Source organism: Amborella trichopoda, chromosome 1 (assembly GCF_054954075.1).
Source record: "Amborella trichopoda isolate Santa Cruz 75 chromosome 1, AtrichopodaSantaCruz75HAP2 v2.0, whole genome shotgun sequence".
Taxonomy (NCBI): domain Eukaryota; kingdom Viridiplantae; phylum Streptophyta; class Magnoliopsida; order Amborellales; family Amborellaceae; genus Amborella; species Amborella trichopoda.
In genome coordinates, this window is record NC_142336.1 from 49,346,666 (window position 1) to 49,418,754 (window position 72,089).

General features: G+C 36.0%; 1 protein-coding gene across 1 annotated transcript; it reads left to right on the forward strand.

Moving 5' to 3' along the window:
* The first annotated feature begins 18,005 nt into the window (after positions 1 to 18,005).
* Positions 18,006 to 36,932, forward strand: LOC18442408 (uncharacterized). The gene is made up of 3 exons (XM_020672333.2): positions 18,006 to 18,156; positions 18,306 to 19,071; positions 33,906 to 36,932. Exons 1-3 carry the CDS (start codon positions 18,125 to 18,127, stop codon positions 36,720 to 36,722), a joined length of 3,615 nt encoding a protein of 1,204 aa, XP_020527992.2. The 5' UTR covers positions 18,006 to 18,124; the 3' UTR covers positions 36,723 to 36,932.
* Positions 36,933 to 72,089: the final 35,157 nt, after the last annotated feature.

Genomic DNA, 72,089 nt, shown 5'->3' on the forward strand with positions numbered 1-72,089 from the left:
ATACAATTTTAGTATAAAATCGTGCCCTATGCCCATGCAATATACGGTTGATATATATGTGTGCATGTTGCTATGTGTTCACAAATAAACCAAATAGGGTCTCATTTAGCGCTGAGAATTTATCCAGACCCAACCTGACACCCAACTACCTAACCCGGTCCGGGTCTAGGTATAGGTATGGGTCCAAGATTTGGACCTGACGGGTCAGGTATGAGTCCAAGATTTGGACCTGACGGGTAAGGTATGGGTCCAAATCTTGGATCTGAATAGTAAATCGGGTCAGGTCAGGTCCCAATGGGGTGTGTGTGTCTATATATATATATATATATATATATATGAAAAAGTCTTCCCAATATGGCTTTAGGAGAAAATGAACAGTAATTTTATCTATCCTCATCACCGTCCAAAGTTCATCGCACGGTCACGATTGTCCAATAGTGTTTGATTTTTCATTTTGTTTTTACAAATCGGAATGATCTAAAATTTGGAGCTTGTATATATCTTAGTGAAGCACACCTAATAAAAATATAAAAATAATAATTCGTGAAAAACGTACCCCTGAATTTTTTCAGGGGTATTTTGATCAATTTATTTCATATAAACTATTTTTTGATATATTTCATAGATTCGCTTATTTTTGATAAACACACACTCCAAATTTCAGATCATTTCGATTTGTAGAAAAAATTGAAAATTGAAACACTATCGAATAATTGTGACCGTGCGATGAACTTTGGACGGTGATGAGGGTAGGTGAAATCATTGTTCATTTTTGCCTATAGGCATTTTGTAGTGTCTTCTTCTTTATATATATATATATATATATATATATATATATATATATATATATATATATATATATACTTTTGAAGGTTATATCTATACTTTTTTAAAATTGTATATATTAATATATATTATTTTATATATATTTTTCATTTTTCTTTGCTAATCTACCTATTGGTCGTAATGAGTAAATTGATGTATTATTGTCTTTCTTATGTGTTTGGTATTTTTTAATAATTTTGGGTTCACATCTTTAGATAATTTTTTAATTTTTAGCTAATTTTTATTTTATGTAAAATCTGTCTGGGCTCTGGGCCCGGGTTCCAATCCCATGTATCGATTTCGGGGCGGACCCAGACCCTATCCGTTCCCACCCCTTGTTCTTCATATAATTGGTCAAATGAGTGCCCTATGTCAGTGGGAGGGGGATGTGAATACGTAGACTAACGTGGTATAGAGTTCGTTTGGGTTTTGAGTTTGGCTCTATATGTATGTCCTCTAGGTGTGGAAATACGAAAGTTGCGTGTGTACATATAGTGTGTAGTGTATAAATCAAATGTCATCACGCGGAATGCCATGTTCCTTAGATTTTCCATGCATTAGCATTGTGTGCTTAAGCTAATTTCACAAGTTCAAAGATCAGACCTAGCTCCCGGTCATTACAAATTGGATAGTGCAATGAATTCAAAGATCAGACCTAGCTCCCGGTCATTACAAATTTCATAGTGCATTGAATTCATGCAATCGGGTAGGCCTTGTCAAAGAAGGCCTTGTATACTCTAGCCCCATGAAAGAGAAGTAATAATGTAATGCATGAGATGGAGTACATGGGATTATACTCATAGCTATTGAAAGCACGGTTGACTTTGAAATGATTGAATCGGTTTCTCTAACATATCAAGATTCATGTTTTTAGAGCCATCATTCATGTTTTTTAGAGCCATCATTCATGTTATTTCAGCTTCATCATTCATGTTTTTAGAGCCATTAAAGGGAAGTGTCGAAGGCGAATGTGAATATGTTTTGCAGCTTCTTAACCCACTTCAAAATTTAAAAAAGAGCGCTTTCAAAATTCAAGGAAGAGTTCTTTTCAACCAAGGGAGAATTATCCAGCGCCTAGTTAGCACCAAAGAAGCACACCCGGTCAACATATGCTTGGTGCATGAGAGACATAAAAATTTATCCTATTTTGTATTGGAAAATTTTGCATAGGAACTAAGATTGCATTCAATGATTGATGAATGGATGATGGGTCTAGTTGCATGTTTATCTATCTTTAATCAAGGTTTGAGGGTTTTAAGGTAGATATTGGTCTTCCAATGCATGGAAAATTGGTGAGGAGTCTCTAAGAACATCTAAACTAAGGCGAGTCTATATGAGTTTTAGGAGATAACTGAAAATAGGAGTGACGAATTTTGAATAAAATATTTATTTATTGCAAGCAATATTCAGCTATTCTAGGAGATGAGTGTGCTCTCCTACTAGAAATTGAGTGATTTCTGCAATTTGATGTGAGTGGTTCTCTCATCTTGCTGGTTGAGTGATTGCCGGCAACACCTTGCAGGTCTCAGCCTGCATCACAAATCAAATTCGATTGCCAGACATCCATCTTTAGACCACCAAGTAACTTCGGATCATCAATTTGATGGTTGTGAGGCTGCGATATTCGCATAGCCCTTCGGATATTTTGCTTCTCCTTCTCCATGATCACATCCCATATTGTCTTCTTTTTTTATTATTGAGTTCAAGAGAAAGCCTCTCGCTCGATAGATGAAGCTGCAACAGATCAGCAGTGTATTAGAAGAGAAGCTCACGAAAGAAAATTGCAATGGAGAAGAAAAAATGGTTCAAAGGGTTTCGAAAAGAAACATATATTCCATCAACCAGAAATTCACGATCTGAGTAGTTACTAAAAGGGCTATTTCTTTTGCCGATCAATTGAAGCATTGTTAAACCCTTAACCTGGGATTCACCCAGGTTGCCCAATGCTGTGGGAAGAGAGAGAGAGAAGAGATCCTTAGGAGCCGCATAACTAGGTATATGACTGACTTTTATTCTGCCATCTTGATTGGGGTGTACGGACGTCAGTTTTTGCTGTTCAAGCTTCTCTTTATTAAGAGTGTAGTGGCTCGTCTGCTCTTTTCATTTTCATGCCCCACGGACCTTCCGTCAGTGCAAACTTGGCCGGTCAAACTGGAACCGGGCTGATTCGGTTTTGGCCCATTTTGATTGTAATATTTTAAAAAAGAAGGAGAAAATATAAAAAAAAATAAGAAATTTGTTTGCTATTTGTTTTTAAATGTTTTTTAATCATTTTGATAAATAATGGAAATTGTTTTTGACCATAAATACTTATTTTTATATTTTTCCAATTTTTGCAATATGTTTTTAAATGTTTTATCATTTTGACCAAGATTGGAAAGTGTTTTTGACCCTAAATATTTATTTTTGCTTTTTCCCATCCGTTTTTGGAAAATTTAAAAAATACCCTTAGGCAAAAATCGATTTTTTAAAATCTATATTTTTCACTATTTTTCTATTTCATTTGGATGTGCATTATTTAATCAAGCTGTAAATATATTTTTCATACTTTTTTGGATGTGTTTGTATTTTTTTAAACATTTTTTAGACCGGCCGAGACCGTCCCAGTGCCGGTTTACCGATTACTCGGACCCGGTCCGATTTTTAGAACACTGCCTTGCATCTTTTCGCTTCTATTTACCAACAAATGCAGCAGGCTCCAATGTCAAACCCATTGGACACTAGTGTTCTATAACCCAGATCGGGTTACTCAGAACCAGCCACTTTAGGATGGTCAACGGTGTCGTTGTCCACCCTAACTTAAATTTTTTTTAAAAAAATTATAAAAATATAAAAATAAGAAGTTTTTTGCAATAATTTTTTAGTGTCTTCTATTGTTTTTGAAAAGATTGAGAAGTTATTTTAGCCATAAATACTTATATTTATATTTTTCAATTTTTTTTGGATTTTCTCTTTGAGCAATGGAAAAGACAAGTCCTTACCCATTTTTCAAGTAGATTAAGAGTTAGCTTTTAGAAAGTACTAAAAGAATGATGTTAGTGGAAGGAAACCCATTTTTCAAACAGATTAAGAGTTAGCTTTTAGAAAGTACTAAAAGAATGATGTTAGTGGAAGGAATAAAACCCACAACGTAGGTGACTGTACCAACGGGGTGATGTTAGTGGAAAAAAATGAAATCCACAACGTGGGTGACTAAAGTGTAGGGCTACAACCAAGACCCACAACCAAGACCCAGGCCCTTTCCCATTATTTAGATTATTATTTAAAGACACTTTTCAAATAGATAGAGAGAGAGAGAGAGAGGCGTTTGGTTGGCGACACCCTACCGGGCAACCAGCAGGGTTATGAGTAACATTTTTGTTGATCCCCAGGATTTTTGAATTTGGGCGTCTACTTATTCAAGGGCTTTTGTCTCTTCCATTCGACGTTTCGTGCTTTCTGTTGACTCAGTTCGAGACCCCACCCTATGAATTGCTGATACCTGCAAAATTAATTTCAAGTTCGTTGTACAGTATTTCTATCAGTAGTTTTCTAGCTCAATGAAGGTCCTGAGATGCCCTTGTGATACAAGAACATACTTGGGGAATGAGATCGATTCATCACACCCCACATGTGTGAGGAAAGTTAATGGAGCTGGGCAGATCGGCGGTTTGGTTCGGTGATTCGATGGCTTGAACTAGCTGACAAAAAAAAAAATAGAGAACAAAATAAAATTGAAAATTTTGAAAAACAAAAGGTAGGGCAAGTTCTAGCCGGTTGCTAGAGAGAACCCGCTGGTTCCCGATCTGGATCGCTGTTTTGTTATTCGATGAGAGCATCATGTGCTTGGTTGATAAATCTCCTTAAATCAGCAATAAAAGCAAGTGAACACATTGATGCAAAGTGAAGGGCGGAGTAATGCTCATTAAGGATTTGGATCCTTTGTAAATCTTGTTGCTGAGGTGCGTATTGTATGTGGCCCCACAAACCTTTCATTTGAGTGATACTGTTATCAGGGGGACAATATTCTATGGGAAAAAGAGATTTCTCTCTTGATTCTTGAATGATTAAGGAAATAGTTGGGAATCTCACCACAATTGTGTGACTTTGCATGGCAATTTTCCTAATAAAAGTTGAATAACTAGTCTTTGGGATGCTGGTTTAGATTTTAGAACAGGGTGTAGTTTATGTAAAGCATCAATTAGTAAGGCGCACCTCCAAACTCTAAGTAATTCTGATGCTAGAAAATATCTACACTAGGTTGTAACTATATTTTTACCCCTAAATTATAAATTTGACGTTCCAAAAATGGTGTTGCTGAGCATATATCTAAACATTTGAAAATCTTGAAAACAATCGGTCTTAGATAGTTTATTACTAGATTGGAGCACTTGAAAATCTAGAAAACGAACAGTTTAGATAATGTATTAAGAGATTGGGGCACCTATACGGATCTTTATTCAAACTAATTGGAACACAGTGAGCATCTTTACATACTTTCTCCAGTGTTGTTTCTCTACAACTACTTCTATACGGTGAAATGGCTCAATGGCCCTCTCTAACTATAATTTTTTCTTTTTACAAATCAACAGCCTATGATCTATTTATAGATGCCCAGACTTAATTCATTTTTGAATTTCAAGCAACATGAGTTCCCAACTAATACCTTCCAATTTAAATACTTTCCTAATACCTGACCTTCTAAAATTGATATCCTCTAAATCTATAAACCTAAAATTTAGGAACTTCCATCTAGAAGTCCAAAGACCTTAGCAATGTATTCTCAGCACAGTCCCTTGTTGCTAAGTCATTTCAACATTTTCATGCCCAAGGCTCACTTGAATTTTGTTGTCTTCTCTTGATTCAATCTTTAGAAATAAATCAGGCATTTTTTCAATGGTAGGTACGATAATCATGTCCACTCCCTTGCTTAAACCTTCTCATGAGCAAAGTCAATAGTACAACTCGTTGTGCTTCCTATACATCACGCATCTGTCTTAAATTCAATTTAAAAAACCTACTGAAAATCTCCAAAATCCTTCATTTTGAAATTTCAATAAAGGTAATCCTCTATTCTTTGAACTTCATTTGCGCTGCTACCAATAATTATCAGATCATCAAAGATAAATTGCATTAATAAGGATTCCTCTAGAAGAAAAGTTGATGAATATATAGATATTCTAATAATGTGTATACAAAAATAAAATGTATAATTTTCAATTTTCCTTTATTGTCATTGTATATTTGTGTAGGGGTAATGTGGTCTACACTAAACTTGTATTTGTATATAAACCCTTTTGGGGTTTCATTCCTTGTTAATGTGAATTGATCAAGAAAGTTTCTCTCTCTAAATTGTTCTTGACCTCTACGTCTTCTCTAAATCTAACATGGTATCAGATCGACAAAGATCCGATCATCTAGTCTCTATTGCTGCTCACAGAATGCTCTATTTGGGAAGCCTCCTGTCCCCAATCAGATTCAATGAACTGCAATCGCCTCCATTCCTCGTCCCACCAGCATGGAGGATGCCACTTATAGTAACTTTCATTCTCCTTCAACATATATTACCCCTGTATTCATGCCAAATCTGCACTCTATTGACTCAACTACACTCTAACAACTTACTCAGATTTTAGCTGCCATGGGTTTCTTAGGTAACTCAAATCCTTTATCAAATACTTGGATCATAGACTCAAAAGCATCAAATCATTTGACATGACAACTTTCACATTTATCCTCGGTAAAACCCCATTTCGAATATATAACTTATTTTACTACTAATGAGTCTCCATTTCATGTTATCCACTCTAGTAATACTAGTGTCTCTGGTCCATCTGGTAACTTTTTAACATTGAAAGATGTTCATCGTATTCCCAACCTTCTTTTGAAGTTAATATCTGTTGGCCAGTTAGTTGATAACAAGTGCCTTGTTTCTTTTTCTAATAAAGGTTGTGTGGTACAGGATCTAGCAATCGGGAAAGTGATTGGGAGAGACACTAAGCAAGGTCAGCTTTTCACAATTAGTTTCAGCGAAGCTCCTTCCCATCTTTCACAAGCTCTGCGAGTTTGTTATCTTTCCCCTTCTCATGAAATAACTCAATCAAATTCTACTTGGTATGTTTGGCATTGTAGGTTAGGACACCCACATTCTCAAAAAATGCTTTCTCTTTTAAACTTTGGGCTTTTACCTGCTGTCTTCTCTTATGAAAAATTTGATAAGAATATTGTTTGTGAGAGTTGCAAGTTGGAAAAACACTTGGCTCAACATTTTCCTCATAGCAATAATAAAAGTACCCGTCATTTCTCTTTAGTGCACTCTAATGCTTGGGGCCCTGCTCATGTTCCTTCAATTAATAGATTTTCTTATTATGTGACATTTATAGATGATTTTTCTAAATATACTTGGATTTATTTTCTCGAACACAAGTCAAGTTATTTAGTGCTTTTAAAGACTTCCATAATATGATAAAAAATCAATTTGAGAAAAACATTAAAGTTTTTAGGTCTGATTCTGGGGGGGAGTATCTATCCAATGAATTTCAAGCATATCTTCGTACAAATGATGGTATTCATCAATGTTCATGTCCTCATACCCTGGAACAAAATGGAGTTGCTGAAAGAAAACATCGCCATATTCTTAAAACCACTTGCTCTCTTCTTATTAGCTCTCATTCCCCAAAGAATATTTGGGCTGAAGCTATTACTGCTGTCAATCTTGTTAATCTTCTTCCTACACTGATTTTACAAAATGTATCACCATTTCAAAAGCTTTTTCAAAAACCCCATGAATACTCACATTTACATGTGCTCAGGTGCACATGTTTTGTGCTTTTGCCATCTTCTACTCATGATAAGCTCTAGCCTAACTATGTGAAATACATGTTCATACGTTATCCAACAAATAAAAAAAGATATCGTTGTTTTGATCATTCTATTAATCGTATTAGAATCTCTTGGCATATTTGTAACAATCCTAAAATTTTTTTTTTTAAAAAAAAAAAGGAAAAAAAAAGAAAAAAAGAAGAGAAAAGATACTTTTAAATAGGTGATGGTCTGTTTGAGTATGATGGTCCTTGGGGACCATCACTATTTTCAAAAGTTTTTACTTGGTTTAAACTTTTGCTTGCTGCTTGCCACGTCCTTTAGTGGACGTGGTTTTCATATGTTAAAAACAGACTCTTAACGCGACACCTCAGGTAAAAATAATATAATAATACGTTATAAGAATTTAAATAGGGGAGGTGAGCACTCCCACTCTAGAAAATTTTGAGATCTCTCTCTCCCTCTGGTTGAAACACAGTGAACTCCTCTCTCGAATCGAATTTTTTATCGGAAGCTCCCTCTCAAATATTTGTGGGTAAGTGACATCATCTTCCTGAAAAATAGTCTGTTTTTAATAAATAGTGATATTTCTGTCCAGGATCTTTATTTTATAAGTTTTGTTTGTAAGTGACCTCATTGTCTCGAAAAATAATCCATTCTTTTAAAAAATGAAATGAAATAATTATTTCTGCTTATTATCATGAATTTTAGGCACGATAAATTTATGCGCACGTGACCTCATTATCTTGAAAAATAATCTTTTTAATAAAAATTGTGATATTTTATCTATGTTAGAAATTTTGAATGCTGTAATTAGAAAAATAAATTTATTTATTTTTCTTGTCTATTGTTAGAAATAAATGTGATATTTCTACTTTTAGTAAAATTGTGATATTTCTTTCTACTGTTTTGAATATTTAGACATTGTAAAATTCATGTGCAAATGACTGCCTTATTATTTAAAAATTGACATTTTTGCAATTGATTATAGTATTGTTGTGAAATGTTTATTTGTGGATTGATATCCCATAAATTGTGATAATTCCGTATTCTTGAATTTCATTAAGAGTTTTTCTATACATATTAAATTGGCAATTATGCTAGAATGCCTTTACAAACTACTACCTTTCTAAATTTGAGCCCAAAATATGTGATTGGTTATTTTTGAAATGTTATAGAGAGTGACTGTTATTAATGGTTTAAGTGAAATTCATATTAATGATTTCAGTGATATGTTGAGTACATGATATTGCTGCTTTCGAATGTTTAAAGAGATTTAGAAATAATTTAAGTATGCAAGTGGACTCATCCGGTTCGCCGGTGAGGTATAAGTGGACCTATCTGGGACGCCGGTAGGGATTAAGTGGACTCATCCGGTACGCCAGTGAGGTATAAGTGGACCTGCAGGGATTAAGTGGACCTATCTGGGACGCCAATAGGGATTAAGTGGACCCATCAGGACGCTGATGGGGTATATAGGTGACCTACTTGGGACGCCAGTAGGGTATTTTGTGAAATCCTTTGAATTATGCGCTGCCGTTAAAAGTGTTATAAGCATTTCAATTACTCGGATTATACTTAATTATGCATTTATTGAAAGTGAAACTGTTGATGCATTTCTGTTAATAGATCTCATTTTGGAAAATATTGATATCTTTCAATCATGATTATTTTTAGGATTATGATGATCACTTACTGAGTAGCCAAACTCATCAAACTATGGTAAACATTTTTTCAGGATAACTGCAGATTCATTTTGAGTGCTAGTCAAGATCAACCTTGGAAGATATTGTTGTTGTGCTAGCTTTCTTTTGTTACTTTGTAAAACCTCGCCATTGTAAATTTGTCCTATCAATAGATGTATATATGTTTTGTCTGTCACATCTCAGGAATAATAGTATTGTAAATTCTTGGGGTGTGACAATATTAATTTTTTCGAACACATACCCTTCCACCAGCACTGCCCACACCCTAATTTAACCACATATGGACATGAGTTTTCTTTTTTTCCTAGTTTCAATATTCCTCCTTCTACTTATCATGAAAATCAAGGATTACCATATTCAGTAACTAACTTTGATGAGTTGTCTTTGTCAAGTGCTGATCATGCATCACCTCCAGTTGTTGATCCTTCTACCGGTTCTGTTCACCTTCGAGGGTCACTTCGAAAGCCCGATCTACTTGATCCTCTTAACTTACCAGTGGTTAGCCAATATCATATTTGTTCTTCTACAACCATTACTATTCCATTGTTTAATGAGCCATCCTCTTATTCTCATGCATCTAACCTCCAATGCTAGCGTATAGCTATGAACGAGAAAATTGAAGTCACACTTGGGATTTGTTCCCATTGGCCCCAGATAAGCATGTCATTGGTGGTAAATGGGTTTATAAAGTCAATCTACGAGCTGATGACACTCTTGATCGACACAAGGTCCGATTAGTTGCTCAAGGTTATACCCAAGAGGCATCGATTATGATAAAACTTTTGCTCCAGTTGCTAAGATGACAACTATTCGTACTTTTATTGCACATGTATCTATTCATGAGTGGCTCATATGGCAGATGGATGTCAAAAATGCATTCCTTAATGGCGACCTTCAAGAGGAAGTTTACATGCATCAACTGCTTGGGTTTGTTTTTCAAGATAAGTCATTGGTTTGTCAACTTCGTAAAGTAATTTACGGTCTCAAACAAGCTCCCCCTGCGTGGTTTGAGAGTTTTCGGCATGTCATTCTTTCAACTGGCTTCACTCAAGGTAAACACGATCACTATATGTTTATTCATACCACAAAGCATGGAATTTACATTATTTTATATACGTTGGCGATATTCTTATCTTTGGTGATGATTTCAATTCCATCAAGAATATGAAGCTACGATTGCAAGAAAAATTTCAAATGAAGGATATTGGGGAAGTATCTTATTTTCTTGGCCTTCAGATCTATCGCTTTGAATGTGATATTTACATCTATCAATAGAAGTATGGATTTGATCTTGTTTCCAGTGCCCGATTGAATGATGCGAAGGTTGTTGATACACCTATGGAACTCAATGTTAAACTTTCTGCACATGTTGGAGATCCTCTTCTTGAGCCTATGATGTATCACAAACTTGTAGGCTCCCTCATCTATCTTACTATGACTCACCCAGATATTGCATATGCTATCTATGTTGTGATCCAATTTGTTTCAGATCCTCAATGACCACATCTATTAGCCGTTCATTAAATTTTAGATCTACATCCTCTTTAGATCTCAGTGCATATGCCGATGCAGATTGGGCAAGTGATCCAGACACTTGCCGTTCTACTATAGGATATTGTATGTTCCATGGGTTATCATTAATATCATGAAAGCGCAAGAAAGAGGACACTGTTTCCAAGTCAAGCAATGAACCTGAGTATCGTGCCATGTCCTCTGTTGCTAGTGAGATTGTTTGGGTTCGTGCTCTTATCAATGAGTTTGGTATCTCTATTTCAAATCCCACACCTTTATATGCAGATAACCAAAGTGCGATTAAGATTCCATCAAATCCAGTATTTCATGAGCGGACCAAGCATATTAACGTAGATTGTCATTATGTTCGTGATCACTATGTTGATGGTACGTTATCTCTCCCTTACGTTTCTTCTACTGCGTAAACGGCTGATATTTTCACCAAATCTGTTGCTCGGAGCCGCCATAATTTTCTAGTATACAAGCTAAAGCTTTACTCATGTCCGCATCAGCTTGAAGAGGGGTAATAATGTGTATACAAAATAAAATGTATAATTTTCATAATTTTCAATTGTCCTTTGTTGTCATTGTATATTTGTGTAGGAAAAATGTGGTCTACACTAAATTTGTATTTGTATATAAACCCTTTTAGGGTTTCATTCCTCATTAATGTGAACTGATCATGATAGTTTCTCTCTCTAAGTTGTTCTTGAGCTCTACGTCTTCTTTAAATCTAACATATTCGACATAAAAATGCACATCCTTGTGACTGAATAAACTTTCTTCGCTTGTCACACCATGCTCAAGGTGCTTGTTTTGAGCCGTATAGGGTCTTCATTAATATGTACATAAGTTCAGGCATTACAAGATCTTCATATCACTTAAGATCATGCATATCTTCATCAATTTCTCCAACCAAGAAGGTATTTTCATGCTCTTCTCATGGATCTTCCAACCTTTATTTACAACCAAGGTGATAATGGCATGGACATTTGTAATTTCTGCGACTTGTCTAAATGTCTCCTCATGATCTTCTGCATGAGTTCAAGATAAATCTTTAGCCACCAATGATGCTTTATAATGCTCAACTTCTCCATTGGACATATACTTCATTTTGTCAATTCACTTGCAAGCAATTACTTTATTCCCTTCTAGAAGAGGAACCAAGTCCCATGTTTGGTTCTTAGAAAGTGCACCCACCTCTTCTACCATGGTGTATTGTCAATTTCGATTGCTTGTTGCTATGTCAAATCATGCTCATTTATAACATGCATCATATATGCATAATTCATATTGTTGATATAATGATCATCAAGCCTTTTAATTGTATATCTTTGCCTTTCTAGATTATGTTTGATATGTTCTTGAGCCTTGGAGCTCTAAGAAGTAATAAGATTCTATTTTAACGGCATGGGAATAGTATGCCTCAATTGGGATTTTTGATTCTCAATAGGTGTCGAAGACTCCTCTCGATCTTCAATACCTTCTTGAGCTTGTAAAGAAGTAATAAGATTCTATTTTAGTGGCATGAGAATAGTATGCTACAACTGGGATTTTTTATACTCAATAGGTGTCGAAGACTCGTCTCCTTCTTCGATACCTTCTTGAGCTTGATGTCATTGTGCTTCCTCATCAAAAGTCACTTTTGTTTTCATAGAAGTGGAGGACTACTTGATCAATGCATCAATATGGTTGTTTCTTTAATAAGATACCTAACGAAAATACACATTATGACCTTTTTTATCAAGTTTATCGTGTTTCTTGTCCTTCACATAGGCTACCTATCCGAAGGCATAAATATGCGTAAGATCTGGTTTCTTCTTACAGAGCAGCTGATATCTGATATGGTATAATCACTCTCTCTCTCTCTCAAATAAAGTATACTAAAGTATGCATTACCTCGGCCCAGTATATGCCAGCCAAAGTCTTTCCATTCAACATTACTAGAACGGCTTCCTTGATATGTAGCGTCCTCCTCTCAGCAAGTCCATATCACATCCCAAAATATTTTAGTTGACTAATTAATCTATTCTTTATCAATAATTCATCAAATTCCTCTGGCACGAGCTCTCCGCATTATCTGTCTAGAGTTTTCTCTTTATTGTAATGAAATCATTATCTACAAGTGTCTTTAACTCTTTGAAGATTCTGTTTACAGGAAATAAATTCAATTGTACCCATAGTGATAATCAATAAAAATGGCATATTACTACATATGTGAGATACCACTGGATTAACACCCCACATATATTTTGGATGATTTCCAATGAGTGATGTATTTTGGTGAAAAATTGGACTAATGGATACCTTATTGCACATGCTTTGCAAATATGATTCCCATCAGCAGCTTATCTCTTCTTAGTCATACCTTTTAGCCGAAGAAGATTAAAATGTACCATCATTTGGTATCATATGGGGCCAATATTAATGCAAGAAATTCTCTTAACCAAGGTCAGATCCATACTCATGGAGAATAAAATACCAAGTCCCTTTTGCATGAAATAACCCTGCCATTCTCCTATGACAGGATTTCACAACCTCTTTCATCCAAGATGACATGGAAATCTTGATCTACTAATTGCCCCAAGAAGGTGGGACTTTTCCTGAACTTCAGAACATGTAAGACATTAGTAAACTTCTTGATTGCTCCATTAAGCATTTTGAAGTATTTCCATTGCCTCCCACTTTGATAGCTTGGTTCTCCCAGATCCTAAATTTAGGCATGTCTTACATGGGTTCGTTGGGATGAGGAGATCTGCTCCTTGTGTCATATTCTTTGAGCATGCTAACTCTATAACCTATTGATATTTAGTTTCATAAACATTAGTTACACTATTTGCCTCTTTAGTTTTCTCTAATTTTCTTGACAACATAATTCTTATAGTTATGCCAACAATCTAAGGCATAATGCCTAAATTTCCCACAGAGTGTAACAAGAATCCTTTTTCGATCTAGTGGTTTTAGGTCATTTTTGTTAGACTGTGGTCAATGTTCTTGGTTATTCTGGGGCCTTCCCAAACCATGAAATCTTCTTCTACCGTGAGAACCCTTGCAAGAGTTACTAACAGAAAACCTCATTGCGGTCATCCGCTTTTTTCTCTGAGAAGTGTTTCCTCTTCAAGAAAAATGCTTATAGTATCATCCATGATTGACTTGGATTTTTAAATCAACAACCTCTTCGCATCAAACTTGACCTTTATAGTTTTTGAGATGATGCCAACTCGGCTCACATTCTCTATCTTAACATTAGTAGAATGCAAGTTTAGTAATAGTAAAAGTAGAAACGAGGAAGTAGTTGAGACGATGGTCAACAAATAGCTAAAAGAGATTGTTTCCGATATCTAGGGTCGATGATCTCGAAGGATGGAGAGATTGAGAAAGATATCGTAGATAGAATTATAGCTGGATGGGCAAAGTAGAGATGTGCAACCAGAGATTTATGTGATCGTTGCATACTATTGAGACTGAAGGGGAAGTTTTATAAAATAGCTACAGAACTAGCCTTGCTTTGTGGGACAAAATATTGGGTAGTAAAGAAACAATATATCCATAGGATGAGTGTAGTTGAGATGAGAATATCGAGATGGATGATTGGTAAAACAAAAAATGATAGAATTTAAAATGAATACATATGAGGGAACTTAGGTATAGCTTCAATAAGAGATAAGATGAGAAATGTAAACTTAAGTGAGCTGGCTGTGCTGTATGCAGTGTATACCTAATATAGCACTAGTTATGAAATATGATTTGGTTCAAATGGAAAGTTCCAAAAGGGTAAAAAGAATGCTCAAAAGGATATATAGATAGAGTAGTGAAAAAGTATATAATAAATTTTGATCTTAATGAGGGTATGACCTTTGATAGATAAGAAAGAAGAAGTATGACTCATAGAACCGACTCCAAATAAATGAAATACGGTTTAAAGGGTAATGATGATGATGAACATTATTGTAAATGATCAAGTAGATCTTTTAGTATTTTGATAAAAGCCAATTACAAGTATTAGCATTGGTTATATCCTCCTGGCTCTATTTCCAAGAATACCTCTCTTGTGGTACTCATCTCTCTACCCATAGTGGCCACTAAAACCTGCCTTCTTTTGCCTGTTTTGCATCTCTTGTATGAGGGGCATCTTTGGTCCACCTCAGATTGTGATCATGTGTAAAGTATTGGCATTACACTTTTTCCTGTCATAAGGCCGTCAGTGAGTAATTGGACAAGGTTCTACCCATCAACTAAATCCTTTACATGTGGCCCTATCATCTATCTTTTCAGCCACACATTCCTTTGAACTCCAAAGAGTTAAAAAGCCTTTGGTGTATCTTTAGATTCTTTAACCCTTGTTCACCAAATGCTTTTTACCCTTCGGAAATAAAAAACCACTAAAGGCTATAACCAAGTGAACTTCTACTTGATGACTCATTTGACAGTTTAGTAGTTGTCATCATCTTTTCAACCAGGGCTTTAAAAAACGGATAAGTGACTCAAATTAGGCACCCAAAAATTGGTCTAGATCAGTGAATCGGTGGATCCATATCACCATTTTTTTGTGTGGAAAAAACAGTGAATTGGTGAAAAAACACATACAAAAATAGGGAACTGGGTAAAAATCAGTCTGAATCTCCATTTTACTATGCAGAGCTGCTGGTTCGCTTCTAAACTAAGCTATTTTCTTATATATATGCAAAATCAGAATAAGGTGATCGATTCTCAGATCGGATCAGGCAATTCTGTGCCAACCCTTCACTATTTTCAACCATTCATCCCAAAAGATGAATTTTGAAATGTCAAACCTCGTAGATAAATTGGTTACAACCTTATGTGGATTTTTGTTCTTTCAATAAACTCTTCACTCTCGTAAGCATTCTCAATTCCACTCTATGTACCAGCTGCAAGCACCTTATTGTTTGGAGAAACATAGATCTAAGTTGAAAATAGGTCCTAGATACATGGTACAAGAAAGAAACTCCATACATGTTTCTTCCATAATAATAAGAGATAAATTTTCTCTCTCTAATCCATAAACACATTAATCAATGTGTTTATATCAAACCGCACATCGGAAGTTGGGAGATTAACATTGATTCTCTCCAACTTCCCATTGGAAATTGGAGGACTTACATTGACTTGAGAGATACCTTTTTTTTTTTTGGTACATTGATACTCTCTCTCCTCTCTCTCTCTTGCCTTCTTTCTCTCTAAAATTCATCATCTATGTTAATTTCTGTTAGGCATCAGCAAGCTTAGCTCACACTCATTGCATCTAAGATTCTATAGCTAAGATTTTTGCATCTAGAGATAGAGAGAGAAAGCGGGTTGCACCCAGTCTGACATTCTATCTGAACAGCACGTGTACAGGACAGGTAGCTGATGAAAAAGGCACAAAAAAAAGAGCGGGAAAATGTTCTTAAAAGGGTAAAAGGGCCAAAAGTTAAATGATGAAAAAAATATTTGAAATAAAAGGTAAGAGTTATATTAAAATTGGGACATAAAAAGTTCGACAAAATAATAAATGGGAGCCCCCAAAGCGCCATAATAAAGCGGAATATATGGTGTGGTTGTGGGGCTTGGAGGCGGATTTTATTATTCAAATTTAATGTGAGGGCGCCAACCCATGGTTTTGTTCGGATGAAATGACGTTGAGCGTCCCCTTTCAAAAAAAGTCTCTAACGGATCATTTTTGAATTAAAATGTCTTAAGTGCTATTTTTTTATTACTATAGCTTCTAGATCATCTTCAATCATAATATTTTTCCAATTAATTGACGTTGACTATGATGAGTATATGATTTAAGGAAAGGGAGTTGTGCCTTACAGGATCGGTTAACTCAGAGAGGTCAATTAACATAGAAAATTCTTAAGAAATAATAAAAAAGAAAAATTGGTGGGAGAAGTTTTAAAAATCAGATCAAATAATAAAAACTAAAAATCGGTGGGAGAAGTTCTAAAAATCAAATTACCCACGACTAGTTTCAATGTGGATGAATCCATTTTCTTAAACCTAGAGATCATTCACACCTGGGTGGACTTCAATGGTCTCAACAAATTTAGTGTTCACTTTTGGTTTTTAAGAATGGAGGATTGATGCTTATGCTAATAGGTCTATTTATGGTGTCCATTCATTATATTTTGCTGTGCATTGATGGCGCGTACAAGACTCCGCACCAAGCTGCATCATTCAAAAGGAATAACAAATGTGTACACAGACCATCCGCCATCTATCCTTGTAAAGGCCGGTGAAGATGAGCCAATGCTCCGTTGACAAACTTGATAGAATGTGGAGCAGTAGCTCTCCTCCACCATTTGTTGAAGAGCTTGAATGGTGGATTGGGCCGCTATATCTTTCTCTTATACAATGTATTTACCCCATATCTCAATGAAGATCAAGATTTATATAGTCAATCCCACTCAATTGAAAAAAATATGTGGTGATCTTTAATAAAATGAGACCATTAATTATATCCTGAAAGATAAGTACAAATTGATTATGTTTTAAAGAGAGAGAGAGAGAGAGAGTTTATAGAAGTTTTAAGGCAAATTTTGACTTGCCCCATGGCCATAAATAGAGGCGTAATTAAGAAATACAGCTTTCTAATTAAAGTTACTTTTAGTAGTCTTGGATTTTTGCAAAAGGAAAAGACGTCCAACTTCAGGGAAGATGGGGGGGGCATTATCGTCCAAAGGTACACAGAGAGTCACGAATCATGTCTCTGTCGACGAGACAGGTGTCAGGCTTTGGTGGGCCCCACCCAAGGCCAATGGAGCGCCGTGTACCAGTCGCGAGGGTGCGCTCCCATGATGACGTGGCCAGAACATGCATGGCATGGCCACCATCATACATGCCATGGCCATGGGTAAGCTCCACAGGTCGTTTTCTGGACATGTTGATGATCATGACGAGGAGGTGAGCGGGAAATTGGAAGCAGAAGGAAATAAGAGAGAGAAAAAGGCGTTGCCGCTGCTCCCTCCCATTTATTTTTCTCTCTCTATGCCCCACATTTTCTCTCTCTACAAAACTTCTTTCTCTCTCCACAAAACCGGGTGGGAATCTGTTCTTTTCTCTCTTTAGTTGTAGTGTGCACCGATGTATGATTTCCCTTCTCCCCACTTTCTCTCTCTAGCTGGTCCTCAGTTTCTTATCTACTTCTCTTTAGTCTCTGGAGTGAGAAGAGAAGAACTGCAAGATCCATTATCGTTTCTTTTTTCTCTGTGATATCTATTTTGTGAGAAGTGAAGAAGCCCGAGATCCAATTCTGGGCGGATAGAAGCTGGTCCAGATCCATGGGTGCTGGTTTCAGGAGCTTCTCCATACGGTACACCTCTCTCTCTAACAGTTTTTTATCCCGTGAAACATCTCTCTCTAGAGCACTCTACTCTCTAAAGCAACTTTCTTCTCTATTCTTCTATTATGTTTTGAAATTTTGGGTTTTTGTTTCTTTGGGTGTGTTTTTTCTTTTCAAAGTGAATATGTATCAAAGGTTAGAAGCGTCGATGAAAAGAAATGTTGGCCGTTTTCCGGCGATCTCAAAGGTGTTCTCCCTCCAATTGCTTGCCGGAAATTCAAGTGGTGGTTGTCGGATATCCCTTTACCGGAGGAACTTTCTCCATCTCCCCGCCCTAAAACCACCGCTCCTAAACCGCTCAACTCTTCAAAAATCTCCTCTGATTCTCCAAAACCAGAAACCGCTATCAAATCCAATGTGGTTTCGGAAACCGGCAGCCTTGAAGCTCGATGTACGGACCCGTCTGGGAAAGAGGGGGTTCGGCTTACGAACTTGATGGAGGTGGAACCGGAAGCGAGGGAAGCAGAAAAAGTGGCTCTGGAGAAGACAAAAGCAGTTTTGGATAAAGAGAACTCGTTAAATGTTGTTTCAGAGAATTCAACGGTCAAGATTTGTCCAGTTTGTCGAAATTTCAGCTCTGCAACGATCAATGCCGTTAATGCTCATATCGATCGATGTTTAGCAAAGGGAGAGGGGAGTTTCGTAAAGGGGAAGCAGAAAGTTAGGGTTACAAAGAAGAGGTCGATAATGGAGATTTTCGCAGAGGCTCCACAGGTTGCGACGGGTGCTAATTCGGAAAATAGTGATGGTTTCGTTGGTTTCAGTAATTCGAAGAGGGAAGAGAGGGAGAAGTGCGAGAAGAAAAAGAAGAAGAGGAATAAGATGAGAGAGGAGGCGATGGAGATGAGGAGGAAATGGCGTGGGCTTGGAATCTCTGCGCTTTCGGTGAGTGAAAATGACTCTCTCTATCTCTCTCTCTTTGCTGTCTCCATCTTTTGTCCAATATCTCTCAATGTTGTCGGCTATTTTTTCTTCAGTCTCTTTATCTCTCTAAAATTTTTTGCTGCATAATTTATGGCGTGGACTGTCGGCTATTTTGTGGTTTGCTCAGACGATGTAAGTAGAGGACTGGAGTACACTCTCTTTCTCTCTCCTATTCATTTTTGTTCTGCAGTTTTTGGCATGAACTCTCGGCTATTTTGTCGCTCCCTTAAAGGAGATGAACAATAGAACTTGAACTCCCCCCTCTCTCTTCTGTTCACTTTTTTGCGTTAATAAACTCTCTCTCTTCTGTTCAATTTTTTGCCGTAGTGAACCTCTCTTCTGTTCACTTTTTTGCGTTAATGAACCGCTCTCTCTCTCTCTCTCTCTTCTGTTCAATTTTGTGCGTTAAAAGACCTCTCTCTCTCTCATGTTCAATTTTTTGCGTTAATTTTTGTCCTAATTTCTGCTTAATTGCACTGAACATTAGAACTTCAACTCTCTCACTCTCTCCAATTTTTCAACCAAATTTTCAGCATGGTTCAAAATGTTTTGCTTTGCATTGAAAATGTTCATCATTTTTAGCTGATATTGCTGCTTGCTTATGCGAAAACAGTGGGAACAAAGTCATTCTCTGTAGATTTTGTCATATGTTGCGTGTCTGGTTAACATACTGACCTCAAAATAAATGCACCCTGTGGATCGGAATTGGCGACGCATGCAGTACGTCCGATTTGTTTGCTCTCTCTCTCTCTCTCTCTCACAGTAACTGCATGTTTTACTCAGTACTGGAACTATTGTTGCTTTTAACTGTGCTATTCGTTGTTACTGTCCTAGAGTGGTACGAGTAAGGTTTGTAGAGACTAATTATACGCATCCCTAGTTTGAATTTTGTTCATTGCTTTTTATGGGAGTAAGGTAGAGAGAGAAACAGTCTTTGGTGGTTCATGATGGGAAAGTCATGATTTTATGCGATATGGTGTTTGATATTCTGAAGATTTGACAGATTCTGGGGAATCATCCTGTACTTTTTCCCATGATTACACAAGTTAGCTAATATCTACAGTAAGAGAGAGAGGTACGTCTACTCATTCTCTAGTGAGATAAGCAAACTTTGTTAAAACATGAAAAAGTTTACCTCTGCAAATGCTTATATCTAGTTGCTACAAATGCTTTTCGATTTGGAATCATTGGGTACAAATGTTGCAAATTTTTCTCTACATGAAATTAGTACGGTCCATTTTCCTCTGGTTGTTTGAAAAAAATCAAAGAATTAATAATGCAACTACCTGTTAATTTTCTGTGAAGATGAAGTAAAAGATGCGGCAGTTGTCGGCAAATGTGAAGGCGCAAAAGAGAGAGAAAGTCACCTTTAGTATGGACACATGCCAAGTTGGGGAAATGAAAATTCCATTAGATCAAATATCTGTACATGGAGTTAGAGAGAACTATAACAAAAACATGATAGGTACAATTACATTTGTTTCATGATATGATAATAACGATGTTGAGACAGAGGGAAGGACCGTCTATGTTATCTTTATCTCGATCAGAAATTTGTGCTGGATGGATGAAGTTTTAAATTTTTAGGATGAATGTTATGGGGGGCTCACATGATTAGTTTTGGGATTGATTAGAAATGGCTATTTGTGCATTGCAGTCCAAGTTATAGCAATTCAAGTTCCATGTGAGGTTACACTGCAGAAGCCTTAGTTGACCGGCTTGAGTTGGAATAGGTTTCAGATGAGACCACAATAGAGTCCTGCATATCCTTTGTGCAAAGTGGATTCCAAACTTTGTGAAAGATGGGCCCAGTAGAACTCTATGTGCAGGGTTCTAGTTTACTTTGTCGAGAAAATCTCGTTATATACATACATATAATCATATAGATGCCTGTAAACATTGTGGATTCCTCCCATATAGTCCTACAAATTCTTTTATACAAAGTGGATTCCAAACTTTGTGAAAGAGGGGGCACAATAGAACTCTATGAGCAGGGATATAGTTTATTTTGTTGGGAAAATCTCTTTATATACATACATATAATCATACAGATGCCTCTAAACATAAATCGCCTAAACTTGATGAGGTTGTGAAGCCCTCAATATTTGTTTAAAACTATGATTAGTGTAATGTATTGCAATCAAGAATTCTCCATGCTTTAGGAATTCAGCTTAAGTATCATTTGGGCTTTTTTAGAAACTCGTGATCCTTTATTATATGAATGTCCCTTACTCAAAAAGCTTGTATCTGCATCTTACATTTGTATTGGAGCAAGTCATGACCTACGCTCCTGCACTGTGCATCCAAGATGTTGATGTCCAGTTAGTATCAAACTCCGTGATCATCATCAGAAATAGAGCACCTAATTAGCTAAACACTGGTGGACTTGGCCTAGCCCCAATGCAACAAACTGTGGTTAAATCCTCTGGAAAGGAAAATAAGAAAACAATGAGCTACAACTGTGATAGCTTTTCTTGATGAACATTTCACTTGAAAAATGTACATATGAAGGCCATTCACTAGGATTTTCCACTTAGGTTTTGTGAGTTTTTGTTGCCTCCACATGTAGGTACTGTCTTCTTATTTTCACAAAAGAGTGGAATTTAAGCAGGACATGGTCCACTCCAGGCATTTGATGTTGGTAGTCCCACAACATGGTGAATGTAAGTTCCAAATTTTCTCACGTTTCTCTTCCCAATAGTCATTTAATAAAAAAAGAGTCTTAGCTTGTTGACGAGCTTACCAGAAGTGCTACTTGAGCTGAAGGTATTAAGATCGAATTTTTTTAAAAGAGTTGTATTGGAATCAGATATGAAGGATTTTAGATTAAGAGGCTATGATAGTCTGAATTATACAGGGACTACATGTCAGTTGGGAAATTTGACCTCGACTGTGACTTTAAGCACCATTATAATATTCATGGTTGAAGAATCTGCTGATATTAAAGAGAACTAATGGGAATTCCACGCATTGATAAAAGATGTATGAGAAGTGGATGCTTCACAAATGTACTCCCATTGCCAACCACAAGCTTAAAACCCTAAAAAACAACAGTTAATACCAGTCTGAAGAAATGGCTAGACAGTTAATACCAAAATTTTGTACGTTGATGAAAGCTAGGTTAGAAGTGGAAACCTCACAAAGATGCCCTTATTATTAGGAAGGAGCTTGAAATCTCTAATCATGAATGCTGAATAACCATTTGCATAAGTGTTTTCTACCTATCACCAATTTAGTCAAAGGGATGTTTAAGTATTATTTGTGGATTGTGGCTAAAAATGTTGATGCTGAAAGGAGAAAACTACCAACAACTATTGTCAAAAATCATATCGAAGGTATTTTAGATTGATACAAGCTGCAACACATACATGAAAGGAAAAGACGGTTAGCTTCTTTCTTAACATGGACAAGAACAACCTTTGCGCTTACTGGTGGGAGCATAATATTATTTTTTCCCACCTATACGTGTATTTGAATTGGGCCTTCAGGAAAGTGGGGTTACACTTGATCTACTGGAGAGAGGTCTAGGCTCTCAAACCTCCATCATGCTATCCAAGCTGACCTCCACAAAAAAGAAACTAGAAATGCTGAAGAACAAGTTGCTTAGTTGGAACTATGGTACCCTTCGTCTCCTAATTATGTGAAACCATTGGAACATTTCAACCATTTCAAATTGGCTTGATTAAATTTTAGGTCATTTCTGTTAAATATTCTAACTGCTATTGCAATCAAAAAAAATTTCAACCACTTTGAAAATTTATTCCATATTAGTTCATGTGAGTAAGTTGTCTATTGATGCAGTTGTCTTGACTGAATCAAAGAACTTGGTGGAGTCCATTTCTTTTTTTTCTTATGCAAAAATCAGAAACAAAAAGTTGTTTGGGTTTCACTCGAGCACCGAATAAGGCTGGAAGGTTCATTTGTTTCTTACTTTTAAGAACGATTAAAAATCTGTCCTCCAATATTTTAACAAAAGTTACTTGATAAATTGTGAAACTTACCTATTTTGGTAGCCTCTGCCGATGAACCATGCTAGGAAGGTCCCACAATTGTAGACCTTTTCAATATTACACCATTTCACAAACATTTAGAGCAAAATCTAAATAAAATGGTTTTAATCAAATTTTGTTGCGTATTACTTTCAAAAATATATTGCAATTACCAGTCATTTCCACTGTTACCAAAACTCCATTTAAAGATTCAATCTTTTCAAAAGTTCTCCGATTTTTAATAAATTATTTGAGAAGGCATGCTTGTCAACATAGCTTGAAAAAATTTTATTTCTGAAGAAAATTAAATATTGCCTTCTTATTTAACCCTTGTTGGACAAAAATGGATCTTCTTCTTGTTTATTTACCATTGTTACATCATTTTGAAGGCCTAATCTTCTTTTATGTTTTGAGTAGCACGTGAATTTTGAAAATATCTATGAAACTTTGAATATACCTATGGATTCAGCCAATTAAGGTGTAATTGATTGTTTCTTTCTTCTCATCATGAAATGATATATTAGAAGAGCATTATGGGATCTTTTTTATTAGAAAAGCATAAGGAAGCTATTACCTCTTGTCCCTGTTAAACAGTGACACACATGCCTGTGTCCCTGCAACATAGATTGTCAGTCATTAGGCGCAACTCCCTTAGAGCACCAACATGATACTCATATGGGTCTACTATTTAATTATGCTATGAACTAAATTTTTTATGGAAGTTAATATAATTACCCACACTACTCCAGCATATGCACACCCATCCAGTCGTGGTATTTTTGAGGCGTGCCTTTTTGGCTCCCTTTTTTGCCCAAAACCAAAATGATATTGATTTTTGTTTTAGCAATATATACACATTACAAGTATTGGAATTATAATTTTTCATTTTGACTTATCCTGCGATCGAGTCATTTCAGTCTGAAACCTCATGATTTGGGGTTGAGTATTGCACACTGAAACTATGATAAAGCTAATTGGTTAATCTTATAAGGTGGTGGGAGGGATAAGCTGTTGGAAGAATAGACTCTAGTGGAAAAGGGCTCTTAGATTGGCAGTGATGGTCTTTTGAAATCTTGGACGGTTCGGTATTGCACAAAGTGTAATCAAAGGCCTCCACTTAAAGATCAATCAGAAGGTGATTTCAAGTGTAGACGATCAGCCATTGACAGTTTTAAAAACCTATTCAGTGTTTCGTCAAACTTTGCCTGCATGGGGCAATCAACAGTAGGCCGGTCTCAATGCTTGTGGAAGAATAATTCATTTTTGCTAGAGGTCAAAAGAATTAGGCACATTGTAAGAGTTAATGTCGTTAGGAAGGCACTAGATCCTTCATGGAGAGAACTCGTCGAGAAATTTTCAGCTTCAAACATGAAATTTTGGTCATCTCAGTGGTTCCTCTTCCAGCTCAATTTTCTAATCTTCCTGCATAAAATAAGTTTCGCATCAGTGGAATTGGAATGATGAGCAATTGGAGTAGATTGAGATAGAAGAACTATTTATTTATTATTATTTTTAATTTTATGTCTATATTGTAATTATATAGAAACATAAAAAGATTACTTGTCTTACTAGGCCCGTTATATGAAGAAAAATCCCCACATTAACAATGAAAGTCTTTCATAAGTTTCATTTTTGAAACACCAGCTTTTCGACAAGCACAAGAATGTGTCTTGGGTCTGTGTGACTATTTTTGTCGTTTTTTATTGTTTTATTTTTTATTGATTTTTATTTAACTTCATGATGTCCTTAGAATTTGTCCAGATATGTTCCTCTGGGTGGTGTTTGTATGATTGTTAATATTATTTGGTTCATTTTTAGAGCATCATGGTCTTGTAAGAGGTTGAACACAATTTATGGTAGCTTTTCTCTTTAAGAAAAGAACACTAGGTGGCATTCGGGACTAAAGTTAGAAAACACCTATTTGAAAGCTTTTACTATCCCATTCAACTTATGCACTTGATTTTGCTAAGCTAGGGAAGTGTGTCCTGAGCTAATTCAATCCGTTGACCATCATTTAGAGGTACTATAGTATGGCCTGTATTGAGCCTTCCATATCATTGTCATCAGAAGTAGCTCGAGGACTGGCTAGTTGCCACCCAGTCAGCGCGAGACCAGACCCTTGTCTAGTTCGGTGTTGTGAAAACCTCTAATTGAAATGTTTTGGGAATTTTTTGGAGTTTCACTGGTTTTGACAACCAGTTGGACTGTTTATAAAAATGGGGTCCGATCCAGTTTTAATAAAAATGTTTCATACAACTGGGGCTGGCTCAGCCATTTGAGCAACTGCGAGAGATCGCCAGCTTTTGTCATGGATTTGAACGCCCGATATCTTAGCTTTTAATGTAATATATGCCAATGTTCAGGGTTAGAGTGGAAAATGTAGTAAAACATCATTTGTTTTCTCATTTTATGGCATGCTTTCAATTACTACTGAGTCAACTTGTGTGCCCAATTCAATTTTCAGCATGTCTCTATTGAATCTTGCTTGAGTTTCATTCTAGTTTTAGTTCTTGAATTAGGCTCATCAGGGATTCTCAAGACTCCTTTTTTTATGAGTAAACCCAGCTCAAAACTATTTAGAGTCCTCGTTTCATTCAATGGTTTTAAGCTTTAATTGTTCTCACAAGCGGTAGCTGTCCTATGATGAACTAAGTTTAGAAGTCAACCTGGGTGCTCTCTTTGAGTAGATTTGTGTGGATTTCTGTCTCCACCAATAGTTCAGGGATTTGCTGGCTGATGCACTTGAATAAAATTCCTTATGATTGATCACTACAACATCAAGGTCTCAAGATCCTGAACACGTGCTTAATTTGTGGGAATGATGAGGAAACAACAATGTTTAAAAACTCGGACTTGGCACGATATATTTGGCTATTAATCAAGCCAAATATCAAGCCAGCCAAGTCTTCTGAAACTCAGCTATTATTCCTTGAAACGAGTCGCATAAAACTCTGACAAGATTCAGACAAGATTTATTCTCAGTATTTGGCTGAGTCCTATATAAGATTTAGCGACCTGGCGACTTTTCTCAAAACTGCATTTGAGTGAGTTCAGTACTTTTAATGTTCAGAACCTGCCCATTCCCAGTTGAATCAGATGAGTACCAGTTTTAAACCATGTTTTAGAACACTAGGTAACAGTGGATCACCTGTTCCTACATCACTTAATGCTTCAGCTGTTTGGTTCACCCTGTTTAGAGCTTTTGGGTTAGCGTGGCTCATCATCTAGCTAGTGGCTGGTGTGATTGCGACTTGGGACTTTATTCGTTTTCTAACAAGTGGTGCCATCATGTGGGAATTGTCTTGGTAGGGTATTTTTTGGTGCATTTGGAGAGGAAAAAACAAGCTTTCTGTGGAGCTGTCCTCCTCAAAACTCTTGAAGTAGGGCGGGCTTTGGATATGGAGAGTGATTAGCTCTTAGGCTGTAACTAGACAGATTTTCCTTGGACAAGGGGTAGTTGATTTCATATGCAGGTTGAGCTATGTGGCCTTTTTAACCTGAGGTTTCCTTCTTGCTAGTCGAGACCAACGATTGGCTCATAGTTGTAGGGAGCTGGAGAGGGAGCAAGCAATCATTGCTTGCCAAGATCTTCCAAATTGGGGAGCAGTACATGCGGCTATAAATGATCATAAATCATATAAACTCAAACATTAACTAAAGGATTTTGATGTTTGAGTACTCTTTCAAACTTGGTCTCGAATGCATTGTGCCCCTTTCTTTGAACCCAAAATTTACCTTTTGATGCACTTTAGTGGAGCCTACTAAACGAAAGATCGGGCTCCGCCTTAACATTAGTGGATAGAGTTCCCACAAAGACAAGAAACACATCATCATGAGAATGAGACAAATTCTTGCTTCTGAACTGCAAAAAAACATTTTGGGATTGGGACCACCACATCACCCCAATAACTATTGTTTAGGTACTTTATGCTCAATGGTTGTTCAAGTGGAAATCGTAGTCCATCAGGACTTGGGAGTTCTCTTTGAGATTCATAGAGGGTAACCTTTCTCCTATATTGGCCTTTTGAGGGCATCTGATGCAACATAGCTCAATCAAGGACTTCAGGCAAAGGGATTTGAATGATGCTCATGAGGCTTTGCTTCCCCTAGTGGTTGAGGAAGAGAGCCTCCAGGTTATTTTGTGGCCAGGAAAGGAAATTTCGGTGCCGTTCCATGTAGCACACGCTATAATAGAAGTGTGGTTATTAGAACAAACCATCTCCTTTGTAGCCCATGGTTGATCCAAGAAAGGGATGGATCAGGCATCTCTTTAAATTCTACTTAGATTTCTTGATTACGTTTTGTTGGGGATGATTCCTCATCATCTTTACTTTTGCTGCATCATGTACATTCTTGTCTTGTATAGTAGATGCTGTCTCCTCTTTTCTTTTCTTTTCTTTTCTTTTCTTTTTTTCCTGAAAAATATTGGGGCATTGAGCATTCATAAATTTCAGGGATAAAATAAGGTGCACCATATGGGGTGAACATAACAAAACCTACATTCACACATGCGCCAAATACATACATATATATGTTGCATGCAAATATAGGTACACTGACATATGTGCATACCTGTACTAACAGACGTGCACCTATGATGTAACAAATCTTATCTGCAATACTTATTTACATCTTATTGGGGTATCTTTTAAATCATAATATACTCTTATTGTAGCATATAGTAACTATAATAATGGACAACATTTTATGTATTATATTATGTGAATAACATATATATATATATATATATATATATATATATATATATATATATATATATAACTCTAGAAAGCCGTGTACATCCCAAGGCTATGCTGGCTACAGCATTCCTATATAGCTTTTTGTTTCCTTTCACCTTTGACTATAAATAGGAGGTCCATGCTTTTCTGCAGTGTAAGACATTTCAATTCCTAACTCCCTCCAATTCCTTGCAATGCTTCAGGCTACCCTCTACTCCTATGTTTTGGTGCATGGACCCCAATCTTTAGAGATTTTTTACTTCCACATCTGTGTTCATAGTTCATGACAGCTAGTCAAACAATTGAGCCTCTGTGATATCTGTGGGTGAAACATCCTTCCCAATGGGCTTGTTTGGTGATATTCCCTCTCTTTTATGCACACAACCTCCAAAAAAGGAGGATCTACCTGCCTTGACCCTATGTTTTCTTCAAATATAAATCTATTAAATGGGTGGCAGTAATGGTGAACTCATTACTGCCTCAATGAAATTGTGGCAAATCAGCATTGTCATGTCCCCTCAACTTTTTCTCTTGAGTGCCACATCATGAATTCTCAAGGTGCCCAAACTTCTCCACAAAACACCTGTCCGGATTTTAGGACTCATGTTCGCTAACACGTGCCCTTGTACAGATGGTCTATCATTGTCCTTCGTACTCGAGGCTGATCAATACAAAGTTCGCTTCTTTCACTTCCACCAAAAATGCAGCAAACATTCACAATAAGTTAAAAAGTATGTGATAATTTGATGGTTTATGATATACAGTTTCCAAAGGTGCATCCACCCTTTTCTCTTGATCTTGGATGGTATGGTTGATCTTCGCTGTTCATTGTCACAAATGAGTTTGGGTGTTCTATATGCAACTGTATAAATACTTTCTCGAATATATTTTGCTGCATGTTAAGTTCATCAGTCAATTTTAACTAGGATGAAGAAATTGGAGGGGCGATTTAATATAGGACTTGGGTTGACTATAGTGGCACTATGGTATTTGAGAGGCAAACTAGCTATCTAGAAGGACCACAATTATGCGACGAAGAAAGCTGAGGTGAGACCTTTTAGGAAGATAGATTCTGGAGTTTGATCCACATGTCCTTGATAGGGTATGCTTGCAAAACAAGTGTTTGTGTTCAAGTTGGAGTGACAATAGTTTTTCTATGGATACAATGGTTTATTTTAGGTGTGACGATGGTATTCTTTGGTCAGATGTCACTCATCATCAAGATCCAGTTTTTCATTATTCTGGAACCACAGCATGCATCTTACGAAGCACCTTTAACTATGTATGACCTAATGCTATTGCAAAACAAGCATCCGAGTATATTTCTCGTTCCTCTTTTCACCGTTGTGGACAATATCAGAGCATGATTGGCCTTTTTCATTTAAAAGAAATTACTGAGGTTATCACTTGGGAAATTATTTTTTTAATAGTTTAAAGAGAAAAAGTTCACCTGCATCCATACACATATTTACTTAAAGCTTTCAGAGTTGATAGCTACCATGTCACCAAGGTTTACGGTATGGTTATGGATAAAGTAGTAATGGCAAGCAGTGGTGTTGGAAATGAAGATAAGCTAGTTCATTTGAGTTTGGTGGAACCTAAAGTTATGTGTCACTAAGGTTTCTTGTTTTAGATATCTACTTTGATAACTTATCCACTAGATAAAGTGTGGGCAGTACAGTGTGATCTCTGGTATCTTCTTATATTAAGTTACTTTTGTTATTTTCATTTTGGAAATTTACAGTGATTTTTTACTAGCACAATATACTATCTAGGGAGATCTGCAAGAACAAGCCTTAGTTTCAGGGTTAATCTGGCATCAATCAAGGTTCCCATGATTCTTATGGGTCTCTAGTTTTATTTCTGAAGCTTTTAGATCCGTATTATAAGTCACTGTCCTCTTAGTTTCTGCATGCCTGATTTCGTATTGATATTACCAATCTGCCGATTTAGCTCTAAATTTCTGGAAGATAATTGGTTCAATGCATAATGATGCAAAACTTTGTTTCTCACACGAGTCTCCTTGCTGCATCAGTTCAACAGTTATTGAGGTTATTTCAGTTATTGTTTATTCTTCAACGCTGTTTTCCTTTATATTTTCTATGCTGCAGTCCATAGTCCATATTTTCAATCTTTGCATGTCCGTTTCTGAGATTGTGCCTGTATCACCTAAATTTTTTGTGCCAAGAGAGGCTGTTGTTTGAAAAACCGAGTAGGACCATTAGTTATGATACTGACAAAACTACTAAAAGAGAATTACATGAAACTGAAATCTTGTGGTTCTATTTACCTGTAATGGCCCATATGAGTCTACAATAGTATAATGGCAATTACACATCTCTCTCTCTCTCACATTTGTGTTAATCTTTTGAATGTTACTTTCATAAGGGTGTTTCAGAATTACCATAGTATTTTAGTCCCATGTTGCCTAGATACAACTCTCCATGGCTATATAAGTGAGAATGTCCCTTAGACCTTTGGGAACTCAGGAAAGAGAGAGACTTGGGGGTGGTGCTTTCAGTTTGTGTACGCTTGAACATACACAAGGCTGCATGGCTGGCCAACAGGACCTTGATTGTGGCTGAAGCGGAGGATAGGGAGAGGTTAAGTTTTGGGTTTGGTCCAAAGTCCTTTATTTTTGAAGCTTAAACTTTTTTCACCATGGTTAATCCATTTCCCCAACCTTTCAACACAGTTTACTGAGAAGCTCAAGTTCTCACCATGCTTAAGCTCTCAAAGGCAACACAAGGGCCTTTGTGATTTTTCAACGCAGCTAGGTGGCTTCTCACTGCAGTTAAGGTTCCCTCACTTCTCACCAACCAAAATTATGCCACATGCGACCATTTTTCCATGTGTCCTCCCACCATTGACAATCAATAAAATAATTATCTGAGTTTTAAAAGCCTCAATAAACACCCCTGAGACTCTGGTTTGTTTTATAATATCTTTCTTTTTAGTTTGACTGCCAACTGAGAACTACTATTTCTCACCATATATAACTGAACAACTGCATTTTCCTCCAAATTCTTACTCAAAATTGTTCCCTTTAATTTTGAATCAAAACTAAACCGATACCAAGTGACTATAGAAGGCCAATTAGTCTGGAAGTTCTATTTTTCTCAGAACTTCTACTAGTATGCAACTTAGAAAATTTCAAAATGCTTTATGAGACTTAGTTGTATCAGGGGGGGTATACTTGAAATAAGCCAATTACATCTTGGAATTTCCAAGTTGGGGGCATTTAATATCCTAAAGAGAGCAATAAAATCTCATGCCCCAGGATCCATTATTGGAACAAATGGTCAACTCAATTTGAATAAGTTCGAGTTTTTGACATGTAGCTACCTTGTTTTTTTATCTTGAAATTTGGGCCTTAATCTCAGTTTTGAACCTCATGTTAATTGTTATTGAGAAATACGATCTCTATCTCAAGATGTACACTGTAGTCCTCTCTGTGTTTTGCTCTTGGTCAAGTGATTCCACTTCTTTGTTTTTTTATGAGAGTGACTCCACTTCTTTGTTTTTATTGTGGTTAAGGAATACATTGGCAGCTAAGAGAAGCCTCTTAAAATTTAATTTTCAAGGGTTCAAATGCCAACATTGAATATTTAAATACCTGAAATTTGTTTCCCTGTAATTCCAATTATTTATCAACCCTGAATGTAGATTGAATTGGAAAAGGAACCCAATTATCTGAATGAATAGATGAGGAATGAATGTGGTAGACAGTCATTAGTTTTGGAGGATATTTCTATTTGTTATAACATTCTGTGAATTCCATATACATTGGCATTGTTTTTTTCTTTAGTACAAGTTTTCTACAAAACAATCCACTCTACAATTCAGTGTGGCATAAGTTGAAAATATGGTTGCCTAATAAATGATGCTGTAACAATGTATGGAAATTTAAAATAACTAGAGAAAATATGGAGGCTGATCTGGGTGGCCAACTCTTATGCTTTCTTTTTTCTCTTAGTTATCTGCATGCCTTTTGGATTCCAATCCTAACCTCCTAAAAATTTGTCTCTCCAACTTATTTAGAGGCACCAAATTAATAAGATAAAAACATTAAGAACATCAGGATTCTATAGATTAAGCAACAAATGAAATGTGATAAACAATAGTTGAAAAAGAAAATATATCAACCAGTTCAACAAAAGTGAGAAGGGAATTTTCATGTTGCTTTAGGTGAGCCCAAAATGTTATGGAGAAAGACCAGACTATTGTCTTTTCCTGGTAATCAGACAAGCTACAGTTTTTCAGCCGTTGCTGTTGAATTCTCACAATTTTTTATTTTACAATATTTATTTACCTCAAAAATATGGCCAACCCAACACGTTGGAAAACCTATAAAGAGTACCAATGGTAAGATGAGACTGAAGTGACCCTTGGTTTCTCTGAATCTGACTGACACTAGCCCAATGCTCTATTAATATCATTTGCCGCCCCCTCTGGACCCTCTAATGCAAACCTTGGAATTGTTTGCGGTGCTAGATATTCATCATAGCATCTGGTCCTGTGTTGAAATTCAGGGGATCAACCTACTGTACGTTCCATGAACCAAGTTAATATAAGCTACAGGCCCCCATATTGAGCGTCCTTTCTTTTGAACCATAGAGGGGGGCCCTGTTTCTCTGACTAAGAATGTCATTAAGACACAAGCATCCTCCTTATAGCATTGTCTGAGTCCTAGGAGTTTCTGACCAATGCCAGAGGATATAGGTTCATGCTTTCGAATGTAATCTGGTTTACAATGCATTCTCACATGAATCCAATTCTCATTCCTGTGATTGAAGGTTCCTTCTGTCCCTGCCATCAAACATAGTTATAAGAGTCATCCTCATTCTTGAAGAGTTACCTGAGAAAAATAAAACTAGAAAATAAAATCTTGGATATATATTTTGTTAGCTATTGGAAATTGGTTGACTTGAACGAAGTCATGTATTGGAAAAAGAAAAGCGTCTATCAAGTAGTGTCTTGATGTGAGTTCTTTCTGTAATATGTATTAGTTCAATGTAAAGAAAACTTGGCTTGGGCTTGGGACTCAGCCCCTACGTGAGCCTAGTAACTTGGGCGAGTCCTAGTGGACTTACTGGAGTCCTGCACAAACCCAAAACATGCCAAAAATTTTAAAATAAAATATAAAAGTTTGAAATAACATAATATCTCTAAACCCGAGTCTGTATAAAACTCGCCTTAGCACCCTGTGGGTCTTGAGTTACTTGGCTGAGTCCAAGTTGACTTGACCGAGTCTTCAACCAATGAGGTTATTGTCAATTATTTGTCTCTAGGCTTGCATAATTCTTGACATCAGCATGGGTGTTTTGCTATTTCTTGAAATTCTCTAACAGTCATCTATAGCCATATAATAATAGGTAACAGGGATTTACATTGCTCCTAGTTCTTTCCATAGACTTCATACAGGTGTATCTGGCTATCTGCTAATCCGAAAATATGCATACGAGTGTAATGATCTTGCATAAAAAATTCACCTGTTGAATATGAACCATACAGCACCGTTTGGGAGGGGTAGACTGGTTCAAGTGGAAGGCTCTAAGAGGGCAAGGAGGAGGCCCAAAGGATATGGATGGAAGTAGTAAGAGGAGATCTAGTGACTTCTAGTCTAACAGAGGTAATGATCCTTAAAAAAGCAGAAAGGAGGATTATGATCTATGTAGCCGATCCAAAATAGTTGGGATAAGGCTTGGATGAATGAAGGAAATTTGAACCATGTAAGCAAGAGTGAATTCGAACAGCTAAGATCCGTGATAGTTAGGTATAAGAGTTATTGATTAATTAGAAAAGATGGGGAATACCTGTAACCTGAGGGTCAAGACAGAGCTCAATACCCCAATTTCTTTTTGTTTAGTTTATTCTTTGCCTTTGTTTTTTTCCTGCCACCTTGTGTGAGTATACTGGTGTATTAATTTATTTCATGATTCTCTTCATTTTCTGCCACTTTATGCAATTAAACAAGGGGAAAACTCAGGAGGTTTAATTGATTTACTGATGTCAATGATTGATTTACTCATATCAATGATTATATTTGCTTTCTCTTTGATACTAGGAGAAGCTCCATGCGCTCAAAATGCCACCTTCTATGCACATTCCTGGAAGCAATCAAGATGCTTTGTACCGAAAAAAGTCTGGAGGAGTGGCTGGCCCCAATATCAAAACAAGAAAGTTATCAAAGTTAAAGAAACTAGCCAAGCATGATGGGTTGAAGCATAAGAAGGAAGCTGTACCAAAGCATCCACAGAGCAAATCACAGGTCTATCCTTTAAGTGGCAATCTCAAGAATCGGACCGTCAGCTCATCTGTTCCAAAATCCTCTGCAAAAAGCTGTCTAAAGCGAGGCCCTTTAAAGCAAAAGATATCTTGTGATCGAAGGTCAGGCAAGCACGTCAGGTTCTTAGGCAAGGATGACATTCTAGGGTACAAGAAGAAACAATGCCTTCCCATTGAATCAGCTCAAGAACAAAACCTTTGCAAATTATTTTCAGAGGTCGTGGGGGGTCCAACATCAGGCCAACCATCTTGTTCTGATGCCAAATGTCCATCAGAAAATGCACCTTTGCATGATGGGAATAGAGAAGAAATTGAGCATGTTGGAGAAGTTGCATCCATTAATACAGGTGAAGATGGAGAAAATAATTTAAGTGACAAGAATTGGGCACCAAATAATCAATTTCCAGTGAGCACAGATGCAGGGAAAACTGGTTCAAGTGAACCAGTTGATCTAAACCTGGCTGTGCAGCAGCTTGATAGCTCCCTTCTGTTCAACCCAGTTAGCTCAAACACAATAGATACTGAGACTGATGCCGAGAATCCTTCTGGTAATTCAACCCACATAACCAAAAAGTTTCCTGGATCTGTTGGTAACCCAGTCGCAAGATCTCTGCCTTTGAGTTCACAGCCAATTCGACCAAGGATTTCCAATCTACTGCCATGTACTGTTGAAACAGATCTGAGGAAATGTTCTGAAGTTGCTTCTTTGTATCACCGATCCATATTCCCTCTTTCTTCCAGAGATTTAATGGCTAACATGGACTTGTCCCAGTTTAAAAAACAGTCATTCTGCAATAATGGGAATTGTGGGACATCAAGAACAGGCTCATTTTCACATTTACCTAGCAATTTCCCAAGGCATTCAAGCAATGATCCATGTGTTAATGAGGGTTTCATTGGTTTGCCTCTTAATTCACAGGGGGAGCTCATCAGACCAAATGTGAATGGCCAAAGCAGCTTTAATCAGTTCTTTCCAGACCAAACCATGGTCATTGATTATGCCAAGGGTGTTCCATTTTATCGTCCCACTCCCCACGTTGAGGGCGCCATGGACAACGCAATCTTGAGGGAGGAAGTTCATGATTCGGCTTTCCTATGGTTCGAAAATCATAATTGCTTGAGGAAAGCCTCATTTAACAGGCCATCAAGTTTGCATGATATTAGGAGGCCCGAATCACAGTGTATTGATACAATGGGCAAAAACCAGCTTTGCTGTCATTCTGAACCGGCTCAAGCTTCTTTGAATATTTTCAGTCAACCTCAGATTCATCAAGGGCTAGAGAATAGGGATCAAATATTTGATTACAGTCTTCAGCCCACAAAACAACCTACCATGCGCCTAATGGGAAAAGATGTAGCAATTGGAAGGAGCAATGAAGTGGGCATAGGGTTTGGTGACCCCATGATTTGGACAGACAAGTTATTAGAACTAGACCCCAGAACTGCTGCTTCTGCGAAGGAATGGTTATTTCTGGAAAATGGGAGCACTTCTGTTGAGCCTCAAAGAAATATCACCCCACCCACGTTTTTGCCTGTCAAACCATTAGACCCTCAATTTGCATCCTCTCTTTTGGATTGCAACAGTCAACCCGTGACACTGAACACTCGTTCCCTTATTGATGGAGTGAAGTCTAACTATCTTCCCCATTCTTTCCCTCCTGAAACATCAGCACCCCATATTCTTCAATATCCAGACGGTCATATCCTAGAGAAAGAAACCAATAAAATGAGCCACTCAAGGCCTAGTAAACAGGCTTGTGGCCAACAAATTGGACATAACAAGTACCATCCCAGTGACATAGATATCTCTGGTTCACGGTTTCACTTTTTAAATAAGGACTCCCAAAATCGTACACAACCCACTTGGACACCATCTCACCCAGCCCCAACCATGCCTGAATGGCTCATGAAAGCCACAAAACAGAACCCAGCGTTCATTTCTTCCACTTCTCAACCCTGTTCTATTCCAATATTTGGATACCGCACCTTCCCTGCTCCTTACTTTGCATATTCTGATACTAATTTTCCGACTCATAAACCCAATGTTTCTCACTCTTCCCTGCACTATCCTCTCGCTCAAAACTCTCAATTCAACCCGCTACAATTCCAGGGATGTTCAGGCTTCAAGAGCACTTCTGAAACTAATGCCACAAGTATTAAAATCAAGGAGACAACCAATAATGCTATCAGTAATTTTAAGGATTTTGATCAGACCAAAAAGTCCAAGAAGAGGCCATTAGAAAATGATATCGAGCGCTCAAAACACATGAAGAAACAAACCATTCAAGTTCAGGAAGAAGGTGCCAAGCCCTTGACTGGATCAAAGAATTCATGCAAGCATAGGATGTTAGAGCGATTTTCTACTGGGGAGAATGAGAAGGCATTGAGAATTGGAGGCCAAATGAACTGTTTTCAGCCTTCAAGAACAGGACCTGTCAAGCTCAGTGCAGGAGCAAAACATATACTGAAACCAAGGCAGAGTGCATATCATGACCATTCCAGGCCCACCCATTGTACCATTCCTTTTGTAGTGGAGGCGGGCCCCAGGCGAGACCTGGAAACTCAGAACAAAACTGCAAAGATTTACAGGCTTTAGAGAAAGAAAGCAGGCTTTAGAGAGAAAGAGCTTGGATTGAGGCAAATAAGGTTGTATATTTCAGGATCTACATTAAAAGTTTTCTTTGTTCATGAACTGTAGTGAGGTAGTAAAATACTATTTATTCAGAACATCTATCTTTTGTATGTGTTTTATTTGGCAGTACTTGAAAATAGTGAATGCATATCCTAGTAATTTAGGGATTGCAAATTCTGCTGATTAATTTGTCAGATTGAGGACTGAAGTATGAGGATAAATTTGCACATCATTTACATACTTGAAGCAACAAATGGCAGATTGAGGACTGAAGTATGAGGATAAATTTGCACATCATTTACATACTTGAAGCAACAAATGATAAGCATATTTGCTAAAGTGAACCCAACACTAAAGTAAGTCGAAGGTAAGAAAACACTTGCTTAAAAGACAATGGATATGAGATATCAGAGAATGACGCAACCAATATGAAGAAAGTTTCGGCATTAGCCTTGTCAACATAGAAGCCTTTAATTGCATAGTGGAAGAATGGTATCATGGTTCGTTTCAATGTGGATAGTAAAGGGGCAGTAAAAACCTTTTCTATTTTATTACTAATCCTATAGAGAACAGAAAAGTTACCGTTTTCATAATCTTACGACATGGGGAATTATGGTAAATATCTCTTTATTCTACGGTATATTTAAAAAAGTAATGATCCTATAGGATCAACCCCCCTCATGTATGTAGGACTTCAAAGGATCACCATTAAAGTTGGTATCGATCTCTAGAAAAATTATCATGGGTATGAGACTTGATTTTTCTAGAGATTTGTGCCAACTTTAATGGTGATCCTCACACATGGGTAGGAGAAGGTCCTATAGGATCATTTCTCTATTTAAAATAGCATGAGTTTGTCTTAGGCAGGGTTTGAAAAAATGGTGATTAGGATTGAAACCGGCCGCTCCAAATCGGGAATCCGTCAGGCCGATCTGGATCCTGTAAAATATCAGGAATCAGTCGATACCCCCAATGAACTAGTCGGTTATGTCAGTGAACCGGTACGAATTGGTTCCACCTTTTTTTCTTAATTTATTTATTTATCACATAACTGGCTGGTTCAATCTGATTCTATAAGTGAACTGGACAAAACCGGCTGTACTTAATGTTTTTAAATTTTTAAATTTTCGATTCAGTATATCAGATTGCCGATCCGCCAAACTGGATTGGAAATCCAGAGGGGCAGTCCACATCATCGATCTGTTTCAGTCCACGTCATCGATCTGTTTTGTATAAAGTGTCTACCTTATACTATACAAGTAAGGCAGACCTCTAAATTTTGCCAAAAGATATAGTTTTGGAGTCATAAATCTTACAATGGCTTGAAAATCCATGTTCAACCCGCATTATAAAATCTAAAATTTAAAAAATGGTGTGGATAGAGCTACTCTAAAAACACTTGAAAATCTTGAAAATAGATGGTTCAGATAACATGTTACAAAATGCACTATTTTTAAGATTTGAAATTGAATTTTTTTTATATTAAAACATCCCGATGTCAAGATGATCAATTGAAAGGTTTTGTAAATTCGGAACACTCTTTTCTACTCGATTTTTAAGGTGCATCTTACTTCTATAGTATAAGACCGTAACTTTATATAATTTTTTTCCTTTAAAATCTGTTTCGTATTTTTTACTTTTTTCACTCATATCCTTCTTCTTTTTAGTTTTAAATTAGAAAAATTGTCACAAATATACCTTAATTTTTGTCTATTTAGAAAAAACACTCTCAACTTTCATAAACTTCACCCACACTTTTTTCCTTCAATTTTGAGCTTTTTTTACCAAAAATAACCTTCACGGCAGTCATAGTACCGTGAAGCCAATTACGGTACTTTAATTACCATAAAAACTAATCCATATTATACGGCATCTTATGTTCCATAAAAACTAATCCATGTTATACGGCATTTTAAGTACCGTAAAAACTAATCCATGTTATACGACATTTTAAGTACCGTAAAAACTAATCCATGTTATACGACACTCAAAATGCCTTAAACCATTTTCTCCCGTTCATATTTATCGCTGTCATCTCTCTAAAAAAATTTTATGTTTATCTTTTCTTTCTCTTTCTATTTTTTTAATATATATCTCTTCTTTCTCTCTCTACTTACTTTATCAACTCAACAAACATGATTCCAACACGATACAAATCTAACTCCATCTAATTTTCATAGGAGATGGGGTTGAAGATTTTTTATAGGGGGTGGTAAGTTAGAGCAGGTTGTTATACAAATCTCCTTGGAGAGAGAAAAGATTTAGAGAGAGAAAGTAGAGATAAAAAATTAGAGAGAAAGAAGAAATAAATATTAAAAAAAATTAGAGAGAGAAAGAAGAGATAAACATAAAAAAAAAAAAGAGAGATGAAAGAGATAAATATAAATGATAGAAAAGGGTTTACGGCCTTTTGAGTATCGTATAACATGGGTTAGTTTTTACGGTACTTAAAATGCCAGTTTTTACGGTAATATTTGGTCAAAAAAATAAAAAAAGGGCCAAAATTGAAAAAAAAGGGTGTGGGCAAGGTTTATGAAAATTAAACGTTTTTTCCAAATAAACGAAAATTAAAGTATATTTGTGATAATTTCCCTTTAAATTATACCGAAAAATTACTTCGGGTCGACATTGAACTTCAAGGTCATGTCTACACTTGGAGTGCCAACCTACACTTTGGATCATCGTAGTAAACCTAGTGTGCAACGTCAATCCGAGGTTCGGATTGAGTTAGCACTTGGAATGCTAAAGCACTAACCTGTACTCTGGAGCCATATGGCAAACTCAAAATACGATCGACAGGCAATCTGGATCCATAAGGCAAATCTAGAGTACAGGTCGACACTCTAAGTACCGACCCGACCTGAGCTTCAAGTCAGGCTCAGGTCGGGAGGGCACTTCAAGGGCTGATTCAAGGGCACCGTGTTTCTACATATGCGGTCTAGAAAGTGTAAAGTATCCATCTTAAAGACAAGGAGGTGTTCCATCTAAAAACAATAGAAACTAACAGTCCAAATGTTTTCTCACTAGAATTATTATTTCTAGTTTCTAAAATTTATTTATTTATCATATTCATGACTTCCATGTCTACATGTCCTCAAAAGTTAAGTTAAAAAATCCATCTCAAAAATAGATTTATTAAGAGGCCCGTATTTCTACGTATACAAGCTTGGCCGCATAGAAACCGTATCCATATTAGAAACAGTAGCATTGATGAGCGCGACTCTACCTACCAAGACAAATATCTACTCTTCCATCTATCCCGTTTGTATTGGAATGGCTAAACAATGAGATCTTATGCTGAGATAGTCCACCATCAATATGAGGAATGCGCAAATACCTAGTAGGGATATGATCAACACTACAATTTGATCTCTCATACCAACTCCTAAGTTCTTCTTCTACGCCGTTTATCCCCATGATCTTCATTGTCCCCATGTTGATCTTCGCCCCATAAACTAGCTCATAACATGCGGAATAGCTGGATGTTCTGAATATCTTTCTTCGCCCCATAAACTAGCTCATAACATTGAGGAATATCTGGATGTTCTGAATATCTTTCTTGAGCATACTATAAATGCTAGGACTTCAAACCTCAGTCAAACGTGGGTAGTCCTTATAATAGTCTGGCTTCTACTACTCCAATTTGACTGAGGGATTCCCCCGCGAACGTGTATAGATGGTATTGTTTAAACTTAGTGACTGAGGGGCCGGTACCTGAAAATCTATTATGTGACAATAGATTGCAAGGAAATGTGGTATTTTCACTGTTTGGGTACACTTAAACGTAAAAAACCTAAAAATCAAAAAATTCATTACACGCAGTGATAGATGAAAAATCTATTACAAGAGTGATAGGTAATTTTGAGAGATCTTTTGCATGCGTTTTTGCTATGGCTGATTAAAAAAATCTTCTAAGCCTAAGTGATCCCTCCCTTTTTGAGCTCATCCCTTGTATCTAAAAACAAAAATAATAAAAATAAAAATCAATAATCAATGATAAATTACATAACACAATCATAATAAAAAATTTCACACAACATAATGTGATCCCTCCCTTTTTAAGCTCGTCCCCTCATCTGAAGGCATCTGTGTCATATAAAAATAAAAATCAGTAATCAATGATAAATTACACAACACAATCATAATAAAAAATTTCACGCAACATAATCTTCATAAGAAATTACTAAAATCTCAATTCAAATAACATACCTATTTAGTCTTCTCCAATACGTCAAAATTTTTAGTCTTCTCCGATACCTCAAAATTTTATACTGCAATTACCAAACCTTCTAGTTTGCTAATCAAACTTCTTCCCATTTTCTAACTCGTACCCTATAAATTTTGAATTTAGTATCATAAATTTATTGTTTATTTGAAATTATACAAAGAGACATTTGAAAGACTTCTGCATAAAATAAATAAAAATAAGATTTATCATAATAAAATCATGTTATTCCAATCATATTGTTCCAATGACTTATCATGTTGAAACCAATGTCATGTTAGAAAACATGTGATTGTATATAAGTGCCAAAGGCACTTAAAATAAGTAGGAAATAGTGTCATGACAGTAAAATGGTACAATTTATTATTAGAAAATCTTTTTGGAATGGTGATAATGTTATTATTAGAAATATTTTTGGAATGGTGTGATGATGATTTTAAGTCATTATTTTAGTGGAATTTTGTGACAAACAAGAAGGAAATGATAATTATGCATTTTAGTAGAATTTTGCGACAAAAAAGAAAGAAATGATAGTTTATAAGCACGTGCTGGTAAAATGTTGGTAATGCATTTCCTATATTTCTTCTAGACATAGCTAAACAATAACAATGTATTTCTCAGGTTACATTTAAATACTACCCAAACAGTAACAATCTATTTACAGGTAATGTATTATGTGGTAATGTATTACATCAGTAATATATTTCACAGACAATATATTTCCAGGTATCCAAACGGCCCCTGAAGGACTTTCCCGATAAAGGATCTTCTTGTCTCAATCCTCGGATCTTCTTGCCTCAATCCTCTAGTGGCCTTGAAATATCCACATGCATTTTTATTCTCCAAAATCACAAGTGGGATAAAAAAAAAACAATATTGGTTATACTGGAAATTATCGATAGGGAACGCGGTTCCCGCCTTGTTTTTTGGTGTAAACTTGTTGAACGAGTTGGTAGAGGAGAGGGTCCCGTCAAATTGCTTTCCGGATGAGAGTCAAGCCACAAGACCTTCTCCCGCTCCGATGGTTGGTAGAGCCGGCTTCCAACACATTATAATCTTGAGGTTCAGGAGAAGTTTTGAACTTAGGGTAAGAAAAGAGGGGAGGTTTTATGGAAAACTTCGAAAATAGAGAAAAGCAAGAAAATGAAAATAAAATAATGAGAGAAAAGGATAAAAAAATACCTTAGACACAGGCCCTTGCCACCAAGAGTCGGTGTCGGTTCAGAGTCGATAGTCACACGGATTTTTCCGATCCTTCGGGGTTTTGCAGGGTGAAGTATGGGTGAACGGGGGTCCGAAAAGTCAAGTTCTTCGGACCGCTTTTGGTTTAGAAAGAGTTGAGCCTTGGTCCTAAGGCTTGGGACTTGGGGTTTGATTTCGGGTCGGAGAAGGGTTTTGGTTTAGAGCAATAGAGCTTCGGCACTTTCTCTCAAAAATTTATTTTTTTGGGTCAAGGGATTGCCTATTATTTATAGGCAAACAAGCCTTGAAATCACCCTTTGAAGCCTGAAATTAAATCTGGGTTGTTCAGATTCTAGCACAACCGGCAATTCCTCCAACGTAGTTGTCATAGGCGTCACTCTAGCATTAATTATGGTCTATGTAATTAATGCTTAAGCAACCCGTGATCCTGTAGTATGGTGCAGTTTTGGAGGCGAATTGTCAGAGAATCGACAAATTTGGCAATGACATTAGCGCCATTGGGACTTACGTTTTCTAAAAACTGCCATGTGTCCTGCTCTGAGCATTTTTCTGTACAATGAATGGCCAATCAGGTGTTGTCGAAGTTTGGAAAGTTGTTGATGCAACTGCTACCTGCGTCATAGTCAACGACTATTAGGCACGCAAATCTCAAGGTCATGTTGATGTGATGCCTCATTCGATGAATCCGAAGGTGGCAGAGCTAACCAGGTTGTCAGCGTCGTTTCCGTACTGACACCTGATGTGTTAATATGTACGTCCAGGTTGTCGTTGGCTGATTTGACTTGTCAAAATTGATGTCATTGCTAATGGCATTGATGTACTTGGCAACTTCGTTGCTTGCTTGTTTTGGATGTTGGTCTCCATGTCCTGAGGTATTTGATGTCATGTGTTGTCCGTCCTGTTTTTTAATATTTAACAATTGTTTCTTTAACAAAATTTGGAATGGCGTCAGCGAAGCTCCTATTGTTGCCGGGACTTCCTACTTTCTGGTTGCTTCCAGACTGGTAGCCCTAGGATCCAGTCTGCTTGGTTCGATCTTTAGGGGCGCTCTTCAGTGCTTCAGCCTCTTCCAAGTGGTCTGGGTGTCTGGGGTGTGGTTTGTGGTTGGTTAAGTTGGGTTATGAATGATTCAGGTTTTAGGGTAGCTTGCTCGGGGAATTTTGACCTCCCACAGTTTATTCGATCAGGATCAAGGTGTCTACAAGCATATAATCCACATTCTCCACCTATCACCAAAACCCATCAATCTCATTATTTCATTCATCTCATTCAACCCTGTCATAGGCTTCCTCAAAGTCCAACTTATAGAGGATTCCTTTTATACCCATTTTTTCAGTATTATGAATGACCCCATCTATAACCTGCCTTCTTTTTATAAACGTTGTTTGTGGTCCCCTAACAATTCCTTGTTTACCATTTTCAAACAGTTTCAAGGACATTTATTAAGATCTTCCAATCCATCCATTTACCTATGTGTTTTGCCATACAAACCTCACCTCATCAAGATGGGATTGGTCTTCTAAACGCATAAGCTCAAACCGGAATGGAGGAGGACCAAATTTATCACCATCTAAGTCTACAAGAACATGATCCAAAGTCCAATGAGGTAGAGATTTAACCATTACTTTGGGAACAAAGTTTCTCGTTTGTAATTAGAACTTTTTCTATTGGGGATATTTGTGTTGCCACAAAGGAATTATTTGTCCATGAATGTGATCCCCAAGATATTAAGGTCTATCAATGCATTGAACAAGATAAAATTATTAAAATTAGTTTGATTAGCATAATTAGATTCATCTGGTGATTTGATTTGATTATGATCCCAGGCCCACACCAAGGCAACTGGGGCCAAGAAATCGTTTGTGATAACCCCTCATAAAAACTATCTTTTTCCTTTAAAACATTCAATCCATACGGATTTGTCAAGCACCACAGGTTCACCTACCCACAAAACAAAAAACCACTGAATTTGTTCGAGAAAAATTGAAAAAACATCTCTAAGCCATTTTTAGATAGACAGATACATAACGTACTAAAAAAGATGCTTAGTGGCTATGTTTTTGCTGTTGCATTGACTAATGTTGGACTGCCCACCCAAGGCGAATCAGAATAAAAACATATAAAAAATCCAGCAATTGGTTTTCGTTTTGGTCTATCATTTTTCTTCACCTTAAAACATTTGTAGATCTTTGGAAAATCTGCTTTTTAAATTGTTCCATTTTCACCAACTTCAATCCAATTAAGTTACATTCCCTCTTAATCATGTTATGTGACCCATCATTGTTTGGTGAAGTTGGGAATTCCTCTTACTTCTGATCTAATCCCATTCTATATATGAGGCATCAGATAATGGTGATGATATTTTACATGATGTGGAAAATGGTGTAGTGATGATGAAAGACCATTCAGCCTTCGTAGTTACTTATGGTTCACTCGCCATTATGGCCCTTGTATATTCCTCTTAATTGTGTGTTTACTCCCACAACGGCAAATGTTAAATTGAACTATTGTCCCTTTCAAAGCACTTGGTAAACCCATCATTTCTGATAAGGTGGTTGGGGCCCCTCTTTTTTCTTTTTTGTTGACGATAGGGTCCCTTTATGAGGCAGAATAATGTTGTTGTGTTTTGTATATAGGTAACTTTATTTTGTAGTGCCATTGCTTACATAGGATCCAAATCTAAGTCCTCACTGTACTGTTGCTTCCTCTTTTGGTCCTCTTCTCACCTTGCCATCATATAACATGTACAAAGGATTTATTCTTTGAGGTCCGATTTTGAGGTCGAGATGGGCATATCACAAACTTATCTTTAGCTGTCTTAATGGGCAATTGTGAAATATGCGAATATCTTTTGAAATAAGAGCATAGAATATGTAGAGAATAAAAATCAAGATTTGGTCAAAAATAAAGGGAAAAAAATGTTATAGAAAATTAAGAGAAGCAAAACACCAAGGTTTATATAGTTTTGCAATTGCTTACATCCACATGGCAGCAAAGTTTTTTTTCACTAATTAAATAACATCATACTCGCATGGTTACAAGCTCTCTCTCACAAGTCCAAAGACATAATTTTTCTCTTTCTAGATCACTCACCCAAAGAATTCACCCTCTCTCTCTTTCTTTGCACTACTTTTCTCTCTCTACAAAATATCCTTTATAAAGAGGAAACCTCAAGGACCACCCCACATGAGACCTATCTAGCTATTCCCTTCCTTTAGGAGTAAAAGATGCCCACCATATTGGATACATGTAAATCCCCAATACAAACGATCACACCTAAATAATAATAAGGGAAAATTACGAAAATATCCATTTTAGTTTATGTTATTATCAAAATACCAAATACTTTACGTTATTACTGATATGTCTATGATTTGGACTTCATAACAATTGTTTTAAAAAAAGACGAAACTACCAATTTTTGGTTTCTCAAAAATCGAAATCAAGCCAATTTTGGTTGTTGAAGAACCAAAAAGTTTAAATTTAGGTAAGACTTATCCACAAGTAGATAGAGATAAAGTTAAGATTCCTAACTTTATGGGAAAGGATAGAGCCCCACGTAACATCTTTTTGGGATTTGTTTTTCTATATAATGTGTTATTTAGAGAGAGAAAAAAATCCAAAAAAAATAGAGAAAAACTTTTGAGGATTTTTATAGAGAGAGAAAATAGTAGAGAAGAAAGATTTATGGGAGATTGAGTCTCTGGTTCTCTCAAATAAGTTGCATTATAATTTTATTTCAGAGCTTTATGTAGACCTTGTTGTACTAGCAAATCTCGAACATTGATTTGCCAAATTTCAAAATTATTTTTTTCATCAAATTTCTCCACCTCGAATTTTGCATTCAAAACTTTTACCGTCATACCGACAAACCCAAACCAGGCTCTGATACCACTTGTTGTGCACACGGAAACTTTAAATCCGATGGGTTAGTATTTGGCAAATAAAATATGAGAAATAAAGCATCAAATACACACCACAAGAATACAAATATTTACATGATTCACCCAAAAAAGGTTACATCCACATGCACAGTAAACAGAAATTCACTATATCAATGAAAGTTACATAAAAGATTTTGGAACAAACCTCGACAAACTCACAGTCAAGCAAAACCCTTTTATACCTGCTCTCCCAAACAGCACCATGCCGATCTCTCATCTCTATTATATAATTAGACCAATGTCTAGGAAGATAACAATTTTGAGAGCAAACGAGACTTATCAGGTGAAACAATCCAGAATCTCTATGGGAATCGCTTCTCTATCAAAATATCTATGGGAACTGCTTCTCTACAAGAAATCAACATCTCACTCTGCAGGAGACTTCAGGAGGCATCATCAATGTAGGAAGCTCTCTTCTCTCTAAGAGAAAATTCTTCTCTCTAAGAGAAAATTTCATCTTATACATACGAGGCTCCATCCCCCTCTCTCTTTATAGAAACCATAATTCCCATATGGTGACCCAAATAGGGCACACAAATTCTCTACACTTTCATCCCATATATATAAGATTAATAATCCACACTAAATAGACAACTTCCTTTAGATGCTACATATATCTCAAGACCATGAAATAGATCCAAGAGTCCTAATCGTTTTGGATTTCTATTTCTTTTAGAAAACTTGTCAATATCAATCCCAATCCCACAAAATATGGGAATATCTTAATCCCACATAATATGGGAATATCTCAATCTCACATAATATGGATCAATCTCAATCAATCTCCCAAAATATGGGATTTCCTTATGTGGGTGATTTTGGATAGCACCATATCCAACAATCTCTACCTTGATATCAAAATCACTTGTTCACCATGCTAATATCCATTGGATAGCTTCATGGATTCTTCATCACTTGTGGTATGTTCTGACGTACGAAACTACATCCTACACTGCTTACCATAAACACAGTGCCCACAGAAGTCCAACTTGCACTTCTTCACGCCATTGATCAATTGGCGTGTGCTAAGGTACGTGAGGCTCTATCCTTTCCCATAAAGTTAGGAATCTTATCTTTATCTCTATCTACTTGTGGACCTAAGGCTCCATCCTAATCTGAGTAGGATTTATCCGTAAACTTAGATCCTAAATAATAGGCTCTACCCAAATAAATAGGAAACCTAAATTAAAGGAAATCAATCCCTTAAAATTAGGGATTCAATAATTCATTATAAATATCAACAAATCTTCACATTAGCTTGAATTCTATTCACATCGACTGTCTTCTCCACATGCACCTCCATAGGCGCTCACTTGGGCAACACATTAGTCAAGTCCAAGCATAGCTTGAACTTTTGTTATGGAACCGGCTTTGTCAACATATCTACAACATTCTTTTTAGAGTCAATCTTCAGTAACAAGACATCACCTTCAGTCCTGATACCACTGCAAGCTGCATCATTCCCCATCAAAACTAATCCACCAGCAATGCTCTTATATGTGGTGAACCAATCCCAATGATGACACATATGATAGGAACATCCTGAATAAAGAACCCACGAGTCTTTAGAGTTGTCACAATTTGTCGAGACCGACAATACAGTAGATGTTCTACTTACCGAGCTTCCATCAACTGCCTTCACCTCATAAGGGAACTTTCAGTCTCTTTAGGAGACTACCTTACCAAGGGAAATTATCACCCTCACAAAGGCAATGCTTCTTAAAATCAATGTTGGCTAAGTAAATTCATAAAATAAGAAGGGGCATCACTTTAAACCAGCCTAGTTATTGGCAAATGCTTTGAAGGAAAGGATAAAAAACACTTGTAAGTTAGCTAATTAGCGGCCAACCCATCAAACTCTGCAAGTAAACCGAGTTGAGGAATCTAAGAACCCCACAGGAAACCTCAGAGCTCGTCTACCACATTCTACCAGCCACTTAAGCAAAATCATAGGGCGTAACTCCATACTGGAACTATTAGCCAATTCACCAACATGTGGGATATAAATTGAGAAAATTCTCCGAAGGACTTATGTCCCTACATACACCAGGTTTGAAGACCTAAGTGGGATGATTTGCCAATTAATGACACCAACTCCCATCACCTTTGCTAATGACGCTATCCTACTTGAGTACAACCATTTCCATAATCAACACATCTATATCATTGTCGTTGTAATATGGAATGAGAAGGTTCCTGGTGGACAATGGGACATCCCTTAACACATGTTCATTAAGGACGGTTAAGAAGGTGGGCATAAGCCCGAACTCAATTGAACCATCTCAGCACAACTCCATACTGGAACTATTAGTCAATTCACCACCACGTTGGATATAAATTAAGAAAATTATCGAAAGGATTAATGTCCCTACTGACACCAAGTTTGAAAACCTAAGTGGGATGATTAGCAAGTTAGCGACACCAACTCCCATCACCTTTGCTAATGACCTGAGTACAATCATTTCCATAATCAACATCTCTCTATCACTATCGTTGTAATAGATATGAAATGAGAAGGTTTCCGGTGGACAATGGGACATCCCTTAATGTATGTCCATTATGGACAGTTACGAAGGTGAGCATAAGCCCGAACTCAATTAAACCATCTTAGCTCATTATAAAAGTGTACTATGGAACAAAGAGACAAGCTGAAGATATTAGATAGGACCCACCATCTAGGTGGTAAGGTTCAAAAATTGATGCCTCTATCAACATGTTGATGGAAGATAATGGTTGCATGAGAACTTAGCCGTAGCTTTCACTCTTCAGTGGAGTCTTAAGTTACTGATAGCAGCATGCATCGCGAATGTATGCTCCAATGTTTCTCATAGAGTTAAAATTGATGAGGGAAAAGGAAAGGTGGTTGTAGGAAAAAAAACCCCAGAGAATCCTCTAGTTACCTATGATCAATTTATCATCCCCTTCTATCCATAGAATCACTGACAACTTCGAGTCTTGGTGCCCAAAAACGGGCAAGAGCAGGGTGTTTATTCCAATACCCTATGCACCCAGTTCTCAATTCTACTTCCTTGAGTCCCATAAGGGACATCACTGAAAGACTTATTGAACCCAACATAAATGCAGAGGACATTAAGGTATACAAGAAAAATGAGAACTCTTTAAAGATAAAAATAAATCAGGGTAGCCCATTAATGATGTAAAACATAATTAATACATAATGAGTCAATCGACTCAGACAAGAGTTAGGACGACAAAGAAGCCAAAGAATATTTCGAATAGAAGAAACTCACGTCCTAAGTTAAACAGTTCAAAAGAGAGAGTCTGGAAGAATTCTACAGCTACTATAGAGGAGACACAAGATGTCAACTTGGGGACTGAGGAAGATCCTAAGACAACCAATCTTGGGACTTCAATGTGATCTAACGAGTGTGAAAACATAAGGGCATCCCTACAGGAGTATAGAGATGTCTTTGCCTGGTCCTACAATGACATGTCGAGGTTAGACCCCAGCTTGGTGAAACATCGCCTTATGCTACATGATGGGGCAAGACTTATAAAGCAAAAACTTTACCCCCGAAAACCACACCTTAAGTTAAAAATAAAAGATGAGATCGATAAGCTTTTAAAAACAAACTTCATGATACCCATCAATTACTAGATTGGCTAGCTAACATAGTGGTCATGCCAAAGAAAGATGAAAGAATTAGAGTGCGTGTCAACTATAAGCATCTAAACAAATCATGTCCTAAACACAATTTCATCATCCAAATATAAATTCCCTCACTAACAACACCATTAGAGATACGAGATGTTGTCCTTTATGGATGGTTTCTCTAGGTACAACTAAATCCTCATGGCCAAAGATCAGAAGAAGACGTCTTTCATTATCCAATGGAAGGTTTACTATTATAGTGATCATGCCCTTCAGCCTAAAAAATGCAAGAGGCACCAACCAATGCACCATGACCACCATCTTTTGTGAGCTAATGCACATAATTATGGAAGACTACTTGGACGACATTCTAATCCTGTCAAAGACTAGGGGCAACCACTTAACCAACATAAGATTGGCTTTGAAAACATCAACTTAAGTTGAATCCTCAAAAGTGCACCTTCGAAGTCAAGTCTAGAATACTAGGCTTATAGTAAGCAAGAGGGACATCAAAGTAGACCATGCAAGATAAATGATATTATTGAAATGCTAAATCCTAAAATATCTAGTGAATCTGAGGCTTACAGGGATGAATACAAGCCATAAAGTGATTTATATCATAATTGCATATTGCTCTATCAACTTTCAACAAAAAACAAGCCAGTTGTGTCGCAAGATGCCTTCGACCAAATCAAGGATTAGTTGTCAAAGCTTTCCATTCTCAATCCATCTGATCCCAGCGAACTATTTGTTCTTATATATTGCAGTAAAAGATAGATTTAGGGGGGCTATGTTGGGGCAATATGACGGCCAAAGAAGAGAAAAGGGCGTGTAATACGTAAGCAGAACCATGGTCGATTATAAAATGTGGTACATAAATGTTAATAAACGTTGCCTAACACTTATATGGGACATAGAGAAACTAATACATTATATTGTGTCACACCTTATCAAGTATATGCTCGAGAGACCAATCTTTAATGGATGTTTGGCAAAGTGGAGGATGCTCCTTAGCGAGTTTAACATTGAGTATGTCACTCAGAAATCAATCCAGGGGCAAGCAATAGCCGACCACCTAGCCGAACATGGACTCCCAGACAACATGTCAGTCTACACAAACTTTCCTAATGAGGACCTCTTTGTTGTTGAGGACCCAACTTGGGAATTATATTTCAATGACACAGGAAATGAGTATGGTGCCATAATGGGCATTATCTCATTCCTCAGAGAAAGTAATGATGCCGACTACTATGAGATTAAATTTCCCATGCCTAAAAAATATTGTTTAATATAAAGCCCTAACAGTTGGGCTTGAGAATGCCCTCGAACTACGTATTGAATAATTATGGGTCATTGGCAATTCTCTACTCATTGCGAGTCAATTACAAGGAAGATAGAAGGTTAAAGATCAGAAGCTTCAACCTTCTTAAGAAAAGAAAGTCGAATCTAGTGTTTCAAACAGAAGCTTCCAGCATGTGAGTAGGGAAACTGACCAGTTCATAACGATGGACCTTCCCCTCCAGAAATAGAAAAAGAACAAGTAAATGAAGAAAATATAGGGGGAAGCATTCACAACAAGCTTAGATAAAATAGCAGTAGCAAAAACATGATCCCTAGATGTGCTTATCCTTATACGAGATGGAAATTATACTCCTAACACCATGAATAGAGACATAGAAGCCCTAATAAGATATTAGCCAATTTTGTGTTGATGGGCGACTATCCCTACAAGCAATCATACGGTGTTTGTTGGTGGTATAAGACCAATGGGTTAGAAATGTAATCTTTTAAAAAATTTCCATTTTATAAAAACTCAAAGGTTTAAATACATGAATATCCCAATACAAAACTATAATACATATATTCCAACCTACAAACATAGTTTATACACATTTGAATAATAAAATTCAACCCTAATAGGTCACTTACAAATCCCTTACTAAAAAATTCAATTAAACTGAATATAATATTCAAATATTCACATTGTACATCTCTACAACATATTGTATGACTTGCACTCACAATTCCTCATTATATCAAAATTATATGATAATTTCATCTTCATTTCCTTCATCCTCATCATATATCATAATATCTCATGCACATCATACACTTGATCATAATAATTCAATAAAATTTTAATTCGCATAAACAATAATGCATAACATTAAAGCTCAGACCGCAAGATTAAAAAAAATCTCAATATTCACACAACATACTGAATTTAACCAATCATGAATCCATTTAATAACTGTAAATACATAAAATTAATATGCAAACATACATGGGGAAGCCATTGTTCGAAACCCTTGTGCCCGGGCCACGAAAGGGCCTTCTGAGGACTTAATTTTGTCCCATTGTCTAAAATACAGGTGATAATAGTAACTCAAGGGGATCAATCCAATGGGAAGCAAATGATCACATTTATTTCACTTAATGGGGATCAAATCATGAGAGAGACATGTATCAAAATAGCCCTTCAAAGGTTGAGAGAGATACTACACAAAATAAGGAAGTTATGGTGAAATTACACCATGTGGTCCATGAGGGACCACATGAACTTTTCAACATTAAAAAGTGAACTCAATGGACTATTTCTTATGCTCAAATATGATAAAATAAACCTCTCATCAGTTGTATATTCTTAGTAAAGATTTCAAAAAACTAAGATTAAGAAATCAAGTTGAAACTACTCAAGATCATGGAGTAAGCAAGCTAGTCTACATATACTGTGTGTATGTACTACATTATTGCTTTAGGACTCTTCAAATATTAAGTTTTCATGACCAAAAATGAAAAAAGCTACTGTAAATTAAGAATTAAAGCAAGCTTTGACAATGGAAATGAGGTAAAAATTTAAAAATATGAGAAGAAAAATCAATACATTAATGAAGCAATAGTATGGGCTTGATCACATAAATGATAGACTACTCCATAGAAGGGTTTCAAATGAAAGCTCAAGGAAGAAGATAGTCTCATGGGTGACCACATTTTTGTCAAGGGCTCTCTCTCTCTCTCTCTCTCTCTCTCTCTCTCTCTCTCTCTCTCTCTCTCTCTCTCTTTGAAGTGAATACTCAAGTTAAAGTTTTAATTGATCATATAAATTACTTTTATACTTATATTATAAGATGTATTTGATTTTGATCCTTAATGCCTTAGATCAATGGCACATAATAGGCTTTTATCCAAGTCATTCATCCATATCTTATCACCAAGATCATTGGATGAGCTTTTGATACCTTTCACTCCTTAAAACCTAGTTTATAGTCATTTTACATTGAAGCCCTTAGCTTCATGTTTTATTTCTCATTAAGTCCAAATTCATGTTTACACTTATGCCCGTAGTTTTTGAATAATTTGTGAGAGTAAATAATATACAAGAATATGGACATAAAGGTAATATGGGACATCCACACATGTGAATAAAATATCTTATAACACCACTAATAGAATTTTAATAACACCAAAGTTTCATATGGGTCAAGCCCATAAGGTGGTGTCACATAAGATATACTCACATGTTACAAAATCATATGTGGATAATAATATGAATTAAATTAATTCTCAAAATTTTATGACTTCACACATGCCAAAAATAGAACATATGAGTAAAAAAAACATGTGACTTAAATCAAATTTAAGTCATAACAATATATAACACTTTAAATAATAAGATAATATGTTATAACATAGTACCAACAAAAGAATTATTGACAAATAGGTCCCCACATAGATATGACATCAACATGATGTCATCCACGAGTGGGGAGATGGGGGTACCACTTGGCATCCCAATGGCCACTTGAGATCCATGTGGCATACCCATAAAATGTCTTTGTTTGGTATTTATGTCAAACAAAATTGAAAATCATATTTTATTGTTTAAAAAAAAACTGCAAAAATCTCCAAAAATCCCAAAAATTCTCTAAATAATTTATCAATATTATTACATAATTTTTCATCAATATAAAATACTTTCTCATCAATTTTAAATTAATATGGGCAAAAGGTGAATGAGATCTCTAGACTTATAACACTAGTCGGAGTCTTCCATGAGGCTAACCTGAATGACGTGCCACCGGTGTCTCAAGCCGACCCAATAGACCTATGCTCCACAGTCTATGACAGGGACACGTAATTGATCACATCAAAGTCACTAAGCCAGAATTTCCCATCACCAGGGGTTCAATGGATTACTAGTGCACCCCTATGGGACATGTTCCTACTCAAATACAGAGGTCCTCTCAAAGCATAAGTGCACTAGCTCTTCTAAGTCAGATAATACTATAGAAGAGTCACTTCCCCATATGACTATGGGTGCACATGCCATGGAACGGTCTCGTATCAGGATATGGGCTCATGTCCCATGAGCAGACCATTCCATACAGGGCGAATACTCTTTTAAATACTCGTATTCTATTATTCTCGATTGGATTCTCCAAGCCCTAGCTTATCACATCAACTATGAGGCATTCTAATCAATATAGTCCTGACTGGGAGGTGACCCTCGCACCTCCCTGAGAGTTCACACTCTCAAAACGTATACTCTCAATGCCTCAAATACTCGGGGTATATAAATCTGGGCCCCAGTGCGTCAAGCACCCAGATTCAGTCCCTCTCTAACTCCCACTGAGCGTAAGACTATTGTCTTTAAAGCCTTGAAAGGCCACATAGTCAACATTCTCTCACTTGGCCTTTTAAGGCCTTATAAACAATTTTCTCTCTCATTCTTATACACAATGATATAATTTAAAACATTTATTCTCTACCACAAAAGCAATACTCATATCAAGCAAGGGGGCAAGTATCAACAACCAAGTTAACTTCTCAATCTCATATCATGCATAAGCATAAACTATTGTATGCTCCATAAGCACAGTCAATCAACATGGTCCATTAACGTAATCAATAGTTATGAACTAATAAAAGCAAGTGTGGTCAAACATATACAATCGCAAGAGAAAATTGTAAAGAACTCTTTCTATGTCTGGTGTATGTCACATAAACTACAAATCACAATTTAAATGTCATGTCCGATCTCCTTCGTCCCCATATTTAATCAAATATCATATAGTTTATGTGTCAACATATCATATCATACTCACGGCAATGCTTGACATACTAATATTGGTGCTAATTGCGGAAGCAATCATCATCTTCAACAATCACATATTCTAATAATGCAATGGGTATCCCTAAAGGAAAAGAAATATGGGAACATATGGTATGGCAAAGAGTACAGTACTTTTATGTGCATGTTCACAGCAATTTATGCTCATAGAGATTGACATATATGTTCACATCTATCTTCTTACTTACTCTCTCAACATTTATTTATGTGCTCAAAAGTTCACAACTCTATGTATATATCAATTCTCAAGTAGCACAGGATTTTACTCAAACAAAAGTTCACTAAAATAATGTTTTAATCTCATGCATTATACTCAAGTTTCCTTAGTCAGGAATTAGTACTTTATCCATTCAAAACCAAGGGGTGGGAGTAGTGTTTGGACTTTCAAGCATTTCATCATTTAATACATTCAATCTCTTATTTATATTACACTCGGATTAGATGGCTAGCAGGTGTCACCATGAACCTATTAATTAGATCTAATCCCAAGATTAAGAGAGGTTCAATTATACATGTCCGAGTGACCAAACACATTATAAGTTTGAATCAATTAAGACAATATCTCATGTAATGTGGGACTTATCAAAGTTTATTAGATTTCTCTCACATTTCATCTCACAAATTATCTCATGATAAACAACCAATTGCATTAAGTCATATGCATATAGTCCATAAAAAGATAGTCACATGTGACTAACCCACAAAATGAAGTGTCATTATCATCATATAATCATATCATAATCCACATATAAATATGCAGCTCTACATAAGGCCTCACATACTATTAAAAATATTTTCAAGTGACTTATGCGTACTTCACTAAAAGGCCTACTAGCCTTTTAGAGAAAGGTAGAAGCTATTTAGTGGATCATCTACGTGAAAGTGAATGCATATGATCATCATGGCATGAAATGCATGTTTAGACAAGTGAAGATCTATTACCATAATGTCACGCAATTAATCATTGAAAATTCAAAAGTCTATCAAAGAGATGCCTCACAACTCTAACAAGTGACATGTCTCTAAGTGACTTAAAACTTCTCACTGTGGCACTAAATGAAAACAATAATACTTATAATGCAGTGGAAGAAAATGGCCCATGGGTCAATTTTCAAATAAGAGGTCAAACACTCCTTTCGGCTTTTATTTACAAATCATTCTAATTCAATGCATTTTCCTATTTTCTCATGAGTGAAATTAATTTGAGATATAAGTATTTCCAAAATCAATACCAAGGTTTTCTCTTTGAGGATAGTATGGTTTTACTATTTAGACTTACTAAAGATTCTCCCACTGAAACCAACAAAGTTTTCAAAAATGACTTTATTCAAAGATTAATGACTATGAGATACTCCAAAATATTATGACAAACGGTTATGTGGTCATACTATAATGTTAAAAGAACTTCTTTAAGGGTGATCTTCCAAAATGGAAGAAGCATGGAGTTTAGAATAGTCATAACTCTTTAATAAAAAGACAATACAAAGTAGCAATATATAAAATGGGGAGGAATCCCCTTTATGATTTCTAACATCCTCTTGTGCTAAAAAATTTTAAATATAGAAATCATCATTTAAGAGAACAAGTGTTTAAGATAAAATCTCTTTCATCATATTTTCTTAATTATTACAATCCATGCTTAAGGTACATTTTGGTTCGATTGATCTCAAATTCCAAAATTGTGAAAAACATGCTACTATAAAGGAAAATGTTATTTCATACATGAAAATCCTTTTTCATGACCATTGAGCCTAGCGTGCCATATATTAATCTTCATATGACGTTCATAACATAATACCACATTCACTTATTCAGATAAGAATTATGGCGGGATCATGCATCATTAAATACTCACAATATGATAATATAATTCATAACATTATCTCATCAGTTAGGAAAGCTCAAAATAATGAAGCATGTAGCTTGAGGCACCATAACGATTAGTCAATGTCATATTCATGATACATCTCATGAGTTCTCAAATCATGAAGCAACTCACAAACAATAAACATTTCTCATAATTCTCAAGCAATCATAAGTGTAATCCTTACAAATGTCATATATCTTGAATTAGCCATATTCATAGGATCGGTAATTTGAATCATATATCATAGATGTAGAATCAAATTACTTAAGCATATTCCATATGTCTGAAGCTTATATAAAAGTGGACACAAGCACTCAAAATCTCAATATGTAAGTATCGGCCTAATTCAAGTTTATAGCTTATGTAACGAGTCCAAGCCTTCCAATTATTAAACTCATATAATAAACCCAGATATTCTACTAATAATTGCTTACATGATATCATAAAATCAAAATGGTTGTTTTCTAAAAAATGAATTATCAATATATTAAAATTATGCTTATAACTAGAAAGAAGTCGTACCGTATGGTTTTAAAGTGACCAAGTCATAATGTGTCAATATCTTTGTCTTCGATCTGTAATTTGGTTTCACCTTTTATTTCTCTCTTTTGTAACTATGATCATAGTCTCATCCATTTACATGTATCTTTAGTCTTGTTGTTAACTTCATCACACACTATCCGAGACTAGTCCGGATCTAGACCAAGACTCGGGTATCGAGTATTAAACTTAACACTCACGATTCGGTGGGGTTTATATAACTTTCACACTGATCTAAAACACCTCAAGAACTCACAAGAACTTTCAATAACTTATACTTCATAGTGGGATTACAAAAATATAAAGTATCAATGCCCTTCTTACACATTGGTTATAGGAAATAATATTTTTTTGGTTTTCCAAGATAAGTACGGTACAATTCAATGGACATAACTTTAAATTTACAAATCATTTAATCATGAGACTTATTCTCAAATAAAATAAACTCAAAATTAGACAACTTTCATTTAGAAAGTAGCATTGAATAATGGTCTAAAGTGGATCAAATAACATGATTCTCATAGGGTCAATTTCTGCTTGTGTAGCAAAAATTACAGTATGATACCCCTCAAGTAAAACGACCATAATTTTCCAAATATGGAGAGTTTTCCTATGAGCCCATATGTACATTTAAACTAGGCTCGATTCCTCAAAAGTACAAACCATAAGATTTATCAAAATCCCCACTGAAAAAGGTATAAAGTTCTTGGAAATGTCTTTCTCAAATCTGGCACACTTTAATAATCGGTCAGTAACTTCCAAAATATACACTCAATAACACAAAATACTACCAAATATTGTTCTTTTAGATAAATTATTGAATGCCCTACCATTCTCTCACCAATATACAACAGTTCTGAAAAATATTCATTCACAGTTCTCATGTCAGTGACACTATCAATTCTTAAATTCAAAGCATGTACATCATGGCAATCATGATCAAGTGTTCGTGCAATTTAAAAATTAAAGTATATACAATATAGGAGGATTAAGGGACCATATTAGGGCCCTACTCTGATACCATTTGTTGGTGGTATAAGACGAATGGGCTAGAAATGCAATCTTTTAAAAAATTTCCACTGTATTAAAAACTTCAGGTTAAATACATGAATATCTCAATACAAAACCGTAATATATATATTCCAGCCTACAAACATGGTTTATACACATTTTGAATAATAAAATTCAACCCTAATATGTCCCTTACAAATCCCCTACTAAAAAATTCAATTAAACTTAATACAATATTCAAATATTCACATTGTACATTTTTACAACATATTGCATGACTTGCACGCACAATTCCTCATTATATCAAAATTATAAGATAATTTCATCTTCATTCTTCATCCTCATCATATATCATAATATCTCATGCACATCATACACTTGATCATAATAATTCAATAAGATTTCAATTCGCATAAACAATAATGCATAGCATTAAAGCTCATACCTCAAGATTTAAAAACAATCTCAATATTCACACAACATACTGAATTTAACTAATCATGAATCTATTTAATAACTGTAAATACATCAAATTAATATACAAACATACATGGAAAAACCATGGTTCGAACCCCTTGTGTCTGAACCATGAAAGGGCCTTTTAAGGACTTAATTTATCCCATTGTCTAAGGCACGGGTGATAATAATAACTCAAAGAGATCAATCTAATGGGAAGCAAATGATCACATTTATTTCACTTAATGGGGCTCAAATCATGAGAGAGGCATGTATCGAAATAACCCTTCAAAGTTTGAGAGAGATACTACACAAAATAATTAAGTTATTATAAAACTACACCATGTGGTCCATAACGGACCACACGAACTTTTCAACTTTAAAAAGAGAGCTCAATGGATTATTTCTTATGCTCAAATATAATGAAATAAACCTTTCATCAGTTGTATAGTCTCAGTAAAAATTCCAGAAAAATAAGATCATGGAATAAACAAGCTAGTCTATACATACTGTGTGTATGGACTACACTATTGCTTTGAGACTCTTCAAATATCAAGTTTTCATGATCAAAACTGAAGAAAGCTACTGTAAATTAAGAATTACAGTAAGCTTTGATAATGAAAATGAGGTAGAAATTAAAAATATGAGAAGAAAAATCAATTCCTTAATTAAGCAATAGTATAGGCTGATCACAAAAATGATTGACTACTCCATGGAAGGGTTTCAAATGAAAGCTCAAAGAAGAAGATAGTCTCATGGGTGACCACATTTTTGTCAAGGGCTCTCTCTGTCTCTCTGTCTCTTTGTAGAGAATACTCAAGTTAGGGTTATAATTGATCTCATAAGTTACTTTTATACTTAGATTATAAAGATGTATTTGATTTTGATCTTTGATGCCTTAGATCAATGGCACATGATAGGCTTTTATCCAAGTTACTCATCTATATCTTATCACCAAGATCAATAGATGAGCTTTTGACACCTTTCACTCCTTAAAACCTAGGTTTATAATCATTTTACCTTTCAGCCCTTAGCTCTATGTTTTATTTCTCATTAAGTCTAAATTCATATGTACACTTATGCCCATAGTTTTTGAATAACTTGTGAAAGTTAATAAAATACAAAGACATTGACATAAAAATAATATGAACATCCACACATGTGAATAAAATATCTTATGGCACCATCAATAGAATTTTAACAACACCAAAGTTTCATATGGGTCAAGCCCATAAGGTGGTACCACATAAGATATACTCACATACTACAAAATCATATGTGGTTAATAATATGAGTTAAATTAATTCTCAAATTTTCATGACTTCACACATGTCAAAAATGGCACATATGAGCAAAAAAAACATGTGACTTAAATCAAACTTAAGTCATAACAATATATAACACTTTAAATAACCGGATAACATGTTATAACATAATACCAATAAAAAAATTAATGACTAATAGGTCCCCACATAGATATGACATCAACATGATGTCATCCACGAGTGGGAAGGTGGGGATGCCACGTCGTATCCCTATGGCCACTTGGGATCCATGTGGCATTCCCATATAATGTCCTTGTTTAGTATTTATAACAATCCTTGTTTAGTATTTATAACAAATAAATTTGAAAATCATATTTTATTGTTTAAAAAAAACTAAAAAAATCTCTAAAAATCTCAAAAATTCTTTAAATAATTTTTCAATATTATTACATAATTGTTCATCAATATAAAATATTTTTTCATCAATTTTAGATTAATATGGACCAAAGGTAAATGAGATCTCTAGACTTATAACACTAGTCCGAGTCTTCCATTGGGCTAACCTGAATGACATTCCACCGGTGTCTCAAGCCGACCCAATGGACCTATGGTCCACAGTCTATGGCAGGGACACATAAGTGGTCACATCAAAATTGTTGAGCCAGAGCTTCACATCATCAAGGGTTCAATGGATTACTAGTACACATCTGTGGGACATGTTCCTACTCAAATACAGGGGTCCTCTCAAAGCACATGCGCACTAGCTCTTCTAAGTCTGATAATACTATAGAAAAGTGGCTTCCCCATACAACTATGGGTGCACATGCTATGGAACGGTCTCGTGTCTGGATACGGGCTCCTGTCCCATAAGCCGACCATTTCTTACAGAGAGAATACTCTTTTAAATACTCGAGTTCTATTATTCTCGATTGGATTCTCCAAGCCTTGGCTTATCACATCAACTATGAGGCATTATGATCAATATAGTCCTAACTGGGAGGTGACCCTCACACCTCCCTGAGAGTTCACACTCTCAAAATGTATACTCTCAATACCTCAAATACTGGGGTTATATGAATCTGGGCCCCAGTGCGCTAAGCACCCAGATTCAGTCTCTCTTTAACTCCCACTGAACGTAAAACTATTTGTTTTAAAGCCTTGAAAGGCTACATAGCCAACAATATCATCCTCCTTTGGTGCATTGATCAACTAGAGATCGACGAAGCATTGAAAGAACTAAATCATGATGGAGGGCACACCGGGATAGCAACTGTGGCAAAAACTCCTGGACCAACATCGTAGAAGACTATTGTAAGCATGTTAATAGATATCCCAAATATCAAATATATGAGGACTCGATTTATGCACATTCTTTGCCTCTAAATTCTACCCCACTTGTATGGCCATTTACTATATGGACACAATATAATTGCCATGATCTCTCCAAAAGCCTCAAATGCAAGTTCGTATTGACAGCCATTTGGCTTTTTTACTAAATGGGCAAACGCCACTTTATTCTCCAAAATTGAAGGGCAACGTATGGCTTTTTCATAAAGAATAACATAGTTTATAGGTTCAGGGTCCATGAAACTATCATTAAAGGTATCGACACCAACTTCAAAAATTAAAAGCTAGTAAGAGTGTGCAAGAAATTTGGCATAACCTAGAAGTTTTCTACTTCATATGAACTTCAAGGGAAATATCAAGTTAAAGCCACAAGCAAAGCACTCAACAGAATAATTGGTTGTAAAGATTGGCATGAAAAGTTACTCGATGCACTCTAAGCTTATCAAATTATTGAGAAGACTATCATAAGATTGGCCCCATACTCCTTAATCTATGGCATGAAAGTGGTGCTACCTATTGCAATAGAATACCTTCCCTTGGGATACTTGCTCATAAAAAATCAAGTGAAATACAAAAGGTTGAAGCTCGTCTAACTGCCCTCGAGACCTTGGATGAAAAAGGCCTCCAACAACTGAACGAAACATAGCCATCCATCACATAATTGAATGATTATATAAAGGAAAGGTTATCCCTTGAGGGTTCAATGTTGGAGACCGATACTCGAGAACATCTTCCATTCAACTATGACCAATTTGGGAAAATTGAAGCCTAATTGGAAAGGACCAATTGTAGTCACACCAGTGCATACTGGGAATTCATACAAACAAAAGTTCAAGTGAGGTATCAACTAAACAAACCTATCAATGCCTTGTTTCTTAAGAAATGCTACCCTTAAGGGGATATTAATAAATAAATAAATAAACAAAAATAAAATAAAATAACATAACAGGGCATGTTGAAAACCCAAACGGGCACATGAGTAAAAAGATGTCAGGAATAAAAAATGTGAAGATAGACCTAAAACGTGCCACGTGTAAGAAAGAGCAAAAAAGAAAAAACAACAGACATGGTAGTATTACTACTGGAAAAGTCTTAACAAATAATTGGGACTTAGTAAAAACTTGTGAAAGATGCTATCACCCAAAGTCCCAAGGAAAATTTGAAAGGATGCTTAGGGACCCTTTGAAAGATGCATGATTTTGAAGCTTTACCAGAATCATGGACTGAAACAAAGAGCCCTCTAGATCAACTAGAGTAACTCAACCATTCTGTCCCTCAAAAATGACAGGCGAGTATGCATGATTCGAGGTCTAAGGAAATTTCAAAGAAATTAGGGGCAACATTGATTGTCCTCTGAAATGTCACCCCTCGGGCCCAAAGATTTCTATGAAGAATTAGGGGTACGAGTGTGTCAAGTTCGAAGGGTTAGAAGTCGCCGATGTTTCCCAGTCATTCGGGAATTGTCAAAGAGACAACTTGACTCACACAAAATGGGCTAAATAAATAGAACAAAAACAAAAGAAAGAAAAATGGAAATCACCACAGGTAGTAAACTATAAGGCGTATCTCTCCTTCAAAAGAAATAATTCAAGAAATTATTTTCAAGCAAAACATTTTTAAAAGAAAGGTTTCCTATAAAACGTTTTAAAAGAAAGTTTTTAAGTAAGAAGTTAAACTGCTTAGTCGACCTAGTCTCATGTTCCCTTGCCCAGAGATCATGAAGTCAACCTCAGCAAAAGGACATAAGACTATTAGGCACTCCATGTTTGTACAAGTCTAAACTGCTAATTACAAAAGAGTGATTTACTGACCGACCTTAAAATATTAGGTGAAATACGAAATGCTCCACTTGTAGGTAGAAATTATAAAGGTCGGTCAGCCACTTTTTTTATTTTTTCTAAAATTTCCCCTCTATCAACCCGAATTTTGATTTTATTTTTAATTTTTTATTAGTGCAGTGGTCAACGCAAAAGCCGTTGCGCTTTAGCACATATGTTTTCTTGCTTGTCTTTGCTTTGAGGCATTGCCCTACTAACGACAAAACTAAAACAAAACTAAAAAATAAAATCAAAGTTCAAGTTGACCGAGGGATAATTTTCAAAAATAAATAAAAAAGGCTGTTTTACCAACCTTCTTTATAAAGTTCTGCCTATAAGTGGAGCATTTTTTTATTTTACCTAAAACACTCATTACAAAGTTATAAACATTTCAAAATTTCAAAAAAAGAGTAACAAAAAATGTAATATGTGAGAACCGGGCAATCTTACAGGCTAGATCACATGGTTCCCTGATAGAATTGCTGGTTCCCTTAGAGAACCAGCGATCCACCACAGAGTCGAACTAGTTCCCAATGCTTGCAATCCACCACCGAGTCAAGCAAGTTCCAAGTGCTTGTTGGGACCTGTTTGTCCCATAACAATTCCCTATCAGGATCAGCGATCGGTGGGTTTTGAATTACTCAATGAAACCCTAGTGCCCATACACCTTCACCTTTTCTAAAGTTTAGGTCTAAGAGTTCACATCCGGGTGTACATCTCACTGAACTTGAACACAAGCAAACTGAGATATTTATAAAAGAAATGCAGGGTGAAATGTTTGAGGAAAGGTAGAGGAGATGTTGAACAGGCACTTTTACCGATTTGTTATGGATCATGGCTGCAATTGTATGCATACATTTTCTCTTTCTCCCATATGATCACACAATGTTGCCTTATCTACTGAAAGCATAATGTACGAAAAGATCCATCTCCCATGCCAATTTAATCCAATCTTAACCAGTCCGCTTATCACACCTGTGCCTCTCAATTTCTTAGCCTTTAAGGTAACTGGGATAAAAATTCTGTTATATGGCTTTACGGATTTAGGTTTCTTTCTTACTGTAATCAATTTCGATCTGATTTTTCCTTCTTTTTTTCTTTTTTTTTTTTTCCTTTTATACTTTTTCTCCTTTTTTCTTGGGTTTTTTAATTCTTTTTCTCATTTTTGTTTTTTTAGGATAGGCACAGGGGCGAATAGTTAGTAATTCGGGGAATAACAATATATCGCCATCAGTAATAAATCGGTTTTGCTTCAAAAAAAGTCAAAGGCAAAAAATAGGGTAAAAAATATGGATTGCCAAAAAGTAGTTAAGTTAAAAAATCGTGAATATTTCGGATTTGGCTAAAAAAATGGAGTGAAAATTTTGAATATGTAAAAATAGCACAATATAAGATTGAGTTGCGGTTATTGTAGGGTTATATTAAAACCCTTGAACTATAATTTTTATATCCTTACCTAATATCATTAGAGCCGTACTTGATAAATTTTTGTGTAAACTTTCAAAGAATACTTATTCAGCAGTCACACAAAATATATCATAGATTTATTGGGAGCATACAACTACAACAATACTAAACAAAAGAACTACATTAGCGAACAATAAGAACGGAACCCAAGTTATGAAATTATTCTTGTAAGAAAAAAAAAAAAAGACCTTTCGTATAGGATTGTAGTTAGCCACAACACAAAAATTCAAAAATGTAAAATAGCTATCATCCAAATTATTATGTTGTATACACTAATAAAGTAAAATCAAAATGTAAAGGTTAATCGAGCTTCTGTATGCAAAAAGAAATCAACAAAATGCTTATACAAATCCAGATATTCGAAGCTCACCTTGAGTCCTTAAGTGCCTAAATCTTTAGTTGTCGTTGGTGTCTCTCTTGCTCTTTATAATGACACTCGGTGTTTAGAGGGAAAAAATATTTTCATTGGATTCCTCCCCTAACTTTGACTATAATTTTGATATATATAGTTGTTTTGATGGATTATACTTCGGAAGTACTTTTTTTTAAGGGAACATATTGGTGAAAAACATCGATAAAAATATTTGTGAAATGAAAATTCTTAATTTACTTTTATTTTTTATGTGTTTATCTCTAATCCAAAATTCAAAGTTATTAAATTAACGAAGAGATAAAGTTGAAGGGAAGAAGATTTTTTGAAAAAAAAAAACTGATTTATATCGGTTCTATTAAAAAAATATGTTTTAAAAAATCTTTAAAAAAACTCGGAGTTTCATAATTGAAAAGTCGGATATATTTTTTTTAAAACTCATGTTTTAAATGAAAACATGCCAACTATGGGGCAAGGGATTTCACCACCCCCAGGTAAGAAGGGAGCCAAGATGCCCTTTCCCAATTTCCCAATTTAGCAGGAGTTCATTTGAATAATTCCAAGGACTTTTAGCAGCTTTATTTAGTAGGCAATGATAAAAGTCGAGCACAAAACACCAAAAAAAAAAAATAATAATAATAATAATATACCAATGAAATAGAGGCGAGCACTTGAGCAAACAAGTATCCAACCAAATCCTCCTTGGAGTCTCTGGAGACTGTGTCTTTGCCTTTTATGAGAACAATGCAACTCTTTCTCTCTCTCTTCTCATTCTTATGTGCTCCGTCCAGGGGACCACAAATGCCTCCCTCCCTCCCTCACTGTGTTCCACTAACGCACGCCAATACCTCTCTCCTTCCTTTCTAACCATTCACTCTCTCTCTCTCTCCCTCTCTTTCTCTCTAAATATAGTCGATAATGTAACCATGAATTCTCCCTCTCTCCATTGTTATGGGAACACACGCACCCTCTCTCTTCGTGACATGACATACATGAACTTTCTCTCTCTACAACCATCAACTTTTTTTCTACATCTGTAACCATGAACTCTTTCTCTCGACATATGTAACTATGATCTCTCTCTCTCTCATAACGTACATGAACTCTCTCTCTCTACAACCATGAACTTCTCTCTACATCTGTAACCATGAACTCTATCTCTCTACACAACCTTGAACTTTCTCTCTACATCTGTAACCATGATCTCTCTCTCTCTCATAACATACATAAACTCTCTCTCTCTACAACCATGAACTTTCTCTCTACATCTGTAACCATGATCTCTCTCTTTCCTCTTAAATCTCCATCCACCATGCTCTCTCTCTCCTCTTAAATCTCCCTCCACCATGCTCTCTCCTCTTAAATCTCCCTCCACCATGCTCTCTCTCTCTCTCTCTCTCTCTCTCTTTTGATCTCAAGCAGTGGTCACGTTCATAGTTCGCCTTTTTTACGTGCTGTTCTGCTGTCTTTCATCCCATCCATGAAAACAATTTCTTTTAGCGCATCATTATCCAACTAACCATCAATCATATCGCTCCCAAAAATAACCACAAAACAATAACAAACATTTTCTTTTCCACCCACCCACCAACAAAACTGTAGGAGGACGATGACAGTAAAATAATGGGTAAAGCCCCCACCGCACCCACATTCAATGCCCATGTGTCTCATTTTGTGCTCCTCATGTCTATACACTACGCTTATTTCCACATATGTATATATTTGTACCGTAATGGCAGCTGCCACCTTGAAGGCCAACCCCAGTACTGTTCCCCTACCTCATGAACATCTGTGGGTACGTCACTTTGCATCCAATTCTATCTTTAAAACTTAAAACGGGGTGGTTTTCTATAAGGCCAAAGCCCAAAACAGTGCACATTCAAAAAGTACCAAATATATTTTTTTAAAATTTTTTATAATAGCCTAAAAATTTATTTTTTTAATTATAAAATTTAAAGATTCAAAAATAGGGCAGTTTCAGTAGATCTATGATACTTGAAAATCTTGAAAATTAATTGTCTAGATAATACATTATAAGATGTATTATTTCTAAGAGTTGAAATCTATATTACCTCATGTCCATACATCTTGATGCCAAGATGAACAAATTCATCCAAACAACTCTTTCTGGTTAATTTTTGAGGTCTACACCTTAATTTGATTGTTTAAGACCTCACCCTTATATAAATTTTTTTGAACCTTAAATGGCTTATATATAACGGGTTTTGTTATATATGGGTTTTGCTAGACTACTCCTATATATAGATTATATGCTTAATTTTTTCACACTTAGATATGGGCTTTTATATATAGGTTTTGTTAGGCTACCCCTGTACATGGAGTATAAGCTCAATGTAAACATTTTTGGACACTTAAAATACATTTGATTTGTAATACAAAAATTTTCAAGCAATGGCACTCTATTAAGAGACGTAGAATGTATTAAGAGGGGTAGAATGGATATTTTTTAAAAAAAATTAGTGACATTCTATTAGTGATTAAAAAGTAATTCATGCTCTATATGGGTAATGTCATTGTCCACTATAGTTAATAGATGTTTTTGTTTATATTAATAATTTCTAACTTACTATTGATTAAAATGTAAAATACTTCAAGACAAATTACTACATTATAAGATAATGGTATCTAGGTGTCCAAAAATGTTGAGTATATTAAACATATACTCCATATGTAAGAATAGCCTAGCAAAACAATTATATAAAAATTAGACTCTAATGAAGTGTAGAGTCCTTTCTAAACATTAAAATCAACTATAACGAACATTGTCCCCCTCTTTCTTTGATGAGCCGTATTCTTTGACAAACCAATTTTTTCTTTCTAAAAGATCGGAATTCTAAACTGATCCTCCTTCAATATCTCTTTTAATATTCCAAAATCGTATCACTATGTAATTATGAAATGAAAAAGTGTTATGTGCATACCCATGACTACATAACTACATTTGCATACCTGAGGCATCACACATCTATCTTTAATATAGATATACAGTAGTACCTAAAAAAAACTAAAAAACAACCGGCTATAATTTTCATATATATATATATATATATACCTAAAATTTGAAAAACTTTATATAAAGTCCCAACATTATATCATTGAAATACGGAGCACCTCAAAAATCTAATAGAAAAGAGTGTTCGGAAGTTGGAAAACCTTTTAGTTGATCATTTCAAACTCGAAGTTTATATAAAGAAAATAAGAATTTCAAATCTTAAAAACAGTGTATCTTATAAAATAATTATCTGGGCCGTCTATTTTCAAGATTTATGGATCTATCCGATCTACACTATTTTTAAAATTTTAAATTTCATAATGATGTTAAACACAAATTTCCAAGCCATCATAAATTTTATCACATTGGAACTACATCTGCTGGCAAATAAGTTTTAAAAGTGCACCTTATTTGTATATATAACGGTGATTTAAAAAACGTCTGTTCGGCATGGAATCACCCGGTACGACTCGGAAATCAGTCACCCCATGCTAATTTTGTCAATATATAGAAAATTGTTCGAGTCCAAAAGAGAACCGGCAATTTACTACAGTAAAACGATGCTTTGCCACAGTAAAAACATTGTTTTGGTTTAGTAAAAAAATGCCATTTTGCTTAAGTAAAAAAACGCCGATTCACAAATCTGAACCGGATTTTGGCCGATTCACTGGTTTTGCATGTGTTTTTTTCCCGATTCACTATTTATTCTACATAATTTAATGGTGATCCGAACCCATTCATCAATCGAGACCGGTGTTTGCCATGCACGATCCAAGTCACTGATCCATCTTATAAATCATTAATATATAGTATATTGGCACCTTATATACACATCACCAAAAAAACTTTTAAGTCCAGTGTCCATCTCAAAATAGATCATGAGTGCAGACGAACCCTAGAACTCATAAAAACTATATCCTTGTAACATTTGAGGATTCTGAAGGCGGGATAAGTGAAAATAGAGTAAAAAGAAACAGGACTTCCCTTGATTACGGGGAAAGTTAACTTCGCTTTTAGAGAGAAAAATCAGAAATGTGATTTCTTTGGGCTTTGTACCCCTTTTACGGTTTAAGGGAACAGCTTCCCTTTTAGCTCCGACTTTTTTGGAACCATGGAGAGTTATTGAGTGGCCGGATTTCAACCGTGAAAATAGTTATATTGGATCCAACGTTATAAATTATCTGCTTTCTGGTACGTTAAAGGGTCCTTTTTTTTCTCTTACAAAAAAAATTTAATTTGCATATTTAACTTCTCCCTCTGTCTCCCTTTTTTGGGTCATACTTTCTCGTACCTAACTTATTTGTCTCTCTCATTTGTTACTTACCAATCTCTCTCTCTCTCTCTCTCTCTCTCTCTCTCTGACAAACCTCTCTCTCTTACCAATTTACCTCTCTATTTTTGAATGTTTTTTTTAATGTACCTCTCTCTCCTATCAATTTACCTCTTTCTCTCTCTTACCAATTGGCTCTCCAATTTACCCATCTCATTTTTTATCCAATGACTCATTTTTTTATCCAATGACTAGGTGGGGAGATCTTTTTACCTTGGTATAAAAATGAATGAATGAAATCTGGGATCTAAGGTTGCGAACCTAAAACCGAGATTTTCTCTCTTACTGAATAGGACCTCACATTCGTTGGGAGCTTTACGTCCTTTCTCTTGCATAAATGGACTTTCTACAGTTGCGAACCTAAAACCGAGATTCTCTCTCTTACTGAATAGGACCTCACATTCGTTGGGAGCTTTACGTGCTTTCTCTTGCAGACAGGGACTTTCTACACTAGCAGACCAGATTCACATATTTAGCTCCCCCTTCTCTCACCTATGTCCACATAAGACTAATTTTTGTTAATTACCCTCTCTCTCTCTCTCTCTGGTTAAGACCTTTGATATACCATTAGTCGTAGGGAAGGATAGTTATCATTTATTCCCTTCCTTTTATGGTTCTCTCTCTTCTCTCTCTCTCTCTCCCTGTCTCTTTCTCTGGCCCATACTGGTATGAATCATTGGTGGTCCACGGCTTAGCGTTATTGCGCTCTCGAGTTTTTGGGTCTCTCCCTCTTTCTCTCTCTAAGTGGGGCATCGGATTCTCTCTCTAGGTTTGTGTTTCTCTTTCTAAAACTGAAAGCGACGCCATGGTTGCACCCCTTTGGAGTTCGGGTACTCTCAACTGACTTTGGGTATGGGTTCTTCTTCTCTCACTAAGTTTTGGGTTTCTGTCATTATACTTGGGGTTTTTAGTCTCTCTCTCTCTCTCTCTAAAATTGAGGAGAGAAAATATGAAATCTTGGGCCATTTTCTCCCAAATGACAGACCAAGACAGTGGTGGAAAAGAATCCGGTCCCCTACTCGGGCATTAAAGGAAGGAGAGGGGAACGTTGATAAAGGACGAGATAGTAATTTATTTTAGTGGGCCTGGGCTAACGTATTTTCTCTCTCTACTCTCTCTCTTCCCCAACAAAAGCATATTCGCGCCTATTCACGTGAAAGGGCAGCGCCAATTTGCGGCAATTAATGCGACTGCTTTTCATTCCCTTTCAATTACATGTCACATGCAGGGCATGCCATGCTATTGTGTGTATCACCATGATGCATGTGTGATGCTGCATGTATGGTGGACATAAGAGGCATGGGATGGTACGGCGAAAAAGGTTGTCTGCTGACCTGGATGACGCTGACGGCTCAACACCTTGGGCACCGATGGCAAATCAAAGTTTAATTTTCAAAACTGCCCTTTCTTAAAATGTGAACCAAAATAACCTCAGAGTTTAGAAATATAACGAAATAAACCCTTAATTATTCTTTTTTTTCATTTCTATTTTTTTTTGGCCTTTTTTTCGTTGCACAAATAATTCCCTCCTGTATGCCAAATTAGGCAAAGGGACAAGATCACATGTCCTGCAGCACGGCACCAAATCAAGGAGCCGTGTTAAGCGAGATTGTAAAAGTATACAGATGGATTATTTATTTTTAGAAAAGTATACAAATAGGCTATTTATTTTTTTAGTATAAGGAGGTCATAGTTATTTTTGTCCATAGTATTTCGAATCAAGCCATTGAATGTTTGAATTAGGCTCAAATTTTCAAAAAAAATATAATTCAAACTTTATGACATACCTACACCGAGCTATCCAATTTGATATGTCATGGTTAGAAGTAATTGTGATCTCTTTGTAATAGAGAAAAATGATCTTAGAGTATACAGTCCCATAGAGATTTTTAATGCCCAAAACTCTCAAATGAATTTACAAAAGTTTAGGGAAATTTACCGCAACATACCTCGCTAATAATATTCAAGTGTCTCACATGTTATATTTCATGCTCATGTTGCACTTTTTTTAATTTTTTTATTTTCTCATTGCAACGTTCATTGTCCGGACTATGGTAATCAAGACAGGGCCGAACAAGTGCTTTGATCGATCGGATTGTCGACTAGTGTGCTAATAAGTCCGCTCCAAGGTAAAAACAATATTTCGACAAAAACTGGCTAAAACCAATGTTTGACAGTTTTTGGCTAGTTGAACCGCCTGATTTTAATCGGTACGACTAGATAAATGAAGTTGGACAAATTTTTTAATATGTTTTATATTTTTAAAGTATTATATCTATTTTTCATTTCTTTTTTTAAAATTCAATTTAGTCTCTTTGACTAGTTGTTAGAATCAATTTTGACTGGACCAACCCCTCACAAATTTAGTGGTTGATTTAATCCTAATAATATCGATACAGACCACTCTTCTTCTTCTTTTTTTTCCTCCGGTTCAGGATATCCAAACCCTCATTTTTGTAACAATCTGTTGGAGCATACTATGCATTAACTCCCTCAAGAAAAAACTCTACTTGGGAGTTTTTTTTTTATCTGAAACTTTGGGATCTACCTAATAAACACGTGATAATTATTTCCAAAGAACAAATTTGAGTTTGAGCTCTTCAACACTTAGATCTTGCCTTATGAAAAATTGGATTGTACATGTTCAATATTGGGATCTTATATTTTTTAAGCACATAGAATGTGCAATTTGAATATGTTGTTTTTTAGGTTAGTCACTAGGTTCTAGAGGT

What these genes read in the sequence shown, in the direction of transcription:
- LOC18442408 (XM_020672333.2), top strand. Translation starts at nt 18,125, where the DNA reads ATGGGTGCTGGTTTCAGGAGCTTCTCCATACG. An exon ending in TTCAGGAGCTTCTCCATACG is followed by an intron (nt 18,157 to 18,305) that starts GTACACCTCTCT and finishes TTCTTTTCAAAG; the next exon opens with TGAATATGTATCAAAGGTTA. An exon ending in TTGGAATCTCTGCGCTTTCG is followed by an intron (nt 19,072 to 33,905) that starts GTGAGTGAAAAT and finishes CTTTGATACTAG; the next exon opens with GAGAAGCTCCATGCGCTCAA.